At 36.7% G+C, this 72,089-nt stretch overlaps 2 protein-coding genes across 4 annotated transcripts; both read right to left on the bottom strand.

Annotated features, from left to right (window-relative positions):
- Positions 1 to 842: 842 nt before the first annotated feature.
- LOC128214708 (protein eyes shut homolog) lies at positions 843 to 13,408 on the bottom strand. The gene is made up of 5 exons (XM_052921328.1): positions 12,436 to 13,408; positions 7,217 to 7,390; positions 6,465 to 6,608; positions 5,829 to 6,047; positions 843 to 2,911 (listed from the first exon to the last, which is right to left on the bottom strand). Exons 1-5 carry the CDS (start codon positions 13,214 to 13,216, stop codon positions 2,784 to 2,786), a joined length of 1,446 nt encoding a protein of 481 aa, XP_052777288.1. The 5' UTR covers positions 13,217 to 13,408; the 3' UTR covers positions 843 to 2,783.
- A 12,206-nt stretch (positions 13,409 to 25,614) lies between these two features.
- LOC128214068 (neurogenic locus notch homolog protein 1-like) lies at positions 25,615 to 63,359 on the bottom strand. Of its 3 annotated transcripts, none has more exons than XM_052920317.1 (5): positions 61,838 to 63,359; positions 32,898 to 33,071; positions 32,163 to 32,306; positions 31,529 to 31,747; positions 25,615 to 28,144 (listed from the first exon to the last, which is right to left on the bottom strand). In XM_052920317.1, exons 1-5 carry the CDS (start codon positions 62,835 to 62,837, stop codon positions 27,648 to 27,650), a joined length of 2,034 nt encoding a protein of 677 aa, XP_052776277.1. In that variant the 5' UTR covers positions 62,838 to 63,359; the 3' UTR covers positions 25,615 to 27,647. The 3 variants fall into 3 exon arrangements, with proteins under 3 accessions (XP_052776277.1, XP_052776278.1, XP_052776276.1); XM_052920318.1 differs by lacking the exon at positions 61,838 to 63,359 and adding an exon at positions 56,247 to 56,364; XM_052920316.1 differs by lacking the exon at positions 61,838 to 63,359 and adding an exon at positions 50,766 to 52,401.
- Positions 63,360 to 72,089: the final 8,730 nt, after the last annotated feature.

Below are 72,089 nucleotides of genomic sequence, written 5' to 3'. Positions count from 1 at the left end.
AACGTTGTAAAGAACATTACACATTTTAACTATTTTTTATTGAATTATTGCAATGTACAAGTAGGACGCATAAATAGTAAATATAATACGAGGCCCATATTTTCGTCAAATTTAATGCGGCTCATACACAATCAATACAAACGACAATAGTATATATTGCGAATGTCTTCAATATTGCCCACTCAATTACATATTGTTATCAATGTTCTGTTATTGCTATATTGTGTCTTTTTATCGACCTTGGATGGCCCGCAAAATTTATATGATTTAGGATGTATTTCGTACTTTGTCACCCTCGTGGATGACCTCTGGAAATGAAATGAAAGCACGCACAAATTTATTTGAGTATTAAACTTTCACAAACAAAACGCCTGTTGATATTTAGATAGCTATTAATATCTAATTTATGCTTTACTATCCATAAAGCGACGCATTTTATGAGTGTATTGAATTGTTTTAATAACGTGTGCAAAAGTATCGAGGAAGGCACCTCTGCATTGTTAAGTTTATGTTTTCGTTTCTCATTTAGTTCCAACACATTTTAACCTTCATGAATGTGGGGTTTTTTCAACCCAGTATTCGTGCAAAAAATACGCTTTCATAATTGAGCAAATTATTATTCAATAGCTTCCTGGTGATTTCATGAATGATCAAAATTACAAAAAGTCATGACAGTGATGGACACTTAATAAAACGATAAATATAATTTGAAATGTATGTACATTTTGTGAAATAGTTAAGTCAAAGTTTACATGATAATGATACAAAATATCACGCGTAAACAAAGAGTAAAATTTCGCCATAATACAGATATGACAAAATTATAGTTACTTAAAGAGGGATACTCAACATTCTTTTTTATTCAAGGTGATAATAAAACATATAAAAATAAGCATAATTATATTAACAAACATTTCCGACGTAAAATGTACAACAATATCCGTACAGGTGAGATTCAGATTCAAAAGTATTCGAAGAACATAATCATTATGGCAAAACCTCGCAAGATAATAAGTGCACACAAAAGCATAATAGCATTGCATGTGTTATACAACATTTGGAGAAATAGTATATTTTGGTTGCTAAAACATAACCAAATTAAAATAAGTAATATTCAAAACATTTACGTGCAATAATGATAGTTTTTTGGTATTTTCGTTAAACAAGCGATCTAAGAGCTATCGATCGAAATTGATTAATTCAAGTTCATCGTTGAACATAGTAAAAGAAGTGTGACAATAATCGCTTTACAAACGTTAAAAATTTGAGGTACCGGAGACACAATTCGCGAGTCAAACATTCCGTTGGAGCAGATGTGCCGTCGCAGAAGCACTAGTCACGTGATTTGTTGACATTTGTCTCAATATAGTGCACAAATTGGACGATCAAGTACAATGTTTTTTTTTCGGATAAAAGTCAATTTTGGTTTTTTGCTTCGTTTGAATCCAACTTAAATTTGAAAAATAATTGCCGGAAAAGAATAAAAAACTTTATACATACATTTTTATAACATGTTGTAAGTTATACAAAACTAAGTGTTATTACAACCATATAGTATCATTCACATCAATTCAGCAAAAACAAAAAGAAAACTACAGCAACATACCTAAAAGCAAACATATTAAGCAAAGATCCAGTATAGAGGAAATATTTAAGCGAAACCCACTTTTATGATTTAAAACAATTAAATAAAAATTCTACAAAGATATTCTACAAATCTACGAAGTCACACCACTGTCCAAATATCGGATATGCTAACTTGACTCTCTGACACAGACAGTCACAGACTGCCATATCTCCCTCAGAATGAAGTTAAATATCTCCGCCGCATTGACAAAGGGTGGTAATTGATAAAAAGGTAATAAATAAAAGCATTCCGCACCAGAGTTCAGAATCCAATGTATTGCACTTCTCCTAAATAAGATGTATTTGTATATGAACTTTGAAGTCAATATTTACACTTGAAATTATACTCCGCAGCCATAGTTACGGTTCCTGCCAACTGCCCTTAACCTCAATATGATCTATCAAACCAATTTAGAGTTATGTTCCAGACAAAAATGCTTTGGACCCATGCATAAACGTACAGGCACGCACACTCATATAAACAAACGCCTATCACTTTTATGTCCCCTTCGCAATTATGATAATACACGCACACTCACATAAACAAACGCCTATCACTTTTATGTCCCCTTCGCTATTATGATAATACATCTGCACCGGTACAATTCCTTGGTTTTCCTTCCAATCTCTTTATTGACAAAAGTATCAAAGTATGTATCAAATGTCTAGTATTATGTTTATTCTTGTCTAAACCCATTCTTTTTTTACCTCAACCGGAACGAACATTTTAAAGTATTCTTTACATAATCAGACAAAGTTTCATGAAAAAAATAAACAATTGTACATTATTAACACATTCGAAATCTTAAGATACTTTATTTCCCTCCCGTCTGAGTTTTCCTCGGTTAAAGTAATATGGTTTTCTAGATTGTTGGAACTTTCATCATTCTGTGTTTGGTGTTAGATAGTATGCGTCCTTAGATTTTTTCTTGGTATGTTCAAATACTTTGAAATCTTGCTTCAATACCAGCCTCATTAATTGATTGTGTTGTAAACTTCTTCAGGGTTGGGTCTTTCATTTTCGTTAATTGAACAGTATATACCAGAGTTTTCATGCAGATAGGGAGGTCGGGAATTTTCTTCACCGTTATCCGTTGTCAGCTCTACCGAGTCAGATTTAACAAAAGTAGCTGTTGTTTTATCACTCGGTATGTCTTTTAAATAATCGTTTGGATCTCAGTGCGTTTCTGTTTTTTCTTCGGCATCGACAGTTCGATTCTCTTCCAAAATTTGTCTGTTTTCTTCTGTGTAGCAGTTTCATCATGTGGCCATTCGATATATGTGACTGAAATACATCAAAGACAGGCACATAAGAATCAATTTGGACATACAAAGGGAATTCAACGAGACCATGTGATGTATGTGACTAAAATAAAAATAAATTAGGGCAAATCAGTGTCAATCTTGACGTAGGAAGGGAATTCAACGTAGCCATTAGACATATGTGACTAAAATAAATTAAGCAAGTAACCATAAGAATCTATCGTGACATAGAAATGGGATTCAATATGATTAGTCGATAAATGATACTTAAACAAATCAAAGACGGGCAAATTCTGAAAGAAATCAAAGACGGCCATATAGGAATCTTTTGACATAGAAAGGGAACATAACGTGGCTGTTCTACATATTTTACTAGAACAAGTCAAATACGGGTACATAAGAAACTTTCTTTGAATTATAAGACAATGTGCCTGAAGCAAATCAAAGCAGGTCCCAAAAGAATATTGTTTTGACATACAAAATGGTATTCAACGTAGCCATTCGAGATATTGTACTATGTACCTTAATCAGAAATTAACGACCAAATTTCCATTTAATAACGCATTTAGTCATTTATTGGTCTCATCAAGTAAGTTATTTAGAAGCTCGCGCATGCGTAATGGATAGTATATATGCACTCACCGGGATTTTCTTGCTGAACTAAAAGAAAGTAGCTTTAATTTATCGATCAAGTACATAGAACTTGTTTTTAGGTAATAATAAGTGTTTAGTTTTGGTTTTCTAAACGCTTATGTCGAAAGCCCGAGCGCAGCCTGTCGCCGACTTATCTTTTGGAAAACCAACAATAAAACAATTTTGTTACCCAATAAACAAGTTTTATAAACATGTTCAGGTTTTGTCTTGTATAGTTGTGTCACTGGTTTTGTTTGTCGCGTCAAGACCAAACGTTTTGCTCATTACGCATTTAAACGGGTTCTTGGTTAATTTTAGACTTATGGGAAAGTCCCTGTAATTTCCATTGTTTCATTGTACATAATTCATGTTAGAAAAGGTAGAAGAATAACATAAAGTCACATAAATCATAAACAACTTGAAATGCTGCCTGAAAAAGTTTAAAGGAAAGAAGAATGAAACATATCGTATTCTTTGAATTCAGTGCTTCTCTTGAAATCACCATAATCAATGAAAACACATTGCTACGATGATTATGAAAAATTAATGTTAACTAGAATTTGTATGAATTCGACAAAAAATCAAAATACATTCAAACTTAAACATTAACTTTGTTTTATGAATTAGAAAAAAAATCAAATACATTCAAACTAAAACATTCAATTTTCTATGATAACATTTCACTTGTGAACAATGGATCTGAGTTTTGATAATATAATGAATACTTCAGGGGAAAGCACATCAGACATAAAAAAATATGGATGACCCTGAGGTCAAAGCCCTACATATACTCAAAAAGAGACACATGTAATGTACTAAACAACGGAGAAAAACCGAACGCAAAGCTACGCATACATATCATATTATATTAAACGACAACGGACCACATACAAAACAACCAAAAGAGACTACATACAAAACAAAGCAGATATAACAGATACAATAAACACCGACACATCACACTCCCCTTCAAATTGTTGTTCAAACAGAAACCTTTCGTAAACTGAGCTTTCATAAAGGATCATTCTTCGTAAACAGACATAGTTTGTACCAAGTCATCTACTCCATCAAATTACCAGAACTAAACACATGTCTAAGGATATAGGTCAGTAGACTTGCAATTTAAGGTTTACAGATATTATTTTCGTTCGCCATTTTCGCCATGGTTAAGACTTAATCAAAATCCCTGATAAGTTACCAGAACCAAAAATCTGGGTATCAGGATATATTTCAGATGATTTGCACGTGTTGAAGGCTATGGCTTGTTTAAATATAAAAAACATCCAGATAAATGGCTCAACCAAGAAAGATTTGTTGACTTTGAAAAGCAGGAAACTTATCGTCGGATCGAAAACTCTGATTTTAAAGCGGGATATTATTTTATTCTAACTTCAGTCCCAAAAAGATAGTTTGTGATTTAACAAAAATCAAATACGTTATGGATACATATAATTTGGAGAGCAGGTAATGATGATTTATTGACTAGAGATTCTCCGTTGTCTTAAGGAAGTTAGAAACTAGAAAAGGTTCCTCCGATTCGAAATAGGATTAAAATGAGTTATTTAGGCGATTTGTCATTCCATTAAAATAAAATAGTATATTTAAGGTAAATATCATAGGCTCACAATAACACACATTCCAAGTGCTTGTTTGACTTTCAAAAGTCGTCTAGAATTTATTAGATTAGATGTCCATAGTTTTTCTATTACTGACTTTCAAACTGCTTGGTTGACTTGCCAGAATCTTGAAATGGTCTTAGGTTAGAGACCAAAGGCTCTCGATTACAGAAATTCAAATGTTTGGTTGACTTACCAGATTCAAAATGCTTGGTTGGCTTACCAGATTCAAAATGTTTGGTTGACTTACCAGATTCAAACTGCTTGGTTGACTTACCAGATTCAAACTGCTTGGTTGACTTACCAGAGTCAAACTGCTTGGTTGACTTACCAGATTCAAACTGCTTAGTTGACTTACCAGATTCAAACTGCTTGGTTGCTTTACCAGATTCAAACTGCTTGGTTGACTTGCCAGAGTCAAACTGCTTGGTTGACTTGCCAGAGTCAAACTGCTTGGTTGACTTATCAGAATCTTAAATATGTCTACCATAGGCTAAAGGTTACAGACTTTCTTAATGTGTTGTTAATTTACCAGACTCAGAAATTTGTCTATGATTAGAGTCCCTCGATTCGGGATAGGATAAACGCTATTGATAGGGCAAATTACATAAACATATAAATTAAAGTATGTTAAAGGTTAAAGATCAAAGTTCCTCAATTAAAGTCATTCTAAATATTTGGTTGGCTTACCAGAAGCTAGAATCTGTCTTAGATTCGGGTCCATTGACTCGTGATATGAGGAGACATCCTCCAGCAAGATGGGGATGATGCGATGTCGACGCTCCAACATGCGTTGCTGGGCGGTCTGCCACTCAAACTTGGCAAAGTTGGAGGCCAAGTAGTTTGGGGAGACGATCAGAATGGTTCTCCTGCTGTTTTCTACTGCGTGGATGATGTTGTTTGTAATCTCTGTAGCGGGAAGAAAAAACATATATATGTTATTGATGAATGTTGAATTCTAGTAAGTGTTTAGTCTTGGTATCTCAATGATAAAAATTCAAGCGCCAAATAATCGTTTAGATGACCAAAAATGAATCCTTAGTGTTCAGCGGAAAATGCCCCGCGAAGGTCTTCATAATAGTGAATGCGCATGGGCGAGCTTCTAAAGACCTCACTTAATAAAACCATTTGCTTTTGACATTAAATGGAAATTAGGCGGCTGTAATCTGCTTAATTGATTTTCGGTTGTCAGAGTTCTTTCTGTATTATTAATTGTGAATCAACCATTGGCGAGATATAAGCCAGATGACTAAACTTGTTTAACATAGCATTGTACTAACATATTTTCTTTTATTCTTAAACACAAAACCACAAGTTCATACTAACCTTCCCCTGGCGTAAAGTCCTTGAAGTGCACGTTTACAGAAAAGCCAAGTTCAAGTGTCAACTTGGGAAACAACGTGTGCACGACAAAATCCTCATCCGGGGTGTTTGACTTGTAAGATATGAAGGCGTCCCATTTGCTGTCGTCTGAAAAAAGTGTTTGAATAGGCCGTTTAATGTCTATTATCCGGAAGTGTATACTTATAATTTTGCATCAGATGAGTGACACACTCTATCACTCTTTCGTGCCAACGGATAATACGTACGTACAATATCTGTGCAGACACACTCTACCGCAATTTCGTGCCAACGGATAATACGAATAATATCTGTGCATCAGATGAGAGGCACACTCTCGCGCAATCTCGTGCCAAAAACGAGTGTACGTATGAACAATATTTGTGCATCAACGAGAGGCTTACTCCCGCACAATATCGTGCCAGCGAGTGTACGCATGTACGTATGAACAATATGTCTGCAACAATGAAACGTGTTCTAGTGCAATCTCTTGCCAAAGCGAGTGTACGTATGAACACTATTTGTTCATCAGAACTATTTTTGTGGGTCAGTACTGGCCTCAATATTTAGAACAATCTTAAGTCCCTTATAACAGGATCAACCTAAGCTAAAGATCACATTTTTTATTATAAATTGGGCTCAATTGACTCGAAATTGACTGATATTGAGGCTACCATTTGGCTTCAGAGTCGAGCCCAGAAGCAAAAATATAGTATAACCCAACACAAAGCACTTACCATCATCTTCGTATCCCTTAAAGTAGTGCACGAGTTTCATTACGAGTATCACTCGCCTCCGCCACAGAAAGTAGGGCATAATGACGAGCAAGATTACCAAGGCGACAAGGAGGAAACCGCAGACGCCTGGTACCCAGTAAACCCATCGGGGATATTTATGAGGTTCGGTGGAGGCTGAAATAAGAAGACGAAAATAGTATTTATTGCAAGGTATTTATTAACAAATGATGTATGCCGTTTAGAGTTACAATCAATAGGACGCTTTTCGCTAGGTCACCATTCAGTTCTTTTGTTCAATTAAGACTGACAAGGGAGGCCATATAAATATTTTATGATATAAACTTCCTGCAGTATTTTGTATCGATTCTGTGTTATACAAAGTAGCACGTATGACAAACTTCTTTAAGTGAACCAATCGGAATATCGCTGGATACAAAAATGAAAAGTCGATTTTAAAGTTACCACTCCTGCGCACAGTGGTCACAAATTCGCTTAGGAAGAGCAATATTTGATAAGCACGTAGAGAGCTGACTTTTTTACCTTCTGCACGCTGTGCGTAGGGGTGTTACCAATAATGTGCTCTCTCTGTATGTGCCAATGTAACTGCCTATTATACTACACTATACCCTATCAAGTTGTAAAGAAGTCGGTTTTATTTTGAAACTAATACCGATGTTCTTTTGAATTTCTTTATTCGGCTTGTTGAACGTAAACGAAATGACATCCCCCATTTTTGTCTCATTCTGTTCCACGACAGTAAACTATGACAATAGATTTCAGATGGCTTGAATCGAGCACAAGTTTTATATCCGATGTCTTTAGAAGGTTGATATTCCGGAAATTTCATAAATATCATTCATTGGGTTTAGCAGATATGGCACGAAATCTATGGCTCGAATCTTTGACCTTTAAATGTTACCTTGACCTTTGTCCGGCGCGACTTGAATGCGGGTTTCTCTACCTCGTCTTGTGAACATTTGACCCGTGTTTTAAGAAATTCATTTAAGAGGTTAAGAACATGAGGAACAGAAACAAAACTACAACAGACGCACAGAAACAAAACTACTACAGACGCACAGAACAGACATCCGTTCTTAAAACAATATTTTCTCACTGCAAAGTATTAGAGAGACACAATTATGGCCAGTTTCTTTACTCAACATTTATTTTCAAATAAGGCACGAAATTTTCTTGTTAAACAGCCTGACAGCCTTTGTCTGATAAACATAGTGTACGTTAACCTAAAATCAAAGTCGTTAAAAACTGTTGAATGTTTGTATACGGTCCTTGTATAGTATTTGTTCGTGGCATAGTTATATCGATAGGTAAATTCATATAACATGGTGTGCATCGGAGATAAATGAATTTAGTTCTTTTCAAATTATAAGTCTAGTACATACTATTCCATCGCGACTCCCGAGTTTTCCAATCGCGATCTACGGTGTACGAAAGGGGTTTTAATTTCCGGGCCGACCATATTTTTGTTTTTATCGGTCCATCGATATAATATGAATTTACCAATCGTATGTGCATACACACATAGATACTTAAGGTGAAAAGTGTGAATTCAGCATTGGTCCATTGATTGGTCTGTGGAAATATTCCATAGTCTCCGGAAAAATGTCTTTCCAAGGGTGAGATTCTTGCTTTACTTATTAAAGCATGTTAAAAATACATGGAATGTAGGAAGAAAAAAGAAAAATAAATGAAGCAAAATTACATATAATTATGCATTATAAAGTCTATTTTTGTTTTTATAAATGTTGTAGAAGCATTTTCAAGGCCGCACATCTCGTGTATCAATTTATTACATTGATAAAAATATTTACACATTAATCCACTCAAAGTCCCAAAACTGGAATACAATAGGTAAAAACCATCTCCAGTTGTGCGATAGTAAATAATCTCAAGATTTCTTTTTTATTTGTCACTGCTCTTCAATAGTTGGACTCACATGACCAAGAATAGACTTGTTTTGTTTGATGAAAATTCAATTGCGACCCGAGGTAAGCAAATCTTCTTTTCCTCATTTACATCAAGCAAATCATCATGTTTTTATGAAATATGGGACGTGAAAAGTGTATTGGGGATCCCCGACCACATTCCACACATGTTACGGTGAAATAAAAAAAGGCTTCAAAAAGAAGAAAAAACACATAATAGAAGCCGCAGTCAATTTAGAAACCAATAAATCTCACAAAACGCAAGAAAAAACCTTAGCAAGATGGTTTTTACAATCCACATCCACTGGAAAACACGATTTCACGTGAATCACATACAAAAGTGCAAAATATCTTTATCATCTCAATAATTGGCAACAATACCACACCAACTGGCATGCATCATTTCAATGAGGCAAAACATAATCACGCAAAAGTGCAGTTTATTGCACTTTAAGATAAGTAACAGCTAACCTTAGATAGTATTTCGTAGAACTGTTAATTTGTCATTGCATTGTGTGATTCAACAAGTTAAAGTTTGAAAAGAGTTGGTATACTATTTCCATCTTAGGCAGCTTAACAACGGTTGCATTGTGTTTATTGGTGTTATACCTACTATAACCATGGTGACTTGTGATGTTTTGTAAACATTTGGTCAGTTATTAACATATTTCAAGTCCGATCAAATAATCAAAGTCATACCGAATTACAGAAAAAAATAATGAGTAAATTTGCTAATTTCAAAAGACGAGGCAAGCTCAAATTTGATATGCTAGTACGAAACTAAGGTGGTCCGGTTCGTTCGTCTTTATTCAATATAAAACATATGAATATAACGTACTTCGGATATAACGAAAAATGTACATTTGCCGTCTGTAAGAAATTCTCGACTGTTCACCTAATTTTAAAAGACGTTTATTAAGACCAAAACATACGTTCATCGTCTAGACACATATAAAAGTGTCTTATATATGTCAAGTGTATGCACACGATTACCGCGAAAATGAGAATACAGTTTGTAATACATAAACAATGATTAACGAACTGTTAAAGAATATACTATGGAGGACGTTGCTAGGTGGCATTTGAATACCATGTAAGAACTCGCTAGGGGGCATTCTATTACCATGTAACATGTTCCTCGTGGGCATATGACGAGCATGAAAGACGTTACTAAGGGCCGTTCGACTACTATGCAAGACGTTGCTACGGGACGTTCGCCTACCATGTACGACTTTACTAGGGGGCGTTCGACTACCATGTAAGACGTTGCTAGAGGTTTTCGCCTACCATGTAAGACTTTACTAGAGGGCTTCGACTACCATGTAAGTCGTTTCTAGGGGGCTTCGACTACCATGTAAGTCGTTTCTAGGGGGCTTCGACTACCATGTAAGTCGTTTCTAGGGGGCTTCGACTATCACGTTGCTCGAGGCTCTTTGACCACCATGTGAATCATGGTTAGTGGCAGTTAGTCTACCAAGACCAAGGAAGAAAATGTAAACAGAAAACTCCGGATACAACGACCACGGATATAAGAAAACACCGGATTTAACGAACAACTATTTAAGTCCGACTTTTATCCGTCTTTTTAAATGTATTAAATACGGATATAATACTCCAGATATAACGAAACATGTACATGTGCTATCTGTTAGAAATATTTTCGACTTTTTCACCGCATTGAATTAAACGACTCATTTAGTTGAATGATTACTGAAAAACACGCATAAAGGTGACTTTAACCTCCAACAAAGACAAATGTAATGAGAACGGTGTTTCTTTAGTGCTATCGTTCAAAAGAACTCGTTCAAGATTTGTATAATACACTTATTACTGATTTTTACGAAATAATGTAAAGCCCTTCAACAAATGTTGATACATGCTCATATATTGTCTTTGAAGTCAACAATTTTGTTATCATGGTTTAAATATCAATTACCTAAGTATGAGTCTCTGTGGGCGAGTGGATAAGCGATCGTTTTTCTATTATTTCTTAATTGTACCGGCGTTTATTAAAAACCTGGTTACAAAGGGGAGCGAACCCACGCCGGTACAGTGTAGAAAAGCGATCGCTTATCCACATTTTCTTGTTTAAGGGTAACGTTGTTAGTTTTGATCAAGGGGAAGTAAGTACAATGGATTTTAAAAGTAGTTCTTAAAGTTAAGATATTCACTCGTTATCGTGCTGTGACAATATCAAAGTATCACTGTTGTTATTCCACTGATAAACTCCATATTTTACCGCAAAGCAAAAACAATTTTTTGTAGTATTTCTTTATTACGTAATTCATATAACTTTTCCTCGATATTGATAATGCAAAATATAACACTCTGTTGTGAACAGATTCTATTCTTTCAAATGAGCAACAAAAAAGTATGTGCACTCTGTACATGCCGTTAATAAGTGTCTATATGATCAAATATTATAGTGACTTCGGTCGCATTAGGTAGGTGGCCAAGTAGTGCATGTAATTTATATAGTAAAAACGTATGGACGGAATTTGTATTGCCCGAATAATACAGGTGGTCATTTAAAACAGGTGGTCTTACGATCAGGTTTTTAGTACTTTAAAAAATGTGTTCACAATATCGAAAATAATCATTTCGTATGAATTGTGACGAAAATGCTTGTTTCAAAATTTAAGTTATGGAATTTTAAAATATGACAGTAAACTCCCCATTTTGTCGTTGAACCTTGAAAGAGTTGAAGCTTGGATTTACAAAATCATGTTGAAATCTGTCAGTTGCTGTTTGGTGTTTGGAAAAAAATATATTGCAAACCTAAAATGTTTGAACGAGTCCCTTTAAATTATTGTTATTTTATGTATAAACATATGTTGAATAGCGATTTCGAGTACTGACAGAGGTATTATGTATACGGCTAAACTTGTTCTGACCGAAATGTATGAACAAAATTGAATAGCGGACTTACGGAAAGCCTTTGAGTACTGACAGAGGTGTTATGTATACGGCTAAGTTTGTTTTGACCGAAATGTATAAACAAAAATTGAATAGCGAACTTACGAAGCCTTTGAGTTCTGACAGAGGTGTTATGTATACGGCTAAGTTTGTTCTGACAGGAATGTATAAACAAATGTTGCATAGCGAACTTGCGGAACGCCTTTGAGTTCTGACAGAGGTTCTTTGTATAAACAAATGTTCAATTGCACACATACGGCTTATCTTGTTCTGACAGACGTGTATATGCATAAACAAATACTGAATTGCGAACTGACGGAATTGGCGGAACTGACAGAGGTTTTTATATAGCGAACTTACGGAAAACCTTCTTGCTCTCACAGAGGTCTCCGGTGTAGTTGTCATGACAGTTGCACATTTCTTGTTCCAATTTCGTGTTGTAGTAACAGTCGCCATGCTCGCCACAGTATTTGCAGCATTTTTCTTTACAAAGCTGGTCTCCTGGTGACACGCCAATGTCACATTTGCAATAAACCAAGCCCTTGGTGACGCATCTGCCGAAATGACAGTCCATGATCACATTTGAACACTTTCGTTCATTTAACGGGCGCTTCTTATAAGCCTCCTCACAAACGTTATACGTCCTAACGATTGTTTCCAACGTGGTGCTAATCGTGGGGGTTTCAAGGTCACATTCATCTCCGGACCAGCCATCATCGCAATCACATTCGCTCAGAGAGCTCGAGCGACACTGCCCGTTTAGACAGGGACATGTTCCTTTTATTTCACAAAATTCTCCTGTATATCCACCACTACATGAGCAAGATTCTGTCTGTGTGGTCGAGTTTTGTTTACAAATGCCGTTTTCACTGCAGTCTTTACAACATGCTTGATCACAATACAACCCCCAGGCCGAGGCGTCACATTTACAAAACTCTGGTCCTAGTTCCTTATAACAGTATCCGTACTTACAAGTCCCTCCAACGCATAAACGATCGGATTTATTTCGTAAAACATACTCAGCGTCACAGGGGTCGCTCGCCGGTCCGTCCGGTTTTTCCGGAATATCAAACGGATTAAAATCAAACGCACAGCCTAATTTTATAAACAACAATAGTACACAGTTTATTCTGCCAGGCATGATTTACAGAGTACAATGATTTCACATAACACACCTTCCCTAGTTCGTTCACTAAATATCACGCCAGAGTCAACACAGCCTCAGCTTCATTATCCATGCTCCGAACTGGATGATAAGCTAGCTGAATTTTGATGTAGAAGATAAAAGATAATAATATGCACCGTATCCACAAAGTTTATGCTTGAAATTAATGCGTTTTATAGAAGCTGCACCCATTTATTGACAATAATGTTATGTGCGTAACATGATATGGATGTATCAGATTGCGGATATAGTTAAATTATGATGAAATAATCAAAAATTAATCATTGACATAAACGATAATTTATCTGAGAGGAACGATGAATGAAATTGTATGCTATATGTATATATGTATATATATATATATATATATATATATATATATATATATATATATATATATATATATATATATATATATATATATATATATATATAATCAGCGATAAATTAGGAATATGGTCACGAGTAATAACGTATATAATGGCTTAAGTTATTTTGTTACTGACGCAAAGCCCCACCTTATTAACATCTATTCCTTAACATTTAATATTACTCGTCTATCAATAAACATGTGTTTGCGTAAGGGATAGTAAATAATGGAAAATGAACTTAGTTATTTGTATATTAAAGTGACACTCTTATTCAAAATCAATACATACACATGTATAAAACCTCAATTTTGACATATAAACCTTTAACGACTTACTAAAAAATGCAATTATGGAAAATATTAATAACTTCTAACAATACTGTAACCATGTATTTAATAGCAGAATGCGCCAAAATATTAAATAATTGGTGAATGCTAAAATATTTACTGCGTTCTACTATAGTCTCATAAGGTAAAAATACCGTGTTTTATGCTCATTCCTTTCAAATTAAACACGGTATCCTTTATAAGAACTATTGTTTACGACATTTATTCATCTTTTTTAATATTAAAACAATTTATTAATATTGTTCAATCTTATTTGGGAGTAAGTGCATCTTTAAGTATTCTGACTAGTAGTCATTATTCTTATGTTTTACATGTTTATTTATCCTTTTTCGAAAACTTCTAATGTACTTAATACATCACTGTTATTTCAAGGGCAAATTTCATTTAAAACGTCTTGTTCAATGATGTACACTACTCAGATAAAATAAGACGTGACAAACGGTATTATCTTTAATATGAACGACTAATATTTTGGGGATTCAACCTATAAAGATTCAAGATTTATTTACAGAATATCCAGATATAAATACAGCAAATAAAACGCCGATCAATATGCAAATTAAACGTCCAAAGTAATTTGAAAAACACTGTCATCCCATTTGTTAAAAAAGGATTTCAACCATTATGCGATATTTTGTTAGTGCCTAAGTGTCCCAAAAACTTTCAGTTTATTGGCATTGTGCAAAGTCCTTTTATATTAACTCTTGCAAATATAAAAAATCTTAATAAAATAAATGGTGTTTAAAATGGAAATCAATCAACTACGAGAAATAAACGAATGAAAAAGCCGCAGACAAAGGGCAGGTAAATCAATAAGGAACGATAACAGTGGTCTCATTTATATGTTTACATTATATAATAGACATTTATATATATGCCAATGAGGCAGTGCAGTCCATTATATATTCCTGCCTTGCATATGTTTTAAGTTATATCCCCTGAACCTGATATTTTCGTTAATGGGTGCCTTTTTGAAAATACTTAAGAGATTCTAACGAAACTTGGTATATAAATAGCTGACAATGAAGAAATCGTACTACCAAAAAATAATAATAATCTCACCCTGCATATTTATTTAGTTATCTTCCCTTTACCTGATATTTTTTCATAATTGGTGCTTGTTTGGGCTATATTTGGATTTATTTTAAAGGGATTCAAATGAAACATGGTATTGCAATGACATTTAAAAAAATGTATATTCTGACCATCATGCATCACTCCTCTTCTACTGATATTTATGAATTTCAATTTCTGCTATTTTATTTCGTTGCTTGAAACTTACTAAAAATTTACTTTTCAAACCTGTTATATGTTATGACTTTTTTTTCTCAACTTGTTGTCAATAATGATACAACCATTCACCTTTTACCACCATATTGTATTACAATGTCTGCCTTTTCATAGGAAAAAAGGCGTATGGGGAGCATCCATCGCTTCCAGCGATACTCTTGTTTCCTCTATCTGAAAATGTAATAATCATTAAATAAAAATAGAACGTAGCACAATGATCAAAATTGCATTCCCATCCACATTCACAGTGTCCGATCTCTCAAATTTAGCTTAGCGTACAACCACTTTTCACCAATTTTGGTATCCTAAATTTAGGACGGGCGTGAATTAGTTGTGACAGTTGGCGCTCTTTTTATTTTTATTAACACATGCCAGTGAATGAAAGCATGGTTATACCATCTCAGACCATTCGTTATTTCCTATCTTTAAAGGTTTTGACACTAAATAGTTTGTGATTTCAAAAACAGGCTTGTTTGCACTCGAACACTGGATATGGTCACTTAATCGAATACACAATGGTCTCGTCCATCCAATTTTCTTTTTCTTTTTAGAAACGTTTTTCTAACGTTTATTTTCCTTATAAGAAACGTAACTTTTTTTCTCACGTTATTCAATGTTTAGTAAACAAGTGGAAATTCCTCAAATATATGGTGTTGCGGTTCGTGAAACACTAAAAAAATAGTGTTTTATTCGCGTGCAAATTGGTCAACTGCCATGGAATATATAGCAAATGTATTTAGTAGTCTTTGATCTTTATGCAAAGCCATGTGTCTGGAATTTTGCGCGACGAGACGCGATGTCGCGACACAAATATTTTTTGTAACGAGCGATGGCAAAAACACGGCGTTGTTTCCATGAAAAACAGATGACGAACGTTCATTATATACTACACCATGGAGTAAAGAAAGACTCTGCAACTATACCTATTCGAACCGTGTATGAATGTAGTTGCTCTGGATCAACCAACCAGACGTCCTAGCTTCAATGATTGCCTTGATTCGACACCACCGTCACTGAACGATAGCACATCCCTCTTTATCATACTTTAACTAATAATATCTGTCATGTGTTCCCGTTCCGGATAAAAAAAATCCGACCCGAGGGCTTGCCGAGTTACCGGCTACGCAGCGTGCCCGAGGGTCGGATTTTTCTATCCGGAACGGACACACATGAAATATATTTTTTCTAGCATACCTGAAATTACATTTTTTGTGAAGAAAATACATAATAAAGTGCGTTTTTGTACATTTCACCAAAAAGCGCGTGCGATGATGTTAACTGACGTCATGACGCGCAGTAATCTGTATTCACTGCATACGTCAACAAGTTCCTTCGCTATCACGTCTTTTAAGGGTTATTTTGTTTTGTTTTGAAGGAAAAGTTTTGTAAAGTTAATGCTAATGGAACTCATCTATTGAAATCTCATAACTATGGTTACATTAAGTGTTTAATAAAAGAAATTGAAAGTATTACGTCACAGCGCGTGACTCATCTGGCATGGGGGGATGCCAGATGGAGTTTTCCAGCACGGCTGAAATCACCGGAAATGCCTATCCGGTGTGCTAGAAGTATGCTTCTGTCACTTATCCAGGCTTGTCCCTCACCCCCAGAGTTTTGACCAGGTTTCTTTGGATGTCCGACCCTGCTCATCCCAACAGCCATCTCGTAACATACCGTTGTATAGAGCGGTTCTGTTTGGTTCAACCAGTATCCGTTTATCCTCGACGCAGGACTGATGAAGCACTTGACTATGACTGGAAATAAACCCAGTTATCGACGTCATTAAGATAGATATATACGTAGACAACGTAATATCCAGTTTTGCCAAGGTTCTAGATTTGCTGTGGAATGCGGAAGTCGACATAATGTTTTTGCAATGCGTCTACTACAACAGTTCGAGACCATTACCAAGAGATTTATATTTCAACAGTATTCGAATGGTAACAACCCACTTGGGATGCGTAGTCCTCTGATCGTTCGTGCCAAGTCCTGATTCAAGACCTTGGAAAAAAGTTTGACTTGGACAACTTCATGCCGACAGACATCATTGAAATGTTGGCATCCATAACCAGTGATTTGAACATCGTCATGGCAACCATGTTTTGAAGACCATGCAGGATATAAAGACCTGGCGAGGTCACATTACATGTTTTAAAGACGCTGGTACAAACGCTTTCGTAGCTGCCACTTCAGGGGATTAATCTATCATGATAGTGGCTAAACAACGAGTCGCGCCTGTGAAAGAAATCACACTGGCGAGTTAAGAACGAATGGCGTTACTCGTCGGTGCAGGTGTCACACAGCACGTCACGAGGCCCGTCACGTGCAAGGAAGTTGTAAGCTAGTCTGACAGCCAAATAGAACTCCATTGGCTCGAAAAAAACATTAAACGCTTTCTTCTAATGTTGAATGGTGATTTTGTCCAAAGAAAACACCTGCTTTGCAGACCAGGGTGCTACATTTCCACAGCTCCTATCCGGTAAACTATGGCATAAAGGGCCCAACTGTTTACGTGATACTAAGCAGTGGCCGAACTGGCAACACAAGTTAACTTCTACTCTCACTACCATGGCGGATCAAGATACGGATAATGGATATAAATTCGGTCACGCGTCCCTCGCTGTTTCAGAAAACATAATGAACATTGACGGATACATTAGTTTCCGAAGTTGCTTCGTGTAACAACATACAACATACATGATGCGGTTCATTAAGAATTGCAGACAGGTCACAGATGATCATTGCATCCAAAGCTATTAACTTCTAATGAACTTAGACATGGTGAAAGAATGGATTTGGAATTGTCAACTTCAGCACTAGCGTGACGTTATACACGAAATCACTTCCAAGACTAGACGTCAATCAATCATCATATGATTGCGGCTTTACATAAACGACAACGATTACATTCGTTAAGGCGGGGGAATCCACAACACACAGTTACTAGAGACAGCCAAGATTCTATAACTTTTACCTGCAAAAATCTTCCCAACCAGATTGATCATTGAACTCCACCAATGCAATCAATTACACAAAAATGCAGCTCGAGCGTTATTCACCTAAATCAGCAGTTGTACATTCCATCAATCAGACAGCACCTTAGAACTATCCTACGTCAATGGGTCACGTGCCTTTACCACTTCCGGTTACGAAAATCAGCGATGAGCCTCCCTTCTCGATCACAGGTGTATATATTTACCGGAGCATAACAGGAGAAACATGTTTTTGATTATTATTATAGAACGTAATACCTAATGCTGTTGTACATTCTGATGTCCATAAAATTATATAAGATTTAGCTTGACACAGTTTAAATGCAGTATTTGGGTACTGAAAAGGATAATGATAATTTGATCGAATGATTCGAAAGATTGTTCATTACCATACATATAGTAAGTTGCATCATCAGCAAAAATCGATTGTTTGATTTCTGTATTATCAACTTTTACTCCCTTAATATCTGTGTTTAATTTTATATAGGTTGACAGTATAAATAGACAAAGTATAAATGAAATAGAAGAGAGTGTATAGCTTTGTCCTACTCCCTTTTCAATTATGAATGCTTCCGCCAAGTGACCAATGTTTTTAATTGTACTTTTTACATCGTTTTAGAAGTGATTCGTCCATTGTATGATATTCGGGCCAAAATGTGCAGACTATCTTATATAAAAAAATTGTTAATGCTGTCAAAGGCGTTTTTAAAGTCAGCAAAAAGAATTTCATCCATATTATTATCTGAGTTCATTATTTTAAGGCTTTCTAGGATGTCCCTGTAGTTTTCAATGCTATATTAAACGTTAATTGTGGCCGAGGAAAACACAAATGTTTTCTTCACTTATTCAGGGACTGGTTACGACTGTAAACCACAATACGATACATCTGGCGTGAATGCCTTAAATGAGATACTACCCATCAAGTTACATGAGCTTCCTCGTGCGTTTACCGATCGTAGTAACAAGCTTTTGCCACAATACCATCAACACAAAAGCGTTATTTCGGCGGGAAATGCCGAATGCAACGAAACTTGCAATTAACATCATCTCTGTGCAATAACTCAGTTAGACATTGAACGTTTCCGGTTATGTATATCAGGTGGGGTGACCACGCACCAACCTACCCAAACGACTCACCACCACCCCCACCGACCAACCCCCCAGTCCTCTGTGCTGTTGTGTTCTTTCTCTTCCTAGTTGTGGTGTGTATCATGCGGGCAGTATGTGTCTGAAAAAGGGGAGAGGTCTATGGGCGCCCCGGTTTGCCAATTTTGATTCTTTATCCCTAAATAGCTGAGACTATAACTTCACGCTCCTCTGTTTAGAAACGTAACAATGAGCGTTCTGTTTGCTTCAATATATTGTATGTAGCTTCTATTATGCTACTATTTTATTTGTCAAATGTATAATTGCAATGCGCAAACATAAATAAAGCTTATTTATCAGAGATATCGACATATATTTGATACACAATCCAATGCATATTTTCATTTAATAAATTCAGATTGAAAACAAATTAATGTTAACAAAAGCAAAAAATAGTAGTACAAACTATCAGTGATAACAAGAGTGACAAAGAGTGAGAGCAATCACTTGCACCTTTATCTGTAGGTTTTCAAAACGAGAGATTTAGCTCTGCATTCTTAGTAAGAGTTCTGCTGAGCTTTTACTATTAATATGAGTATTGTATATGACAAAATGCCTACCAAATACCTATAAACTTTAGTGTTATTTCTTTATTAAAGGTAACTGTTTAAGCTATTGCAATACAACAAAGCTTTCATTGACTGACAAGACACTAACTAAGTAGGGCCCCTTAGAAGTTTTCGTGTATTCGGACTTTCAGGTAGTGAAATGGTTACATTCCTTCGTTCATTTATTGAAGCAAAAAGGTGACCTACTTAGTTAGTGTCTTGTTAGTTAATGAATGCTTTGTTGTATAACATAACTAGGGCCCGGTCAGAGCGGTGCCGGCTTTTTCCAACAAGCGATCCCAGCCGTTATCAGTAGAAGTACCGGCTTATTCATAGCTGTCCAGGGACATTTAATATAATGCAGACATGGTCACATGTTCAGGCCGAATATACATACATTATTATTTTCTAAAAATACCAGGAGTTTTATTTCCAGGATGTTACCAGACAGAATCTGAACTTTCAGTCCAAATATACTCGATATAAGAGGTCCAGAGTCGTTGTCTTTAACATTTAAGTATTTTTCAATTGTTCTTATAAGTTTAATAACTCAATTTATTAAAAGGAAATTCTTGCAAAATTAAGATTAAACCTTCAATTAGTTACATGCACATTCAGAAACACTTAAACATATTTTTCATATGTGCATTTTAAGATTTGCATTGAAATAATTTCTAAGTTACTAATATATTTATTTTAATTCATTCACTATTTTAAAATAGTTTGTACAAGCTCAAACATAAAAAAATGCATAGATAAATCCAAAATTAATATTTGGGTCCCGGATCTCGGCGGTCCTGAGTCCCGGCAAATATAGTTGCCCCTTTAATTCCCATGAATATAATGCTACTTACAATTTTTCTACTTAAAGGTATACGATTATCATTTGAGTTATACTTTAACTAACCAGTGTACAGGGTAAAAAAGAGTCAAAGTTATAGGAAATAAAAACTATTAACCATTACTCCAAAATCCTTTATAATTGAAATCGCGATACGTTTAAGCCTACAATCCGTGTACATGATAGCCTTTACGTTAAGGGATAAAGGATAAAGGACAGTAACAGGGTATTAATCGACAGTTTACGATCAATTTCCTCACAATTTATATATTGTTTGTCTACACATTGGGCATCCCATTCATTGCGATAACACAAAAAAATCACTGCTGTCATTCTTCAATAAAATTTCATTCAGTTACATCTGTGATATATTGTTAACTGAAACACTTTTACAGAACACTACAATTGGCGGGTGGGGTGGGGTGCTGTGCGTAAACTGCTCCGGGCACTATCCCCAGTGCTGTAGAATGCCAATGCGGCTATATTGGCTGTGTTTTTCGTGAAAAAAAAAATTGGCGGGTGGGGTGAGCGGGGAAGGCAGACCAGGGTGCAATGCGGTGCTCGGTCGCAAAGCTGTGCGTAAACTGCTCCGTGCACTATCCCCAGGGCTGTATAATGTCAATGTGGGTATATTGGCAGTGTTTTTCGGAATTAAAAGTATTGGCGGGTTGTTTGAGGGTGTGGGGTGGTGCGGCATACCAGTGTCCAATGTGGTGTTCGGTCGCAATTTCGTGCGTAAACTGCTCCGGGCACTATCTCCAGTGCTGTAGATTGCCAATGCCGGTGTACTGGCAGTGTTTTTCGGAAAGAAAAAAAGAATGGCGGGTTGGGTGGGCGGGGACGGCAGACCTAGGTGCAATGCGATGCTCGGTCGCAATGGTGTGCTTAAGCAGCTCCGGGCACTATCCCCAGTGCTGTAGAATGCCAATGCGGGTGTTTTTCGGAATAAAAGAAAATGACGGGTTTGTTGAGCATGGACATCAGAACATGGTGCAATGCAGTGCTCGGTCGCAATGCTGTGCGTAAACTGCTCCGGGCACTATACCCAGTGCTGTAGAATGCCAATGCGGGTGTATTGGCAGTTTTTTCGGAATAAAAGAACAGGCGGGTTTGGAGAGCGGGGGCGGCAGACCAGGGTGCAATGCGGTGCTCGGTCGCAATGCTGTGCGTAAACTGCTCCGGGCACTATAACCAGTGCCGTAGAATGGCAATGTGGGTGTATTGGCAGTGTTTTTCGGAATAAAAAATTGCGGGTTGGGTCAGCGGGGACGGCAGACCAGGGTGTGTTATTCAGAATAAAAGAAAAAACGATGAGTTGTCTGAGTTGGCAGACCAGGGTGGAATGCGGTGATCGGACGCAATGCTGTGCGTAAACTGCTCCGGGCACTATCCCAAGTGCTGTAGAATGCCATTGCGGGTGTATTGGCAGTGTTTTTCAGAATAAAAGAAAATGGCGGGTTTGTTGAGTGGGGATTGCAGACCAGGGTGCAATGCGGTGTTTGGTCGCAATGTTGTGCGTAAACCGCTCCGGGCGCTATCCCCAGTGCTGTAGAATACCAATGCGGGTGTATTGGCAGTGTTTTTCAGAATAAAAAAATGGCGAGTTGTGAGCTGTGACGGCGGAACTGGGTGGAATGCGGTGATCGGTCGCATTGGTGTTCATAAAATGCTCCGGGCATTATCCCCAGTGCTGTAGAATGCCAATGCGGGTGTATTGGCAGTGTTTTTCGGAATAAAAGAAAATGTCGGGTGGGGTCAGCGGGGACGGCAGACCAATGTGCAATGCGGTGCTCGGTCGCAAAGGTGTGCGTTAACTGCTCCGGGGCACTATCTCCAGTGCTGTAGAATGCCAATGCGGGTGTATTGACAGTGTTATTCGGAATAAAAAAAAAAACACTGTCGGCTAGGGTGAGCGGGGGCGGCAGACCAGGGTACAATGCGGTGATCATTCGCAATACTGTGCGTAAACTGCTCCGGGCACTATGTCCAGTAATGTAGACTGCCAATGCGGTTGTATTGTAAGTGTTTTTCTGAATTAAAAAAAGTTGGCGGTCGGGGTGAGTCGGCGCGGCAGACCAGGGTGCAATGCGGTGCTCGGTCACAATGTTGTGCGTAAACTGCTCCGGGCACTATCCCCAGTGCTGTAGAATATCATTCCGGTGTATTGGTAGTGTTTTTCGGAATAAAAGAAAATGGCGGTTGGGGTGAGCGGGGAAGACAGAACAGGGTGCAATTCGTTGCTATGTTGCAATGCTGTGCGTAAACTGCTCCGGGCACTATCCCCAGTGCTTTGAATGCCAATGCGGTTGAATTGGTAGTATTTTTCGGAATAAAAATAAATGGCGGGTGGGTGAGCGGGGGCGGCAGACCAAGATGGAATGCGATGATTGGTCGCAATGCTGTGCCAGAGTTGCATTCTAAAGCAACGTGGACAGTCCCCTGAACAGTTTACGCACAGTAATGACCCCGAAAACTGAATGCCACCCCTAATACGCTGAGGATGGTCACATGACCCCCATTTTTTTATTCCTGATTTCATTGCTCATGCAGCCGTATATGCATTTTAAAGCAACGCGGACAGTCCCTTGAACAGTTTACGCACAGTAATGACCCCATATATTGAATAACACCCCTAATACGCTGAGGATGGTCAACCGACCGCCATTTTTTATTCCTGATTGCATTGCTCATGCAGCCAGAGTTGCATTGTAAAGCAACGCGAACAGACCCCTGAACAGTATACGCACAGCAATGAACCCGAATATTGAATTACTCCCCTGATACGCTGAGGATGGTCGCTCGACCCCGAATTCTTTATTCCGGATTACATTGCTCATGCAGCCAGAGCTGCATTCTAAAGCAACACGGACAGTGCCCTAAAGAGTTTACGCAAAGCTTGATCCCTAATACTGAACTACACCAATAATACGCTGAGGATGGTCACCCGACCCCCAATGTTTTAATCCGGATTACATTGTTCATGGATTAAACAATCCAAATAGTCCTTTTCCGGCAATTATATTCCATGTTCAGCTTGATTCCAACAAAGAAACAACCCAAAATTGTAACTTTTACAGGAATAAAATTCGAATTGAACACCCTCTTTTTACCAAAGACATTAATTATTATTTATTTATTTTATTTAACTTTTGCCGGGACGTACATAGTATTTGGAGAAAGAAGAAGAACAACAACTACTATCCATTTTAGAATGGAAAAAACTTATACTAACTACGTTCTTTACTAGAAAAATCGCGCAATTGAAGACCATTTAATTTTAACTTCAATAAAATTGTTATTAAAGTATTATCTATTTTGTAAGAATTAACGGTAACCCAACACTTTATAACTACATTTCAATTCATATGTTATCTCCCTTTGTTGTATTGTGACGCTGTGTGTTTCACTTTAGACATCATTAAGGTATTGAGCCTTAATTCTATAAGCATGGCTATCGATAATAATTGGGCAACTGGGCCTGTCCTGGACATGTCCATTGTGTTTATGAGCATATCGCCAATGAAAATTCTTGCTGTTTTGGTCCCTTTCTCTTAAGATAAACGGTCATTTTGACTAGTCTGTCCGTATTCTTCTCTTTCTTTGTAATGGAATTATCCTCCGCTTATCCACGGGTCTCGAACATGCCTATCAAACGTCTTAGTATGACTTAACTTCCATTCAGCAGGGCGATGTTATACTTGTGAAATCTGGGGTCTAGAGGACCAAACAGGAAGCATGGTTCCTCGTTGTGCAAAATAGAAGGACAGGAGAAGGACTAGTACCGCCATTTTAAATTGAAAACATCATCAAGAAGATAATTATAAAACGAGCATGAAATTTGTTAATGAACAAACATTATAGTGGTTGTTAAACATAGCGTATACGTTTACTTATACATGGGTGGTATTAGGACAGGACGCTTTGCTGACGTTCAAAACTTTGCGATGTTGGCACTGCAACAAGAGTTGCTGGGTCGAACTGTCACTCAAACTTGGCGATGTTGGAGACCAAGTAAAAGACGATTGTAATGGATCTACTACTGCTTCAACAACGTGGATGATCTACCGAAATAAAATGACACCAGCCATAAATACATTTTAGGATTAAAGTTTACGAAACTCAACGTCTAGTCATATTTAGTTTGCACTTTAGCGCTAAGCATTGGTCTCGGACATACTATCTCTAAAGCGACGAAGTTTGTGAGTCTTCTGAACTATTTTACCAACTTGTGCTGTGGGAACGACGAAGGTGCATCTGCATTGTTAATTTCACGCTTTTTTCTCATTTAGTTCCAATACATTTTTACACTCATATGTTTACCCATTTTCAAGCCAGTATTCGTCATATTACAGGCAAGCTTTTATAATTGAGCATGGTATTATTTAATAGCTTCCTGGTGATTTTATGAATACTTAAAGATACGTTCTTTAAGTGAATACTGAAAAAAGGAACCGCAAAGATTGCTTGAAAAACACTTGTAATATAAAGATAAAGCAATGATTAAACTGGTCGAGTTGTGCAATACACTGTTTTTATAAAACAAATTTTGCCAATGAATATTAAGTAATACTTACTGTTTATTTGTGGGCTTCTTAACGGCTAAGTCGGCTGACTGGGCGCATTAAAGAAATAAGATAATAAATTTAAGTATTGACCATGCCATCTGCGTAGTTGTCCGCCTGCCGAATATCTTGGGGTGAATATTTCGACATTCGATTAAGGCGTGAACATTTTTATTACATTTAGTGGCAATACATTAAAATTCGAAACTAATTTCGTATTATTTTTCGACAAATTAAATATTAAAATTTGAAATATATACTATGAAGAACATTACATATTAATCATATTTTTTAACGAATTATTGCAGTGTACAAGTTGGTCTTATTTCGATTGTCAATAAAATAAGGAGATTGTTATTGACATACAAATTGAATGAGGCCCAACCAGTCAATAGAATCGACAATAATGTTGACTCAATACACTTGACAATATTTAGCTCTCAGATTCAATATATTGATAGTCTTCAATATTGCCCAATCACGTGCAATATTGTTGTCAATGTCCTGTTTTTAAAATTAATTAAGATGATTATAAAACATGTAAAAATATAATATAGCATAATTATATTAACAAACATTTCCGACGTAAAATGTACAACAATATCCTTACAGGTGAGTAACGAGTGTGAGATTCAGATTCAAAAGTATGCGATTAACATAAACATCAAAAGGTTATTTGTATGCACAAAGAATATATACTAACATTACATGCTTTATACATCATTTGAAGAAAAAGTCAAATGTTTTGGTTGCTAAAACATAACCAAATGAGAATAAGGAATATTTAAAACAAAAACTTGCAACAATGACATTATTAGGAATTTTCATTATACGAGCGAACTAATTATAGGAGCTATCGAAATTACTTAAATAATGTTTATTGGTGACAATAGTGTTTACAGCAGTGTGACCATAATTGCTTTAAAAATGGTTAAATATTTGCATTACCGAAAACACAACACACGCATCTTTCATTCCGTTGGTGCAGATCTGCGTCACAGTAGTACAAGTCACATGACTTTTTGACGTTTGCATCGATATGGTATAAAGATGGTATGATTAAGTCCAATGTTTTCGAATAAAAGTCAAATTTGGGTTGTTGCTTCGTTGGAATCCATCTTAACAATGAAAAATTATTGCCAAAAAAGTTCTAAAATTCGAAAGTAAGGCTGATCTGTGACCATGAAACATTAAGAGTTACTTAGCATATCAACTGTTCAGCAAAGACTTCAAAACTGCAACTATTTTTCTGGTGTAAGTTTTATTGGCCCAGTTGATATATTCATTCATATACCATGTTGTATTAGTAATACAAACCTAAGAGTTATTGCAAATATATAGAATCAAATGGACCAATTCAGCAAAAACACTATGAAAACTACAAGCACAAGCTCAAAAGTACACAAAAAATCAAAAACCCTGTATACAGTAAATAGTTAAGCAAAATTCACGTCTATGACTTTAAAACAATAAAAAAAAAACAAATTTTACAAAGGAATTCTACAAATGTACAAATTCATACCCTTGTCCCTTTGTCGAATATGCTAACCTGTCTCTCTGACACAGTCCCCCTCCGAATGAAGTTTAGTATCTCTGTCGCATTTTGACAAAGGATAATAATTGATCATTAAAATAGGGCTATACATAAACAATACCTCATCCAGAGTTAAGGTTCAAGTACACTGCACTTCTCCCCAATGTATTTGTATATCAACAGCGAAGTCAACATACACATGGAACTATTCTCTGGACAAAAATAGTGCAAAGAAACAAAGGCAATGACTCAAAAGATATTGCGGCAAAGGCTATGGTTCCTGTGAACTGCACTTCTTCTGAACCTGATCTATCTGGGGTTTTTTTTAAATTTAAGTCAACACCGCAGAGCTTTTTAAATTAACACCCAACACAAAAAGTAAGTATGAGAATGAAAGAAGAGCAATAACTCAAAATATGCCGCAGCCAGAGTTACAGTTTCTCCCAACTGTACTTAACCTCTTTAAGAGATATGTTTCAGACGAAAATGCTTGGGACGCATGAGCAGACGCACATGCATTTCTTTTTAATTTCTCCTTCGTCATTTTAATAATATATCTGCGCCGGTACAGTTCTTCGGTTTTCCTCCCAAACTATTTATTGACAGTAGCTTATGTATCAGACGTCTTGTATTTTTTATTCTTATACAATCTCATTCTTAATTATCTTGACCGGAACGAACATTTTATATTTCCCCTTACATAATCTCACATCGTATCATGAAAGAAAAAAAAAACACAAAATAACATACGATAGTACATTTCAATAACCTGGAGTTACACATCGACTTCTAAAATTTTGAGAAACTTCATTTCCCTTTCGTCCAAGTTTTCCTTAGTAAGTTGGTTTTCCAGATTGTTGGAACTTTCAGCGATTTGTGTGTGCTTTGGCGTAATATAGTATGCGTCATTAGAGTTATTCTTGGTATGTTCTTTACCTTGAGATTTTGCTTCAATATCAGCCTCATTGATTGTGTTGTAAACTTCTTCAGGGTTGGGTCTTTCATTTTCGTTAATTGAACAGTATATACCAGAGTCTTCGTGCAGATAGGGAGGTCGGGAAATTTCTTCCCCGTTAACCACTGTAAGCTCTACCGAGTCCGGTTTAACAAAAGTAGCTGTTGTATTATCGGTCGGTGTGTCTTTTGAGTATTCGTTTGGACTCGCAGTACTTTTCTGTTTCTTCTTTGGCATCGACAGTTCGATTCTCTTCCAAAATTTGTCTGTTTTCTTCTGTGTAGTATTTTCATCATGTGGCCATTCGATATACGTGACTGAAATAAACGAAATACGGACACATAATAATCTTTATGACATACAAAGGGAGCTCAACGAGACTATTCAATGTATATGAATAAATAAAAAAAATGGGCAAAGCAGTGTCTATCTTGAGGAAGGAAGGGAATTCAAAGCAGCCATTCGACATATGGGACTGACATAAATCAAGCAAGTGAACACAAGAATCTATCTTAGCCTAGCCAAGGAATTTAATGTGGTTATTCGATATATTTTACCAAAACAAATCAAAGATGGACACACAGAATCTTTCGACATATAAAGGGAATATAACTTGGCTATTTCAAATAGTTTTACTAGAATAAATCAAACACGGACACATAAGAATATGTTGACATAGAAAAGGAACATAACGTGGCTGTTTTGTATGTTTTACTAACACAAATCAAAGACGAGCACTTAAGGAACTTTCTTTTAATTAGAAGACAACGTGACCGTTTCCTAATACGACTACTACCAATCGAAGAAGGTCTCAAACGGATATTGTTTTTATGTAACTAGGGGTATTCAACGTAGCCATTCAAGATATTTTAATAAAACAAATGGAATACAGGCACACTCGATACATATTAACTCAGATAACTCAGTTCCCTTATTATTGGAAGAAACGTAGCACTGTTTTTCCTTGTCATATTTTTTTGTCATTTCCCTTAAGAGTTTGTTTATCTTTTTCGAAAGCGATCTTATTTACATGAAAAGCCACACCACAACTTAGCTCCATTCTTATTGGTCTACCGAAAACAAAACCTTACACATGAAACCATGCCCTATCATAAATGTTTCATTATGTAAAGGTATTTAATCTAAATAAACAGTTCCATGCATTTAGTCAATCCGTGCTGCAAAAAACAGAGACATAGAGGGTTATTTGTTAAATTTCGATGTTACCAAAATATATACGAGCAGTAAAAATATCAACATTTTTATGTATACTGCAATGAAAATAATAGCAATGAAAATAACACAATATTTCTCCGAAACGCATAAAATGTTTATTAATATTAAACTTTTGTGGATTTATCACTATTTGACTTGTCTCTGTAATTTACAATGTTATAGTTTTAATGTTCATGCGTCTGGGATCGAATAACAAATTCAGTATAAAGACATTCACCAGACATTTCTTGCTGAACGCAAATTACGCTAACTCTTGTTCATGGAACAAATACATAGAACTTTTTTATAAGGTAATGGTTTGGCTTGATTTAAAAATAATCTTTATGTCGGAAGGCCGGGCGCAGCCCGTCGCCGACTTATTACCTAATAAACAAGTGCTATCAACTTGAACATGTATTGTCTTGTAGAGATGTGTAACTTGTTTTGTGATTGTTTGGTCTTTGATTATTGTGCATTTAAACGGGTTCTTGGTTATTTTTAGACTTCTTGGATTGTCCCTGTAGTTTCAAAGGTTTATTGTACAAAATACATGCCTATTGCTTACATTACTGTGTGTAACAATGGAATATATAGTACAGAAAACTACAGGTTTTATGAATTCCAAAGAAAATCAAAACACATTAAAACTAAAACATTTTCTACGGTAACATATCACTTGATAGTAGACATAGAAAAATATACAACTGACAGCCCAGAAACAGAATTTAAATTAACGAATTATGGATCTAAGTTTTGATAATACAATGAATACTACAGGGAAAAGTCCATCAGACAATGAAAGATAACGGTAGGGTCGAATCCCTACACATACGCAACAAGGGACACGTGTAATGAACTAAACAACGGAGAAAGACCGTACGCAAAGCTCGGCAGACATACCCTATACAAATCAACAACAACGGTTCACATACAAAAAAAACCCAAACCAGACCACCTATAAAACATCGCAGACGTACCATATACAATAAACAACGACAAACAACACTGCCGATCAAATTGTTGATCAAACAGAAACAATTCGTAAACAAAGCTTCCATAACGGAGCATTTTTTTCGTAAACAGACATAGTTGGTACCAGGTCATCTACTCTATCAAACTACCAGAACTTAACACATGTCTAAAGACATAGGTCAGTATACTTGCGATATAAGCTTTTCAGCTCTTATTTCCGTCATGGTTGAGAATAAATCAAAATCCCTGATAACTTACCATAAACAAAAATCTGGGTCGACAGACTCAGGATAAATTTCAGCTGAGTTGCACGTGTTAAAGGCTATTGCTTGTTTTTGCATTAGGTGCTCTGAATTGTATTCCTCCGTCTGCAGATAGAGTTGGGATCCCTAATCATTAAAGTACTTACCTATTGGTTTATTATTATTTGTTTTATTATTTAGTTTCTTCAAGGGGTGATCCAGAATTACGTGGACTTCTTACATATTTCCTATATGTCTCGTAATGCATGCTTTATAAGATTTACCTTTTACGTTTTTACTGTATTCATGATTGTTTGGATAAAAGTGAGGTCTGTGCACGTAAACTGGTTAAAACCCCCAGTAAATTTACATTATACTGACCGTTCCAAGGCGGTACCTAACAATCCTTGATAAATATACCTCGTTGTTTTTATAGTATATATGCACTGTGTTGTTTGTAGAGTTTTGAGATGTTGTTTCATGTTTCTTGTTTGTGTTTTTTGTTGTTTTCATGTTCTATATCTTTGGCGTTTATCCTGTGACATTACACGGGGTTTATAATCCAGATAAGGTGCTCAACCCAGAACTCTAAAAGGATTCATTGATTTTGAAAAGCAGGAAACGATTCGCCGGATAGAAATCTCACAGTTTTCAATTTAAAAGAGTGATATTATTTTATTCTACCTATTCAGTCCCAATATATGATAACAAAAAGATAGTTTGTGATTTAACAAAAAACCAATACGTTAAGGATACATTTAATTTGGAGAGATGGTAACGATGCTACATTGACTAGAGAAACTCTGTTGTCTTTCCAAGAAGTTATAAACTAGAAAAGGTTCCCCCGATTCGAAATATGATTAAAATGAGTAATCTAGGCGTTTGCTCACTTTTCAAAATTGAAATAGTATATTTAAGGTAAATACCATATAGGCTCTCCATTACAGACATTCCAAGTGCTTGGTTAACTTTCAAGAGTCGTCTAGAATTAGTATCAGAATAGATGTCCATAGTGTCTCTATTACCGATTTCAAACTGCTTGGTTTACTTACCAGAATCTTGAAATGGTCTTAAATTAGAGTCCATAGGCTCTCGATTACAAACATTCAAAAACTTGGGTGACCAAGAATCAGGAATTTGTCTACGATTAGAGTCCATCGATTCGAGATAGGATTAGGGTTATTGAGGCAATTTACCTAATCATATTAAACAAAAAATGTTAAAAGTAAAAGTCCCTCGATTACAAACTTTCTTAATATTTGGTTGGCTTACCAGAATCGAGAATCTGTCTAAGATTTGGGTCCATTGACTCGCGATATGAGGAGACATCCTCTAGCAAGATGGGGATGATGCGATGTCGACGCTCCAACATGCGTTGCTGGGCGGTCTGCCACTCAAACTTGGCAAAGTTGGAGGCCAAGTAGTTTGGGGAGACGATCAGAATGGTTCTCCTGCTATTTTCTACTGCGTGGATGATGTTGTTTGTAATATCTGTAGCGGGAAGGAAAACATATATGTTATTAATGGATATTAATAACTAGTTAGTGTTTAGTTTTGGTATCTTATCGATAAAAATAATCGTTTAGATGACCAAAAATTAATCCTAAGTGCTCAGCGGAAAATTCCCCGCGAAGGCCAATGCGCATAGGCGAGCTTCTATAGACCTAACTTAATTAAAATCAATTCATTACTTAATAGAAATTTGACCGTTATTTTCTGTACGGAATGGAAATTAGGCAGTTGTAATCTGCTTAATGGAGTTTCGGTTTTCAAGGCTCCTCTTCATTATTAATTGTGAATTTGTCCATTGGCGCCATATGAGCCAGAAGACTAAAATTATTTAATATAACATTGAACTCACATATATTTTATATTCTTAAACAAAAAATCTCAAACTCATATTAACCTTCGCCAGGTGTAAAGTCCTTGAAGTGCACGTTCACGGAAAAGCCTAGTTCACGTGCCAACTTGGGAAACAACGTGTGCACAACAAAGTCTTCGTCTGGGGTGTTGGACTTGTAAGATATGAAGGCGTCCCATTTGCTGTCGTCTGATAGAAAGTGTATGTATAGTCTGTTGAATGAGATAAGTCTATTGTCTTCAAGAGTATACATATGAACACTATTTGTGCATCACAAGAGAAGTATACTTTCACGCAACATATACATACGTACAATATTTGTGCATTTGATGAGAGGCGTACTCTCGCACAATATTGTGCCAGCAAGAATATACGTACATACAATATTTGTGCATCAGATGAAAGACACACTCTCGCGCAATATCGTGCCAACAAGAGAATTCGTACGTATACTATTTGTGCATCAGACGAACCAGATGTTTGCATCAGATGAGGGACACACTCTCACGCAATATCGTGCCACCGAGAGTATACGTACGTACACTATTTGTGCATCAGATGAGAGACACACTCTCGCGCAATATCGTGCCAACGAGAATATACGTACGAACAATAATTGAGCATCAGATGAGGGACACACTCTCGCAATACAATATCGTGCAACGAGAGTATTCGTACATACAAGAATTATTTATACATTTTACGCTTAAGATATTTCTAGAAAATTGGAGCCATAGTCGAGCTCAGAAGCAAAAACTTAGTGTAACCCTAAACTCTTACCATCATCTTCGTATCCCTGAAAGTAGTGCACGAGTTTCATTACGAGTATAACTCGCTTCCGCCACAGAAAGTAGGGCATAATGACGAGCAAGATTACCAAGGCAACAAGGAGGAAACCGCAGACGCCTGCCACCCAGTAAACCCATCGGGGATCTTTATGAGGTTCGGTGGAGGCTGAAATAAGAAGACGAAAATATCAGTTTTTGCAGTTTGTTTCTTTAGCAAATGGTGTGTGCCGTTTATCCTTACACTCAATATGACGCCATTCGCTAGGCCACCACTAAGGAGTTCTTTTGTTCAAATAAGTCTAAAAAAAGAAAGGCTTTATAAATATTTAAATAAATACACTTTCTGCAGTTTTTTGGTATCGAGTTAGTGTCATGTAAAGTTACAAGTATGACAAACTTCTGTAAATTAACAATCGGAAGTTCGGTCGATAAAAAATGAAAAAAGAAGGTAAATTTAAGGTTACCCGAACTGTGCTCTCTCTCTATATATTTGTTACTGTATCTGCCTATTGAACTATACTATACCCTTTCATGTTGACGGAAAAGAAGTTGACTTTATTTTTAAACTGACACCAATATGCCATTGAGTTTCTTTCTTTGGCTCGTTTAACATAAAAGAGATTATAGAGTCAATCGTTTCCGAATTTAAATATTTGCCTTTTGTACGTCAAGGCTCTTGAACTGAATCAATTTTAGAACGATTGACCTCTTCCTGCCGAAACACAACTAGATGGTTGTTTTTGAAAAACGAAAAATCTCAGATGATGCCCCCCCATTCGTGTTTCATTCTGTTTCCCAACATTGAACTGTGGCGTTGACTTTCATGTGGATTGAATGGAATGCAAGTTGTACCCGTGGTCTTTAGAAGGTAAATATTCGTCGCAATTTTTTTGAAAATCATTCAATGGGTTTAACTGATAATTACAAGAAGTCTATGACCTGTAACTTTTGAACTGTAACTGTGACCTTAACTTGGTCCGGTTCAAAGGGAATGTGTGTTTCGGCGTGTCATATCGAGAACATTTGGTCCGTCTTTTATGAAATTCATTTAAGTGGTTATGGACAAGTGGAACAAAACTATGACAGACGGACGGACATATGCGCTAAAAACAATTTGTCTCCCTCTCCCCCATGCATTATTGCCAAAAACCACAAACATGTGCCATGTGTTTTTTTCCGAATGGTCGATCATTAAATTAGCAGCACAAAATGTTTAATAAAAAAATAACATTAAAAAAACAGAGAACGGTATATGACAGTTAACCTATAAACTTAAAATGTTCTCAAAAGCTGTGGTAAATAAATAAAACGTGCGGATCTTAGACTTATGGATAAACAACAAAGAAAAAAAACGTATGGGAGTATACCCTCTAATTGTAAACTTTCATAGAGTTTTTTTTTTAAATTGTTTACAAAAGTTGTAGGCCTCAATAAAAGCAAAACAAATTTACTTCAAATGTTTATACCAAATCGTTTTTGTCAGCAAAAATTTAGCTTACTCGGGTTTTCAAACGGTATATGTAGTGTGTGTAGTATGGAACGACAGACGCTCAGATATTTATTTTTAGAATAGTGATTACGCACAATAATTTTTGAAAAATGTTGTCCCTATATTAGTAGGATGTGATATATGTCAATATCTTAAAAACAGATATGCCTAGCCCGGAAACTGTTATACTTCATAGCCTTTCAACAACCGGGTAAAATAAAATTGATAAAAACAATAATCTTTGAAACAAAATGGCATAGTTGGATCATTAGGAACTTCATGAAACACGAACACGTTCACAAGGTCATAAGCTGCTGAATTTAATACAAATAAATAAACATAATAGACGCTTCGGTCAATTGAGGCGCAAATTAAACTAACAAAACGCAAGAAAGAACCTTTGCACGACGCTTTGTACAAATCAAATTCACGTAAATGAGTGCACAATCTCTCTAACACCTCAATAATTGCAAATCTCTTTAACATTTTAATAATTGGCAACCAGTCCACACCGTCTGGCATGCTCCATTTCAAAGAGGAATGTTGTTTACGCAAAAGTGCAGTTTGTTGCAAGTTAAGATAAACAAAGCATATCAAAAATAATTTGATTTCGATTGTTCAGTTAAAGTTCAAACATCTTTGTCCTTATTCAAATATACGCAGCTTAACAACGATTGCATTGTGTTTACTGATGCTAAAGCTTCATGGTCTTGGTTATTTGCAATAACAATAAAGCTATCAATAAGTTTACCAAATGATATCAGCTGCTGAACTTGATTCCCAAATGGGCTTTTATGCATCCAGAACTCCTCGGCCATTTACATAAAAAAACTCGGATGTATACCGGTACATCAGTAAAAGTAGTTAAAATATCAAATAATAGTATTAATAAATGTTTCAACCTGTAGTTTGTAATACTAAGTTAAAATTGATTGCCATTGAAGTGCATTATTGTATGAATTATTAAGATTCCTTAAAGTACAGTCCTCAGTTTTTATCTGCTATATTGAAATTACTACGCGATTGTTTGCAGCGTAGTAAAACGTAACGAATTTTGACATTGTAAACCGTTCATACATCCGGGGCTATTTTCGATGGAAAATTGCTGACGACGTCTGAGTGGCGTTTATGGGGATATACGTCAAATCAGTGATAGTAAGAACAATGTGAAGACGGATCGATCAAGATTGGTGTTTGCTCACGTATTTCATTCATAAAAGCGCGCATTTTTTCATCAAATATGTTTGCTTTACTGGAAAAGAACCATCCAAGGAATAACAGCGGACAATAAACCTGTTCAATCAGTCAATAGTGGCATTGATATTCAAGTTGTAAAAAATGCAGTTTTCATTCAGAAATTATTTTACGCAGATTTTGAGGCAACCTTTGCGTAATTTCTGATGTCGAAAATGCACAGAACATAACAGACGAATATACTGATGTATATATAAGTACATCGTTAAAACAAATGTGATATTGTCATATATAAGTCAAGTGTAAGCACATGATAAGTGCGATAATATGCATTTAGTATGTATTACATAAACTATGATTTCGGAATTGTTAACAGATCGACTCCCATATAGGACGTTGCTAGGGGCGTTTGACTAACATAAAAGACGTAGCAAGTTGCCGTTCGACTACCATATAGGACGTTGCTAGGGGCGTTTGACTAACATAAAAGACGTAGCAAGTTGCCGTTCGACTACCATATAGGACGTTGCTAGGGGCGTTTGACTAACATAAAAGACGTAGCAAGTTGCCGTTCGACTACCATATAGGCTGTACATGTTGAGGGTGGTCGTTTACCTGCCATTCAGACATTGCTAGGAGCATTCGACTACCATATAGGGCGTTGCTAGGGGAATTTGAATTATGTGAAAGACCTTGCCAAAGCCGTTCGACAACAAAAAATAATTTTCTAGGGTTCGTTTGACCACCATTTAAGACGTCGCTAGGGGACGTTCGATTACCACAATGCTAGGAAGAGTTGACAGTGTATCATATACTAAATATTGCTAATAACCGGTTGTCTTTCCTATTGAGAAAATGCATTTGATCCTATAGTTTGTCAAAAAGATTGCTATTGAGTTTTATTGCTATCGATCGAGAATTATTGTTTAGCTTACAACTAGTATTCTGAAGAAGTCGCATTGTTCTGAAATATCATAAGATGTAATCAAATTAATATCTTGGCCGTAAAACGTAAAATCAGCTGATCCAGCGATAAACGGCAGGACAGATGCCGTTTATGATATATGGTAGGTTGTAAAGTATTTCTGAGAAATTCTTGGAAAAACGTGACCGAATAGCGATCATGATGTTTGAATTAAGCATTTAATGATATTTTGCAAAAAGTGAGTTAGGTGAACAGTGTCCGCTTAATGTTACAGCCCACAGCCAGCGATTTCGATAGTTTAATTCACTGATAAAAAAAGAAACAAATATAGATTTGAGTAGATATGTAAAGGCAAAACTCAAGCATTCAGCAGTCTGTCCATTTAAACTATTGATCCCCGCCCCAAAAAGTGATATTCAACGATTCGCTCTCATGCTAAAGTCTATTTTCGACCTTATTGAAAAAATTAGCACAAATAGGATGAATTTGAATTTGACAAACTAGTTAATAAAGAAAACACAAATGATATCCTAGTATGCGATACGCGTACAACCAACATTTCTTGACGAATACAAACTTTCAATGTTACTTTTTTTTCAAAGAAGATATTCAGAATATCATTTTGCACGAAACTGATACATCGATGCGGCAATGAATTCCTTCACGCGCTACTTATGATAGTTGCTGTTTCGATCCGTTTCACATTTCCATATCTATACTATTAAGTGCTCTAAACTAATAAAAATTTGTAACCACTTACTTTAAGGTCTCCATTAACTTGAATCATTTAAATGGTGACTAATTATACTGTCTTTATTTGTTTACATATAGTAAATGTTTATGTATAAAAACATTGATAATTGCCTAAAGGCGTACCATTGTTCATTAGACACGAAACCATAAAGTCACACTTAAAAGCGATTATAGTTGCGGCATCCATTAACTAAACCTAATCTTATTCATTTAAAAAAACAGTATTTATGCATGTTTAATGCCCAATTTCCCAAATGCTGTATAGACATCGTCTTGAAAAAAATGAAAATTGTGTAGGTTTAATAATTTCATTCATTAATAAGATATTGAATCAGGAAGATGAGTTACGTTAAGATCTTTAGTTTACCATTCGTCGAGTACTTTTCCAAAACCTTTCATTAAATACAATTGTATTCAAAGTCATGCGCGAAACTCGTTATCATATTCACCTGTTCAAACCTGATTCGATGCATTAATTTTCATTCTGCGTACTGGCATGGTTTATTTTTTCAATTAATTGTGTTTCTTGTATACATTTGTTCAGTTATTTGCATAATTCAAGTTCGATTAAAAATCAAAGTCAAACCGAGTTACATTTCAGAAAAATGATACTTTATAAGTTCGTCAATAATCAAAGATGAAAACGCAAACAAATTTTGATTAGTTGTCTTGACATGAGAGGGGTTCGGGGCGAGCCCCGTGTATTTTTGAAAATGTAGAATCCTTATGGTGCGTTTAGACGTATATCCAATTGCTAATTTGACATGATCATCATAATTGTATAATAAATGGCTTATTGCGATGCTGTTCTCAACGAGTTCCTACCGCGGTAGATTATAAAAAAAAATCAATAATGTATGAATTAAGTGCGTTAATTTCAACTGCCAAAGTAATAAGAGACTGGCATATTTGATGGTTTGCACTTTCGGTGTTAAGTGCAGTTAATTAGTAAAGTATTTCAATGCAAATACGATTGATACATATATAAGTGATGGTTATTTAAAAGTAAATGAAAATATGGCGTTGTCTGTATTCTTTTTTCTTCTGGTTTCCCGAAGAGATATTATTATCACGTACCCTCACTGATTCGTAGAATTTGATACAAATTAAAAAAACGCCTGTTTTCTGAACGTAAATATAGCATGTTTTAACAGAATTCGTACGAGGGAGAAATGACAAAACACAGATAAAAAATCAACAATCGAGAACGGTTTAATAGAAAGATTCAAATTATTTTTAAAAAAGCATCATTTCTAGCCAAAAAAACCTTTAATGAAAGTAAAAAGGCGCACGATCGACGTCAAAAAATATATCCTTATAAAAGATGAAGTCAGACTAATCATATATAATATTGGCCTCCCAAATATAATACTATATTGTTAAGTTATTTATGTACATAACATGTATCTTGATATTCTTTTTGTATAATTTTAAATTATTTAATCCTTATTTTATGATAAAGCTAAAAAATTATACAGGAAAAGGTCATACAAATATTTTGATATATACATTCTCTGCAGTCTTTTGTATCGTTTCAAATTCATATTTAGTTAGGTATGACAAACTTCTAAAAGTGAACCAATCAGAATTTCGCTGGATACAAAAATGAAAAAAGGAAGTCGAATTAAACCTTACTCATAATGTGCTCTGTTCTGTGGAACATACCCAAAAACCTAGGACAGATCGACGGACATCCACTCTTAAAACATATGTCTCCCCCTCCCCAAGGTGCTTTTGCCAAAACCCACATACATGTTCCATGTGCATCGGAAATAAATTAACGTATATTTGAATAAATTAAGAATGTAATACATTTTATTTCACCACAACTCCCGATTTTTACAATTGGTAAATACTTTATCCATTCGATGGATAATAAATTTGATCAAGATATGTTACTATGTCACTGCTCGTCAGAAGTCGGACATAAGTGGCCCAAAATGGAAATGTCATTGTATTATACACATTAAATTACTACGCGGAGTAAACCAGTTTTCTTTCCTTCGCAAAGCAGAATATTATGCATAGGCGACATCTTTGACGCAAACCGTGGGAATTACATAACAAGTGCAGCTGGATATCCAAATGGTAGGTCATTATATCGGCAGCACATTAAAATAGAAATCAACTTTGAAAAAAAAAACAGCAATCGGTTATATGAAGGTCAATCTATCAACTTAAAATGTTCTCAAAACTTGCGGTTAATGAATAAAACGTGCTGAACTTAAACTTAGGGATAACAACAACAACAAAAAAACATATCGAAGAATACTCTCGTGAAAACTTTCATGGAATAACATTGAGCCGCGTCGCGCGTTTTTGGGCCTTCGGACATATTTTTGCTATTACAATGTTTTAAGGTATTTGAATGCCATGAAATTTCAGAAAGATATTCTGAAATTTTCATGTTCATATCACTTAAATTGCCTAAGTTACGTGTTTACAAGTGAGATCATGTATTGCGCATTTTGAATACTAAATTTGACGTCATTCAAATGACGTCGTAATAAAAGTGCATTATTAAAATGACGTGCAAAATTATTGTATCGATATTACAACTAGCTTATAATTTAGATTATTTTCTTATCACAGAATCTTTAAGGAACATAAATTAAGATAAAAATAATGAATCTTTTGTATTTTTAATACATTTGACCGTTTTAAACACATACCATCAATCCAGTCAAAATATGTCAGGACGAAATCCATGGTTGCTATGGAAACATGAGTAAATCAATGATTATAAATTATCGAGAAAATGATGCACCAATGACAAACCTTAACAACAAAGAAGTCAGGAAGAAATTGATTTACATAGAAATAATCATTATTTTTGTCATTTTTTATTAATGATTATTTCATTTGTAATAATTATGTCCGAAGGCCCAAAATCGCGTGATGCGGCTCAAATATGAAAATGTTTACAAAAATCGTAAGCTTCCCTAAAAGCCAAACAAATTCACATTAAATGTTTACACCAAATCGTGTTTGCCAACATAAATCAAACTAACTCGGTTTTTCAAACGGTATGTGTAGCATATGTGGTAAGGAACAAGAAATGCTGAGACTTTTTTTCAGACAAGTGATCACACACAATTCTTTTGGAAATATATTGTCCCTATAATAGTAGGATGTGATATCTGTCAATTTCTTAAAAACAGATCTGCCTCAACTGGAAACTGTTATACGTTTGGCCTTTCCACAATCCGGTAAGTAAATAATATAATCATTGAAACAAAATGACATATTTGGATCATTAGGAACTTCATCATAAACGAATATGTTCAAAAGGACATAAGCTGCAAAATTGAATACAAATTTTAAAACATACTAGACGCTTCGGTCGATTGAGGCGCGAATTAAACTAACAAAACGCAAGAAAGAACCTTTGCATGACACTTTTTACAACTCACATCCACGGGGCAACGCCTTTTTCACGTAATGCGTGCAAAATCGCTTAATCATCTCAATAATTGCAAATCTCTTTAACATTTCAAAAGTTGGCAACCAGTCCACACTGTCTGGCATATATCGTTTCAAAGAGGCTTGTTGTTTACGCAAAGGTGCTGTTTGTTTCAATCTAAGATAAAAAAAAAAAGCATAGCAAATATGATGTTGTAATTGTTAAAGTTAAAGTTACAATATCTATGTCTTTTTTAGATATAGGCAGGTTACCAACAGTTTCATTGTGTTAACTGATATTAAAACTTCATGGTCTTGTTTATTTGCAATATAAACAATAATAAAGCTATTAATTAGTTTACAAAATGACATAAGCAGCTGGACTTGATTTCAAAATGGGCTTTTTCAGAACTCCTCGGCCATGTACATCGAAAACTCCCGGATGTATACCGGTACTTCATTAGAAGTAGTTCGTAAAATATCAAATCATAGTATTAATAAATGTTTAAACCTGTATTGTGTATTACTGAGTTCAAATTGATTGCAAATAAAGTGTATTATTGAATGACTAATTAAGATGCCTTCTAGTAAATTCCTCAGATTTTAACTGTTATATTGAAATCACTACGCGATCTTGTTGTATGTAGCGTAGCTAAATCTAAAGAATTTTGACATTGTAAACCGTTCATACATCCGCGGTTATTTTCGATGGAAAATGGCCGAGGAGTTCTGGGTGACTTTTATGGGGATATACCTCATTTAAGCGAAAGTATAAACAATGCGAAGACGGATCGATCATAATTGGTGTTTGCTCACATATTCCATTCATAAAAGCGCACCTTTTTCAACAAATATATTTGCTTAACTGGAAAAAGAACCTTCCAAGAAACAATGGCTGACAATAAAACTGTTCAACCAGTCAATAATGGCATTGATATATAAGTTGTAAAAAATGCGGTTTTCATTCAGAAATCATTCTGCGCAGACTTTGAGACGAGTTTTGCGTAATTTCTGATGAAGAAAAGCACAAAATATAGCGGATGGTTATATAGATGTATATATAAGTATATCGTAAAAGCAAATGTAATATTATCATATATATGTCAAGTGTATGCACATGATTAGTGCGATAATGAGCATTTGGTTTGAATTACATTAACTATGATTTAGAAATTGTTAACAGATCAACTACCATGTAAGACATTGCTAGGAGCGTTCGACTTCCATATAGGACGTTGCTAATGGTGTTTGACTAGCATGAAAGACGTAGCAAGTTGGCGTTCGGCTACCATATAGGTCGTTGCTAGGGGGCGCTTGCCTACCATTTCAGCCATTGCTAGGAGCGTTCGACTACCATATAGGACAGATAAAAACAGAGTCCAGAACGTTGGGTTTTGAGCGAACTTGTCCCCGGCCGCAAAAAAAAATTCATAAAATTAATCTTTTCACCGTTTCGTTGCCATCTTCTGACCGTTCTCACCGGGCGCATACCGGGTGTTGAACGTGCTTCTACCGTCTTCACCGCCCAGATTGACTTTTGTTAAAAATTTTGGCCGTTTCCATACCGGGCCCATACCGGGTCTCGAACGTGTGCACCGGGTTTGTAGCAGCCACCTACCAATCACTTAGCGTCCCCTCACCGCTCGGAGCGTCCCGTGAGCGAGTCCCCGGACTGCTGACGTCATGACACGACTGCCCGATTTGAACGGCAACGGTCAGTCCGCTCTCCATTTTTCTTCAAGGAAACTCCACGACACTTCTCCTCATCAGTTGATCACATATTTACTGCATTATGCCACTCAAGAAGGGTAAGCCTGGGGGGGGGGGGTCAGGCAGACGCCGTGGAAGCAAAGCAGCGGATGTATCAGCACCACCACAGAAGAGGGCCAAGAGGAAACCTCCTTCTATTGTCTCTGATGTGTCTGTTGGTGAAGAAGTTCCTACCTCCTCTAGTTCTGAGGAAGAACAGCATACTGCTGCTGAGGCTCAGGCTCAGGATCAGGATCAAGAACAAGAACAAGTAAATTTACACATTCCTGCTGCAGCACAAACATCTACAGGTAATAAAAGTACTCGCAAGAAGAAAGGGACACCTAGGCAGGTATACAGGGATCCTGAATTGGCGGGGCATTTGACGCCGACATGTTTCCCGTCCAGAGCTCCAAGACAATTGGGGAAGTTCCACCTCGTCAAGAAGCCACCTGCAATGGCTTGCCATTCAGCTTCTGTTGATGGTGGCTTCATGACCTCATCCATGAACTCGTCGCAAATAGCCTTGCAGACCTCTTTGACGAAGATTGAGATGGAGTTGTTTGGGATCATCCAACTATACTGTAGGTCTGTGTACTTAGCCCCGGAAGCAAGGTGTCTAAGTGTCACGGCCAACTTGAGACCAGGCTCGAGAGGTTCCCGGTACCTGGTGTGTTGCTTGGTCAGACGATGTTCAATCCTGGCAAATATCTCATCGAACATGTCAGGGGGCATCCGCAGAAAGTTCTTGAACGCCTTCGGATCTTCTCTGCGTAATTCAACCATGAGCTGGTCGTAAATGCCAAACTCACGGCGGCGCCTCACCCACCCCCTCGTCCAAGCGCATCTCTTGCGTTGGCCTCTCCCTGCCCTTCTCTGGTTTCTCCTGACAATGTGGTCATTGACGTCCAGGTCCAACTCATCACGCTCACGCTGGGCAATAGCCAACATGTACATGAGTCGGACCCTGTCAGGACAATCCATGGTCAGTTGGTCAGTTGGTCACCGACTCATACGACCATGTACACAAGAAAAAGTAAAGCTCATCTGACGAAACCCTTCTATATATACCCAATAATTAGTGACAAACGATGGCACACGGTGACAAAAGTAAATTTGTTGGTCATGGCACGTTCATATGACGATTCTGTGAAGGTAAGGACACGTTATGGACCCGTTATAGGACGTTATGGTAACGTCAAGGCGTTAACAGGATGTTACCCATGCGTTAGGGAGGCGGCGCCGTCAGAATCAGGCGGTACCGCTTTGGAAACACCCGTTGGCAGTCCGGTATGAACACTGTAATGAGGACGGTATGAATACGTTATGAAGACGGTGGCACGGCATCAACACGTTCATGACACGTTCACAACCCGCTTACAACCCGTTGCAGACGGTGGATTTTTTTTTGCCCGTTCATCACCGTTCTGTAACGGTTTATGAGCGTGTTGTGAACGTGTTCATACAGTGTGACCGTTTTCATAACGTATTCATACCGTCCTCATACCGTTTAACACCGTCCTCTTGCCGCTTACTTGTGGCCGGTGCCAGCCGGCCAAAGTTTTGAACATGCCCAAAACTTTCGCCGGGTCCCACCGGGTGTTAATAAGCGCCAACGCCCTATTAACGTGTTGCCCGCTTTGATAACGAACCACCGTGTGCCCTCGCCGTTCTCCACCGCCCGCAGACATATTCGCGCACGGTGGCACACGGTAGGCCTACACGGCAGAGTGTGAGAGTCACTTAAGACGATTCTAGAGGCCGTTCGAGCACCGTGTAAGACGTCACTAGAGGCCGTTCGAGCACCGTGTAAGACGTCACTAGAGGTCGTTCGAGCACCGTGTAAGACGTCACTAGAGGCCGTTCGAGCACCGTGTAAGACGTCACTAGAGGCCGTCCGAGCACCGTGTAAGACGTCACTAGAGGCCGTTCGAGCACCGTGTAAGACGATTCTAGAGGCCGTTCGAGGACCGTGTGAGACGTCACTAGAGGCCGTCCGAGCACCGTGTAAGGCGTCACTAGAGGCCGTTCGAGCACCGTGTAAGACGTCACTAGAGGCCGTTCGAGCACCGTGTAAGACGATTCTAGAGGGCGTTTGAGCACCGTGTAAGACGTCACTAGAGGAAGTTCGACTACCATATAAGACATTGCTAGGGGACGTTTAACTACCTCTTTGCTCAGAAGAGTTTAAAGTGTAACATATACCATTGCTAATAATAACCGGTTGGTTTTCCCCATTTGAGTAAATACATGTTTGCCTAAAGCATGTCAGAATTATTGTCATTGAGCTATATTGAACTCGATCGAGAACTATTGTTTTGCTTACAACAGGAATTTTAAAGAAAACGAATTGTTAAAAATATAATAAGGGGTGATAAAGTTATAATCTTGGCCTTCAAACGTAAAATCAGCTGATCCAGCGATAAACGGCCAGACAGATGCCATTTGTGATGTATGGTAGGTTGTAAAGTAGTTCAGAGAAATTCTTTGAAAAACGTTACCGAAGGGCGAACGATATGTTCGCAGTTAGCATTTAATTATATTTTGTAAAAGGAGAGTTAGGAGAACAGTTTCCGTTTAATGTTACAACTCACAGCCAGCGATTTCGCTAGTTTAATTTAGCGATATAAAAAGAAACAAATAAAGAGTAGATATCTAAAGGCAAAACTCAAGCATTCGACAGCTTGTCCATTTAAAAAAAATGATTCCCGCCACAAAAAGTGATTTGCAAAGATTCGCTTGCATGCGAAATGAGTCTATTTTCGACGTTATTGAATAAATTGGCACAAATAGGATGAACAACTAATAAGTCAAAAGAACGCAATAGATATGCAAGACGTTTACAAATTTTCAATGTTGTTTTTTTTTTCAAAAAAAAAAAGATATTCAGAAAGTTATGATGCACGAAACTGATACATATATTGGGTAATGAATCCCTTAATGCGCTACGCATGATAGTTGCTGTTTCGATCCGTTTAACATTTCCATATCTATAATATTAAGTGCTCTAGACTCATAAATGTGTACAACCACTTACTTTGAGGCCCCCATTAACTTGACTTTGATTTGAGTCATTCAATTAACTACTCTAATCTTATTCGTTATACACCCAGTATGTATGCACCTTTAACACAACGACGTAAAATTGCCCTATTTCGCCCGCATTGTATCGACATCGTCTTGAAGAAATGAAATTTGTGTAGTTTTAACAATTTCATTCATTAACAAGATATTGAATCAGGAAGATGAGTAACGTTAAGATCTACAGTTTACCATTCGTCGAGCGCTTTTCGAAAGCCTTTCATACACTTCTATTCAAAGCCATGCGCGAAACTCGTTATCATATTCACACCTGATTCGATGCATAAAAATTCATTATGCGTACCGTCATGGTATATTTTGTCAATTGATTGTGATGTTTTGTACACATGTTCGGTTATTTACATGTTTCAAGTTCGATTCAATAATCAAAGACATACCGATTTATTTTCAGAAAAAAAAAAAAATGTACGTTTGACAATTTCCAAAGATGTAGCCGCAACCAACTTTTGATGTGTTGGCACAAAATAAGGGAACTCTTTGATACCGAAATTGCAGGAAAAATCCAAACTAAAGGTTTAAATGGGGAGCGAACCCACGGCGGTACAATCAAGAAAAAAATGAAAACTGACAACAAAACCGGTCGCTCACAAGGACTCTTACTAAAACGGAGAATAATTTAACCTTTCAGCCTCTTGTGAAAGGGGTTACTAACGCTATTCAAAATCGTCGTCTTCAAAGACAATGTTTGAGCATATATCAACATTTGTTGATAGGTTCTTACCGTCAGTATCTTAGTTGAACACTCCTTATAGTTTGCCACACTGTATTTCTTCATATCAAAGTACATTTTTCAAAACATGAGCGAGTCCATTTAAACAGTATTTAAAACGATCTTATTATTAAAACGTTCGAGACCGCAATTTTATGAAAATGAGCCAATCATATTTGGTTCATATATCTGTTATTTCACATCAACAACTAGTTTTCTTTATTGAACGCCGTTGGCTTGGTCCTTGAAAGATACAATCAAAATATGTCAGTTTCGTCAAGTGATACTTTATCAATATGTGATCAACCTAATACTTCTACATTAGTCATTTTCTAATGATTTCCTAATAAAATATGATTTTCTGCGCCCCGTATATCCCATATCGGGTCACCTACTAACTGCGTATCACGTTGTCTAACGTTGAAATCATTTTTTTTTAACCCAAATTTAACGTCGATAACGTGCGTTTATATTTTCGTTAGAACCTTTTTTGCAAGAAATGATGCGTTTTTTTTAAAGATAGTTTGAATCTTTCTAAATAAACACTTACTGGATTATTTTTGTCCATGTCTTTATAATAATATCACGTCGACAACCTGTTTTCATGTTAAAATGTTTTATTTATTCATCGGAATCGGAAAATAGACGCCATTTTGGTACAATATAAATTTGGTGACCCGATATGGACAAATATGGGTCACCGCTTGACCAGTCCTGGACCAATGGCGTTGCGTCATTTATGTTGGAGGCGTGATATAACATTTTCTTGCATACCGGACGTGTGTTTACGGTCATGTGACCAGTGCTGGAAAACCCCATCTTACATACCCCATGTAAGATGAGTCACGCGCCACAACGCGCCACTTCTTATTTTATTTATTGTATGGTTTATGAAAAAATATTATGCCATTTCAATAAAGCGCAATCAAATACATATGTTTGCAAGACTTTTAATTAAAATTGAACATAAATAATCGTTAAAAACGCTGTTTTTAGTAATTCAAAATTACTGTGCTCTATGGCGTCGGTAAACAATGTCGCACGCGCTTTTTGGTGTACTGGTACAAAAGTTCGTTTTCAACGTCATTTTTTCCACAAATTGATAAATTTAGATATGCAAGAAAAAAATATCAATCATGTTTTTCCGGTCCGGATCGAAAAATCCGACCCTCGGAAACGCCTGCGTGGCCGGTAACTCGGCAAGCCTCGTTACCGGCTTACGCACGTGCCCTCGGGTCGGATATTTTTTTATCCGGACCGGAAACACATGATAGATACTTATAATATTGTTAAGTTATATATGATTATAATAATATGTATACCACTTGTATATTGATATTCTTTTTTTTTCTTTGGTTGTATAATGATTAGCTACTTTTTTAATCCTTCTTTTGATTTATGATAATGCCCAAATAGCACACTTTATTTTGAAAGCCACAGTATAATTTAGTGTTAAATACTTAGAGAAACAGATAAAAGTGCGTATATAAATATGATAGAGCCTCAGATAATGTCTGATAAAACCCCGTTTTCCACACGATGCTTCATTTAACAGAATTGTAGTGGGAATTTCTCTAACTGGACTACTCACTCGCTGTATGCTAATGAGGACGTGGACGCTAAATTTAGAATATTCTTTGTTGTTTTTTACATGATTGCAATTGCGATAAATGTATTTTTTTATCATCCTAGGGGTTAAACAATTAAGGATTAAAATTCGACATGTTGCATTTTATCGGGGTATGGTATGCAATGGGGCTGTTCAAAATGGGTGGAGTCCGAAGGACTCCACCAACATTTTGAACTGCGCCATTGCTTACCATACCCCGATAAAATGCAACATGTCGAATTTTAATACTTATATTTACATTCATTTAAATCTACATTTCTGCTAAAATAAATTGATTATTCAAGAGCATTTTCTCTTTTCTTTCTCTCGTTGTTCTCAACGGTGGGTAAATTAGAACAGCTATCGTAACCTAATTGTATACGACAATAAATGCACAGATAAAATAGTTCCTTATTTATATGTTTATTTTCTATCTTTTCAAGGTCAAGAATATTATGAATACGTATTTTTGCATACAATGTGTGTTTTCGGTCCGTTATCGTGGTGTATTAAAACGCAAAAACCCGGGCGTTTTCGGTAGAAAACGGTCATTATTCAGTAAATTCACGTGCCGTTAATGCCCGGTTTTTTGTTTTACATATGCGCTTTCAGGGCCCGCATCATAACAATGAAGGCTGAGCGACCTGGTTTCTGACCGAAAGTTGGTCAACGATGCAAACTTTTGCACAAAAACATATTTTAGAATATATAATGTAGCTGCATACAAATACCAAAACAGGAAATAAACCACAAAAGTCATATAACTTACATATTTTCTGCTGAGTTGTCTTTTCCTGGCAAGCTGATGTGTTTACCAAATAGTTTTTTTCTGCAGTTGTTTTGACTATTAAAAGCACTAAATTATGTCTAAAACGACTAACTCCTCCGAACTTTTAGTTATTTCTGTCGATTTTATTCAGAACATACGACTTATATGGACATGATTCCACTATGTAGTATGCAATGAACAAAGAAATTTCAAATATTTTTTCTCTGGTGCTGAAGATGCTGTACATTTTATCAAGAACATGTTTACAAAATTTTCAGGCTTAAATTAGTTATCAAAACAAATAATGTTTAAAGTAGGACTGCATAGGTAATTAATTGATTACCCAATAGGTATTTTGTGTAAATAATCCCAGTAATCCAGTCACTTTTCGAAAAACAACACTTTCAAAACGAATGAACACTGCAAAAAATGGCGTCGAAACAAAATGCAGCTGCCGAGTTATGTTGCGGCCCGAATCGAGCTTAATGTAAAACTTTTTCAATGACATCACTCATGACGTCATACAAGCACCCATTATAGAGGTTATTTTGAACTAACTGTTTTTGCATTTTCGTGACATTTAACAGCATTTTTAAACACAAACTTTTCTTCAACTGTTCCATCCATCATGAAATTATCTACATTAAAATCAACCAAATAATCGTTGCTTATTTTGTTTTAACTGCTTTACTGCAGATTACAGTTTTGCATGTTGCCAATAATTGTACTACGATTTTATTAAAAAAAATAGTTCCGTAGTAAATATGCCCCGCCCCTTGGTATTATTGCGCCCAATGACAGGACAGAAGTATCGAACAAACGCACGTGATATCGATGGGAAATGCCATTGCACTTTATACAGAAATAAAGTGCAATTGATAAACAACAACCATCGTTAAGGAATGAAGTGTGAATGTAAATATTGTCAATTATGTCAAAACGGTTAAAATAATATACAATCACTCTAACAGGTTACATTACTAAGACATTAAAGAAAGTCATGTGATATGCAAATTTCGTAGGGACGTTTTGCGAGCTAAATTGAGAAAATCCTTTTTTATGCACCAGTCAATTGTAACCACGGCCCCCCTCCCAGGTCCGGGGGTATACCGGGGATAGCCGGGGAAAAGGGCCGTGTTTTTACCTTTCAGGTGAATGCCGTAGTTTTTTCTTCGTTCAAAATTTAGCGGGGAAGGGGCCTAACTTTGGGTCCCTGGGGTGCGGGGCATTTGGCGCGGATTTTTTCATCAGTTCCTCCCCGCAGGGTGGGGATTTTACCCGGGGTTTGCTGGACCGAAAGTCAAAGTCCCCGCTATTCCCCGGACCTGGGGGGTCGTGGTTACAATTGACTGCTGCATTTTTATGTAGAATCAAATGTTAAATGGAAAACGGACGGAACTGACAGAGATTATTATGTAAAAACTAACACTGGATAGCAAACTTACGGAACTGACAGAGATTATTATGTAGAAACAAGTGCTGAATGGCGAACAGACGGAACTGACAGAGGTTATTGTGTAGAAACAAACGCTGGATAGCGAACCTACGGAACTGACAGAGGTTATTATGTGGAAACAAACGCTGGATAGCGAACTTACGGAACTGACAGAGATTATTATGTAGAAACAAACGCTGGATAGCGAACTTACGGAACTGACAGAGATTATTATGTAGAAACAAACGCTGGATAGCGAACTTACGGAACTGACAGTGATTATTATGTAGAAACAAACGCTGGATAGCGAACTTACGGAACTGACAGAGATTATTATGTAGAAACAAACGCTGGATAGCGAACTTACGGAACTGACATAGGTTATTATGTAGAAACAAACGCTGGATAGCGAACTTACGAAACTGGCAGAGGTTATTGTGTAGAAACAAATGATGTATGGCGAACTTACGGAACTGACAGAGGTTATTATGTAGAAACAAGTGCTGAGTGGCAAACAGACGGAACTGACAGAGATTATTATGTACAAACAAACGCTGGATGGCGAACGTTTGGAACTGACAGAGATTATTATGTACAAACAAAAGCTGGATGGCGAACGTTCGGAACTGACAGAGATTATTATGTAGAAACAAACGCTGGATAGCGAACGTTCGGAACTGACAGAGGTTATTATGTAGAAACAAACGTTGAATAGCGAACTTACGGAAAACCTTCTTGTTCTCACAGAGGTCTCCAGTGTAGTTATCATGACAGTTGCACATTTCTTTTTCCAATTTCGTATTGTAGTAACAGTCACCATGCTCGCCACAGTATTTGCAGCACTTTTCTCTACACAATTGGCCTCCTCCTGGAGACACCCCAATGTCGCATTTGCAATAAACCAAGTCCTCGGTGACGCATCTGCCGAAATGACAGTTCAGGCTTCCACTAAAACACGTTCGCTCTTCTAACGGACGTTGCTGATAAGCCTCCTCACAAACATTATACGTCCTATTGCTTGTTTCTAACGTGGCGCTGATGGTCGGGGTTTCGGTCGTGGTGGGAGTTATAGGAATACAGGCGGTCATTGCGGTGTTTTGAATACGATGACAGCCGGTATTCGCTGGACAATTCAAGTTACATTCAAGGTCACATGTATCTCCTGACCAGCCATTCTCGCAATCACATTCGCTGAAAGAGTTCGAACGACATTGCCCGTTTACACAGGGGCATGTTCTTTTAATTTCACAAAATTCTCCTGTATATCCATCACTACATGAGCAAGACTCTGTCAGTGTCGTCGAGTTTTTTTTACAAATGCCATTGCCACTACAGTTTTTACAACAAGTTTGTTCACAATACAACCCAACGGCCGGGTCGTCACATTTACAATATTCGATTCCTGGTTCCTTATAACAGTATCCGTACACACAAGTCTGAGTCTCTCCAAAGCATAAACGATCGGATTCATTTCTTAAAGCATACCCAGCGTCACAGGCGTCGGTTGAAGGTCCGATCGGAATTTCATCTTCATTACACACCGGATATATTCCAAACGGAAATGACCTCATCTCACACCGGAAGCCAGATTCGCACTCTACACAAAAACAGCCATCGCTATCATCACAAATACAACCGCCACCGTCTTGACACTGTCCGTTTTCGCATCGGCAGGTTGACGTAGCTTGCGTTGATGTCAACATTTCGGCGCTTGATGACGGTGCCACGCTGCTAGAACTAGGTGACGTCATGGCTAAAGGAGACGTGTTGATGTCACTACTATTAGTACTAGAAGAATCACTAGAATTCGTACTTTGTATACATTCAGCTGCCGTAGAATTATGCGAACACACGCAGGACGTGTTACAATTAACGTCAGTTACACACGCCTTTCCCCCTGAACAAAACCCCGGATTAACACACGGATCGAAATCACATCCAAATGTACACCGTAATGTTATAAACAACAAAACAACACAGTTCAATCTGGCAGCCATGATTTCCAGAGTACAATAATTTCACAACACACACCTTCCCTACTTAATGTAAAGATTAAACCTTGCTAGTTCACTAAATAACACGCTGCAGAGTAAACACAGCCTCAGCTTCACTGTTCACGGTTCCTACTGGCTGATTTGCTATATAGAAGATTAAAGATTATACGCAGCGTATCCACAGAGTTTATACTGAGAATTAACGCGTTCAAAAGAAGCAGCTCTAATGTTAAATAACAATCCGGGATATCAAATAATATAATGTGCGTAAACATGGTTAAAAAAGTACGTGGATACATGTATCAGATTGCGGACATAACCAAAGTATGATGAAATAGTCAAATATAAAATTGATCGAGCTATTGACGTACGCGAATCATTAGCTGAAAGGAGCGATGCATGAATGTGTATGCTCTATGTCGAAAAGTAAATCTATCGGCGATAAATTGAGAATATGGTCACACATAAACTGCGCTTGTATTGTTAAGAGTCGTTAAGTGGGAGTGTACATATGGATTGGTCACCCTCTAGTGATTTAAATGAACACTTGACGGTTTTACACCACATTGTAAATAGAGTATAGTATTACTTATAAATCTTATATTTGTTTATACACAAAACTCGAATACTTATTTAGAATATTTCATTAACACTTCAATTATCCAGATTTTCAATGTATTATATAAAGATATTTCGCTTTTAACTTCATTTAATTAAGTCGCTTTCTTTAAGTTAAAGTCAAGAGTTTGAAATAAGTATTGAGAATATAAACGAATAAAAAAAAAGCAGGTAAAGGGCAGCTAAATCAATATTGACTATCAAAGACGATAACAGTACTCTCCCTTATATGTTTACAGATTAAAGCAATATTAAGATAAATGTTATATATCTGTAATAACCCCTTTAATAGATATAACTTTTGTACGTAATGAATTAAAGTGTGCTTCGACATTTATATGACTACATGTATAAACAATGAAACACAATGTCATGGCCGGCATCATAAGGCATCTGAAGTCATTTTCTTAATTAAGATGCTTTTCTAATTTAAGTTTCTCTCTTATCATATATGATAAAATAAGTTAATTATATCTGAAAAACTTTATCTTCAATGATTTTATAAAAAACACAAACTTAAAGTTAGCAACACTTAAAATTAGTTCCCTTTAATTAATAAAACTTAATGAATAGCGCCCCTGGATGAAATTTCATCAATGTTATCTGATTTCCAGCAAAAGCATGATAGGATTACTGGAAGTCTACTTACAAATGTTTTCCACTTGAATGTGGTTACAGTAAGGGCGTGTGGCTTAAGCATACAACCATAGTATACATTTAAGGAATGAATTGCGTGATTGATGTGAACGCAGTTGGATTGGTTAAAGTGTGTGGAGTCCGAAGGACTCTACGCCTACTTGAACCTGCCCAACTGCGTTCATATCCCCGATTATGACATCAATCACGCATTTTTTTCATTACTGATTTTTGCACCAATAGTTCATAATTTATTCTTAAAATTGTTAATTAAATACTAAGTATCATTTTAGAAAATCTTACAGTGATTCTTTCTCACCCATGCTGTAAGTAGAACGACTGGACCGGTTTACACATTTTATTGCTACGGACAAAAGTAGTCCCAAAATAAAATGCCTTTAAATGTAAAATTGAAACGCTAATGACAACAACACATTTAACAAATCATAAATAAAAAAAATCAACACGTTGATATAAAACAAAACCTGGATTCCTGACACAATACAAACAATAGTACGATTTTCATATTAATACGCGATGATTCGCGATCCGATCATATTCGTAGATGTTGCGTTCATCGGAAAATATTCACTATTGCCGAAAGGCTGTTCATTAAAGTTGCGGTGTAAATATTAGTTTAATAGCTTAACTTGCCAGATCGTTTCGATTATTTACAGAACGGTTAAGCAGAAATGACCATAAAATCGGGGTTCAATGAGTGAAATATTCATAATATCGTATTTACATGATGGTGTGGTTTCTGATCATTTTCATCCCGTAATATATTGACCACTTGAAGATCGACAGTTATTCAGAAATTGATTGAAAATGTACCGGCTAGTATTAACAATTGGTACCCAGCCTAATGTACTAATATTTTACCATTTAAGTATAAGAGCTAGTTATTACTAATAAGGGTTAGGTTAGAAGTTTGGGTTACAAAAAAGAATCGATAAAAGAAAAAAAATAGTTATTTACCAATGGAAGTTCGCCTCTCCCCCACCCTTTTTACATAATTCTTGAATATCTATTACGCCTAAAAGCTTGCGGTTCCGGGGGGGAGCATCCGGCGCGCGCCCTCCCTAAAATCGCCCAAGTTTACTTCTTATTTCAATATAGGAGAACAAGAAAAAAGAAATACGCCCAAAATGCACCATTTCGTACTAGAAACGTTTAAATTGTCTTGGGGGAGCACCCAAACCCCATATCAACACTTTAAACCAAATTCATTTTGGTTTTGAGGGAGGGGCGCAAGTCAAAAGCTTATGCACCTAACATGCGCCCTCTCTACCATCAAATCTTGGATCCGCCCCTGGAAATAACCGTAGACCAAAACAATTTATATTCGACCATGTGTCTTTCCGATAGTGAGTATTACAACAAATAATGCATTTTTTTTGCATTTGTAAATATCGAGATTTTTCATTTTCTCATATGCTAAAAAAATATTTGTAAAACATTTACAACGTTGAGTTCATCATATCACATGTAGTTTTTAAAAGAAAAAACGTTTCAAAATAGTTTTAGGTGACAAATACAAAGTTGATAATAATCAATCTTCGTGTGAAATTTTATATTCCTGCCCTGGGCTAATTGGTATTCCAGTGATTGATCAGGATCTATTTTAACTGTTAAAGGTCACGGTGACCAGCTATGACCTTTTGACCTAAAATCAATGAAGGGGTGTGAACTCATCAGGATCAACCTTCATTTTAAATTTGAGGATACTGCGTTTTGAATAATTTATTGGAAAACATACGGACTGAACACCATACGGGCGGACGGACTGAAGGACGGACGACGGACGGACGATCGATGGACAGACGGACGGGATGGCCAGATGGACGGGCGGACTCATATGGGCATTTGTTGGATACTTTCCAATTACTACCAACATTCAGTAAAGCCTGGCTACGCCCCTGTCTGATGAATAAGAACAGGTTTTACGTAACAAATTCGTATTCTATACGGAACTACGGAAATGCTATCCAGTACATACCAATCGAAGTGTGCGGATGGACGGACGTTCAAACATTTCTTGTTTATGTGTTTTCCTTCTTTAAAAATCCCCTAAAACGTTTATTTTAAAGAATCCCCCTCCCCCCCCCCCCTTAATACCTCTAGGTCGGATCGGACGGACGGATAGACGGTGATCAGTGCAATAAATAATACTTTACATCCACTGGACAGGCGTATAAAAACATTCATAAATACCAATATGATTCGACTCTTAGCTGAGTCATTGCAGTAAAAAGGAATGAAAACCACTTCAGTGGCCTTTCATAACATTTAAAAAAAAACTGAAAACTGAAATAAATATGCGGTTTACTAGCATGTGTTTAATGTCACGTACCAAAACAAACCATTACATGAAGACGCCTTATACATTGACATCCGTATAATAGTATTCCATGAACTCCATTAATCAGGGTTCAACCTTAACCACAGTATAACCACATTATAACTAGGCCATAAATCAATATGGTGACATCGTACTATTTAACATTATATAAAATTTGTATGGTATATGTGGCATTAAATATATCAAGAAAAAAATGTAGAAAATATCTGTGTTTAAAGATGCACTCTTACTCCCAAATAAGATTTACCACAATTAATACAATTGTTTTAATATACCAAAGAGAATGAATAAATGTCGAAAATAATTAAGAAAGATACCGAGTTTAATTTGTAAGAAACGTGCAGAAAACACGGTAATTCTACCTTATAAGACGATAATGGTTCACAGCAAATCTTTTAGCATTCACCAATCATTTAAAAAAAAAACGCGTTTTCTTCTATTAAATACACGGTTACAATCTTGTTAGAAGTATTTACTGTTCTCCATAAATGCATTATTAAGTTAGTAGTTAAAGGTGTATCACTCAAAATTTATGTTTGTTATGTATTGATTTTGAATAAGAGTGTGATTTTAAGTATTTATAATTATTATATACCTAACTTATACGTCCAATCGAATACATTCTCTTTCAACCCCTGACCGTACCATATATTTCCATAACGGGACGCACTTGCATACAAATATCCCATATTATTTCCCTATTTTATGTTTCCAACGTCCCATACTAAACCAACGATAAAGACCGAAACGCGTGAAAAGGCTCCGAATGAAAATCGGGATCGACAGATGCTCTAAAGTAAGAGTGACATAAATCCCCTGTAAAAACCATGAACAGTTGTCATTTGTTTACAAACACAAATTAAAGCGTTGTCAAAATCTGATATCAACGACTTTGTAAATGAACAAATAACCAATTAATGAAAAAATAGAATAACTACGTCGGTTTACACTGTTCTGTACAAATGGGGTAAGTTTTGACTCGTACACAGCTGGGAAAATCATATTGGACTCACAGAATGAGAACACAGCTGGGGAAACCATATTGGACTCTCCTGACGAGTACACACCTGGGAAAACCTTCTTGGACTCTCCTAATGATTACACAGCTGGGAAAACCAAATCGGACTCTCCTAACGAGTACACAGCTGGGAAAACCAAATTCAACTCTGCTAACGATTACACGGCTGGGAAAATAAAATTTGACTCGCCTTACCATCGCACAGCTGGGAAAACCATATTGGAATCGCCTAACGAGTGCACAGCTGGAAAAACCATACTTCCCAATCGTGTATTCACCTTATTCAAATATATCTCCGTATTGTACAGAACAGTGTTAAGTAACCTATAATAAATATGTTCTTATGAAACAACGTTTGCTCATTAAGCGCATTCTCTTAAATTACAATTAACTATTCTTAATGTTAGAAAGTATTTGTATATAACCTGTTCATCTTCTGATATTATTAAAGATTTTATATAACTTATACATAATATATCAACACTGATGAACCGTATAAAATTTTAATCGTTTTGTTTATATACTCGTTTTTGTTTATTACCTTGTATTTAATTATACACGTTGGCGCATGTTATTGTAAACATATGTGCTGTTGACGATGCATGATTTTTAAGTCAGGCCTCAATAACTCCAATAACAAGCTTAAGTAGCTTATTTCTTAAAGCTACACTCTCACAGATTTACCATTTTTACAACTTTTTTATTTTTTGTCTTGGAAAGAGCATTTTTTGCGTAAATATCTGCAAACCAATGATATAAGATTGCTGACAAAAAATCAGATCGCATATTTACATATTTCCGTTCGAAAATTAATGTTTTATGGCTTAAACCGTTACTAACGGTTTAAGAACAATGCATAAAACATCAATTTTTGAACTTGAATATAAAAATTTGATCTGATTTTTTGTCAGCATTCTTATATTACTGATTTCCATGGATTTTCGCAAAAATTGGCTCGTTCCAGGACAAAAATTAAAAGAATTGTCAAAACGTTCAATCTGTGAGAGAGCAGCTTTAAAGCCAAATTCCTAACTTAATCTTGATTTTAAATAAACATAAACTTATCGTGATTACCATAAAAAATCCTTTTTAAAATTAAAAAACATTAAGAATGTGAATATTACACAAATGATACCAAAACAAAAAATAGTATGCTTATCTTGATCAATTTATAAGGGGCTTAAGATTGTTCGAGATGTTTGGGCAGGGTTAATATTTAATATGCGACTTAAGTCAATGTTATGGTCATACATCATTGACTTTATGCTATTAGTCAGTTATTAATGACAAGTAATCCGGTTAGCTACATCGTTCTTAGATACAAATAAGACCAATATTGAATACCGGGCAAGAACTAAACTGTCTGACATGAAATGAATAATACTTGAACCAAAGTTGTCGTATTTTTTTGCAAAGTAAATAAAACCCTGAAATGCAGCAGTTAAAATAGTTGAAAAACTTCTAACTATTTTACTCTTTGATAGCAAAATTGCAGAAAAAATACTCTTAAAGTATAAAACAAATAGTCTGGTTTAAGCGGGAAGCAAACCCACGCTGGTACAGTCAAAGAAAAAGGGAAAACTGACATCAAAACCTCACGCCCACAAGGACTCATAGACAAGCATAATTATTATTTGTCCTTTAAGTCATTTGTTGAAAATCGTTACTAACGCTAATCAAAATATTGGACTTCACAGACAATATTTAAGCATATATCAACATTTATCGAAGGGTTCCAACCTTCAGTATCTTAGTTTTTACACTCAAGCAGTAATTAGAACAGCTAGAACGTATTTTCCACTTATTTTGTTTGTGTTTAAAGAATTGTATTTCGGACTATATGTGACGATTCAATAAGATATATCATAATTATGTAATGGTTATTTACTAAGTGTCGCCGCGAATGCCTCTGTACCATGCAGCGCATACGCGAACCGCTTAATAACTCAATAAAACCAATTATCACTTAAATAAATGGACATTTTGTGGTTGATTTCGACAGGCTGTCTTAAATGTTTAAATATTTAAACCACCATCCGCCCGGCGATTCTATTGGTGGCGACATCATCGTAATTTTATAGACTAATGGTATGGTTCGGTCTCTCTAAACAGAGCGCATAATTACTCGATGCCCTATATAAATGTAATTCACTATTTTCGACTGTTTTACAAATAGTAATCAACAGTACAATGTTTTGAACTGTTGACCGGTAAACAGTATGAACTGTTACCCGCGCGTGAGGCTACGCTATAAGTTCGTCATGGGTTTTACCGAGATTCTAAAAATAAACTGCACATCGTTTAAACTCGTGAATTTCCGGTATTGGTTTGTAATTTAAATTGGTTCACGGAGAATACCGAAGAACTTTTAGGCGCTGAATCGTCTATATGATCAAGATCATTACCAGACGTAAACAATGATGTTTGTTGTGAAACTTCAATATATTCGCCCTACAAACGTATTTGTCTTGTTCGTGTTTGAACAAAAATATATAATCAGGTAATAACGCAGTTGTTGCATAGGCATTTTTGTAACAGCTTTTCCGCCTCAGGACAACAGTTCAGAAGTCATCCCCTCCACCTCGGGACAACAGTTTTGACTGTTACACAAATGCCCATGCAACAACTGTATACTATTGACCGCCCCGATAATAAGTTCAAATCCGCGTCAAACTAAAATATGTTAAAATAGTGTACCAACAGCTCCTTGCTTAGCGCTAGGCATTTAAGAGCAGTACTGGGTAAATGGTGTAAACAGTACTGGTTAAACTCAGGCAAATTGTATCCAGTGTGTCGGTGCTTTACACCGAGCACGTCAAAGAACCAAATATTTTTTTGCAAAGAGCTACGTAATCGCTCCCGGATCTCTTGTATCTCAGTCTTTTTCATGTTTTTTTTTAGATCTGGAGTTGACTTGGAATTGCAGCCACTTATCCCATGTCACTTATGACATTTAAACACAGTTTAAGTCGTGATGGCGTGTAGGCGGTGCCAAGGCATAATGCAGCCAATAAGGGCGAGCAGACCTTGATTAAACTCAAACAAACAAACTGTGCACCATCTGTAACTGATAAGTGCCTGTCACATCCTCGGAAAAGGTAATGTCAATTGATGAACTTTTATTAATTAATTTCATAACAATTATTGAAACACATATAAGTACAAGGGTAAATTGCTCGCGAGATGAGTGTAATGCTGGTATTAAGGAAATTGAAGAAAAACCCGATATTGGTTGAGGACGTTTTGACTATTTGTTGTAGGTAAAGTACTGCAGGGTATTTTAGTCAACACATTTCTATTTTCTGCGTATTTCTTTTTTATTATATATTCCCTCGGTTCCCCACGAAGCAAGTTTCGACTATGGTTTTTAATGAAACGGCCAATGCTCATGGTAGGGTTTTTGGACACAGTGCTTGTCTACCATATTATGAATGTGCCGTTAACTCTGCAAACCCGTGGTCCAAATATTTCTTTAAATACTTTCCAATGAGTGTGCATATTGGCGAGTATTAGTTAACAGCGAAAACAAGTTGTTTTTCCAAATAAGTTCCAACACCAAAGCTTAAGTTCCTGATTAAATATTTATTGGTAGAACAATGTTTTCTTTTGGGTTTAGAATTGGTTAATCATAATAAATTGTCGCCGATTTTATTCCACAATTTGATCAAAGGCCATCTTGGGACATGTTCAGTTCTGACCTTCATTTATGTATGATATAAGCTGAGCTTGGCCGTTGTTCATAAAACATCTTAAGTCATTTTTTTACCCATGTCGATATCCTAAAAAAGTTTCATAATCAAATTTAAAGAAAAGTGCGGAATATAATTGATGTTTACTACATAAATGTAATGCTAATGAAGTAGTTTTAAATTAGGTATTATTAAGTTATAACATCATATGAAAAGAGATATGCTTTATGTAGGAAAATGACTTTAGATGTGTTATGTATACTAGCCCAGTATGTATTCTACTTAGGAGAATAACTTAAGTCGTTCCATGAAAACCAGACCTGAACAAAAAGTGTACATTCCGGGCTTTCAAGATCGGCAGAAGTCGTCGTTCGCTGCCCGTCCACAATCCTTCTTTATTTCTGTAGAGGGCACACGTTTGCGATCAATTTATTGAAACTCGGTCAGAATAATCTGGTACCAGTTTGATACTTCGTCATCGAACGAAATACTCATAAAAGGCAGTTCCAGTCAGAGTTGGTTGAAACTTATGTGTTTTTAATAATAAATAGAAGGGTTCCAATACGGTTTCTACCCATTGCCAACATAAACCTGAAGTTATAACATTAGATAAGGGGCACACAAACATTTGCGTTGAAGAGCGTGGTTTCACAAATACTTTCGCGAAAACCGTGTTCATAAATAAGTAAGTTTTTCGGTTTGTGTATAAATTGATGTGATGCCATTCATAATCTGTTCATGGTTGGCCTGAACCCTCAGTCTCTTGAGTAAGAGAACAACTTGATCACTCGAGTGAAGATTACCCTTAAATTCTGTGAGTCAAGAAACACCGATTTGGCTTACTTGGTACATTGTCAACTTGATAACGAATATGGATATTTTGTGTGAACCTGGTTAGTTAAAGATGCACTCCTACTCCCAAAAAATATTTACAATAATTATTACCATTAAATGTTTTTATATACGAAAACGGATGAATACATGCCGAAAACAATGGTTTTTATGAAGGATACAGAGTTTAATGTGAAAGAGAGGGACAGAAAACACGGTATTTCCACCTGACGAGACGACAGTAGATCTCAGCTAATATTTTAGCACTCACCAATCATCTATTTTTTGTGTTTTCTGATAATAAATACTTACAATCTTGTTATCAGTAACTTATATTTTCCATAAATGCATCTTATTTAGTCAGTAGTTAAACGTGAATAACTCAAAATTTAAGTTTGTTATGCATATGTATGTATTGATTTAAAATAAGCGTGTCACTTTAAAGAAGAAAAGAAGAACAGAAGAACAGAAATAAATATTTGTAGTTCTATAGACAAAACATGTAGATACTCGTATTATGTATCACAATAATAGCATTGTAATAATGCTGTACCGCCTGAATCCACGGTAAGGAAATCTGACAAAAATCTAAAAATAAAAATACTGAAATATAATAAAAAATAGAACAAAGCAAATCATTGCGCTTACCTTCATAAAAGTGCTCTTCATAGTCCGTGCAGTTATCTCCAGTGTAATTTGACTTGCATTCACAAACGGCGCCAACATCTTCGTTCCATGAACATGTGGCATTGTTCCCACAATCCCTACAACACGTTGAATTGCACGTGTCTCCATAAGCATTGACGTCACATTTACATATGACGTCATCGTCTTTATCGCTAGCACATTTCCCATATTTGCATACGGTACCAGTTTTACAAACACGTTCGGCCGAGTTTCGCAGTTCATACGACAAGTTACAAACGTCTGAGGTTTCTGATTGGTCAGGAGGTAGTGAGGTTGATTCTTTTTTATGAGTATACATGCATATCTGCATGATTTCGGATACATAATGGCACTGCAGGCCATCCTTACACTGTTTTGTACATAATGCCACATTACATGTGCTTCCAGACCAGCCTAAGTCACATGCACACGTCATATCCGGCGCACATTTTCCATACTTGCATATGTCATCATTGCAAGTTGGTCTTTCGGTTGAGGTAGTGGTTGTCAATGCTGTTGTTCCTTCATAATCGTCAATGCACGAGGGATGGGTTGATTCACTCGTGCAGTGGCATTCTGGCATGCACACGCTGTTGAGCACGCATTTCCGGTCGCCGGTGCACGTGAAAGCTGCGCTCGCGCATGGATCGAAAGTGCAAGTAATTGGGCGAGGTGTTGTTGTTTTATCCGTGGAAACACATTTCACGTGCGTCGAATCGTCTGTACACTCGCAGCGATGCATGCAGTTTGCGTCCATGTGACACGTGCGACCTTCACCACAGAAGCCCGCCACGCTGCACGGGTTAAATGCGCACGTCACTGGTTGGCTGCCCCTTCTGGCGGCGCTGGTGCCACCTTGAAGCCATCCCCGACGGACTCTTCGACGCCTTAGACCACTGAGAGCTTCCGTTTGGTGTTGTAGAACAACAAAAATGCATAGAAGTGTTACTACGATATTCATTTGCATTTTCAAATCGTACATCCATGTATTAATTTCTCCTATGAAAACTATAACATTCCAATATCACTTTCCATTGTAAATTGATTTCAGGGTGTATTAATGCAATACCATTACGAGTTCTGTAAATATTATTGCCAATATATTCAACCAACAGTATGCTTTATTTTGACAAAATATTATTGAACATATGATAACACTTTTTATGGTAAACTTTATAATAGTTCAAGTGCCCCTTAACAAGTTCGTTAACCTGTTTATTAGAGGTATTTATTTGCAATATCCTCAGCACATTCATGCACCTCTTAGCACTTAACTTAATATACAATTATTTCAACGCATATTTAACGCACCCATTATTAAGTGGATTTGCAAGTGGATATGACACACGCACAATGGTAGATTATTTCAAATCCATCACTTGTGATTCTTATCGATCCACTGTTTCGTTATAGCTGTTTCGTTAAAACTGCCCCGAAATTTATTTTCCATAGCGTAACGTTTAACGTCTTAAGCCCGTTTTCCAAGTATAGAACGTAAACAATGAATAGAAACGTTAACTCAACGTAGCGTGATTGTTACGTTTTGCCCCCGGCAACGCTAGATGACAGCTTAAACAAGAACGTTATTATGTTTCAGGTCGACCTCTGATATTCTGTGTCATGGTTTTGATTTAATTTTCTTTAAGCGCAAATAATACTTTTTGCACGATTAAATGGTAAATTATTGAATGTCATTGGTTGACATTGTGTTTACGTTAAAGTTACGCTAACGCTTGAAACAACACGATTGACATATCTTCAACATGATTATAAAATGGAAGATAGATTCGATGTGTTAATATTAATGTTGTAAGTATATTAATTACCGTATTTGATTTATTACAATCAAGCATACTGACTCAGCGGTATTTTCTCACGACAGGCATTATTTATAAACCAAATGTATATATAGAGCTATTTTTGGGGGCATGTTGTTTTTCGTCTAAATTTGATTTTACAAGGATTGGGAGAAAGTTATATTAACCTATGCTGAGTCACTCTCGTTGGAACGAAATTGCGCGATAGTGTGGTCTTTTGTTGTGGGGTTAAGCGGAATACCAGGAGAAAACCCACTTGTCCGGCAATGATAACCACAAACCAAAATGCTATTGCGACAAGGCCGGGAATCGAACCTAGGTCGCCTTGGTGTTAACGATGCACTCTTACTCCCGAATAAAATTTACCACAATTAATGATGTTGTTTTAATATTCCAAAAAGGATGAATAAATGTCAAAAACAATGGTTCTTATGAAGGATACCGAGTTTAATATGAAAGAAATGAGCATTAAACGCGTTATTTTTTACCTTATGAGACTATAGTAGATCACAGTAAATCTTTAAGCATTCACCAATCATTTAATATTTTTGCGCCTTCTGCTATTAAATACACGGTTACCAGCTTGTTATCAGTAATTAATATTTTCCATAAATGCATTATTTAGTAAGTAGTTAAAGGTTTATCAGTCAAAATTGATGTTTGTTCTACATGTCTATGTATTGATGTATAGTAATAGTGTCACTTTTAGCGAGTGTTGTAACCAAGGGCAGAATTCATAAAGCATCTTAAGTCATTTCCCAACTTAACTTGATTTCTTAAAATTTTCCAATTTAAATTAAAACATAAGACTATATTTTTAAATGAAAGTATATATCAATTCATTAAAATTAATGAATATAAAGAATTTTAGCCATAATTAAGTTTATGTATCAAATAATGAGTGAGAAACTTAACTTTAGAACAAGACTTACGTTAGAAAAATGACTTAAGATGCAGAATATGTTTTATGAATACCGCCCCATTATACTATCAGGACAAACTAATTCTGTCCGCATATTTCGTTCTTTCATCGAGTCGAAAATGATCAATCAGGTGCAGAAAGATTTGAGATCATTAAATTACAAGCGAATATCTTAAGTTTGCAGTTCCTGGCTGCCATATTTAAAATGAATGAAATCAGTTTTGTTTCCAAATACAACATGATCAAAGATAACATGTCTCTCAAACAAACACTAAAACATAGCCAATTCTAGGCTGTCACTCAAACCAAGGCTCACAGCATAACCAAAGATAGCCTCTAAGTCAAGCTAACGCTCTCAACATAACCATAGATAACCCCTGGGTCAAGCCAACGCTCTTAACATAACCCAAAATAACCAAAGATAGTCTCTAAGTTAAGCCAACGCTCCCAAAATAACCATAGATAACCCCTGGGTCAAGCCAACGCTCTCAAAATAACCCAACATAATCAAAGATAGCCCCTGGGTCAAGCCAACGCTCACAACATAACCAAAGATAGCCCCTGGGTCAAGCCAACGCTCACAACATAACCAAAGATAGCCACTGGGTCAAACCAACGCTCTCAACATAACCACAGATAACCCCTGGGTCAAGCCAACGCTCACAACATAACCAATGATAGCCCCTGGGTAAATCCAACGCTCACAACATAACCAAAGATAGCCTCTTAGTCAAGCCAACGCTCACAACATAACCAATAATAGCCCCTGGGTAAAGCCAACGCTCACAACATAAAAAATAATAGCCCCTGGGTAAAGCCAACGCTCACAACATAACCAATAATAGCCCCTGGGTAAAGCCAACGCTCACAACATAACCAATAATAGCCCCTGGGTAAAGTCAACGCTCACAACATAACCAATAATAGCCCCTGGGTCAAGCCAACGCTCACCACATAACCAAAGATAGCCCCTGGGTCAAGCCAACGCTCAAAACATAACCAAAGATAGTCACTGGGTCAAGCCAAAGCTCTCAACATAACCAAAGATAGCCCCTGGGTCAAGCCAACGCTCACAACATAACCAAAGATAGCCACTGGGTCAAGCCAACGCTCACAACATAACCAATAATAGCCCCATGGAATAGCCAACGCTCACAACATAACCAAAGATAGTCCCTGGGTCAAGCCAAAGCTCTCAACATAACCAAAGATAGCCCCTGGGTCAAGCCAACGCTCACAACATAACCAAAGATAGCCCCTGGGTCAAGCTAACGCTCTCAACATAACCACAGATAACCCCTGGGTCAAGCCAACGCTCTCAACATAACCCAACATAACCAAAGATAGCCCCTGGGTCAAGCCAACGCTCACAACATAACCAAAGATATCCCCTGGGTCAAGCCAATGCTCGCAACATAACCATAGATAACCCCTGGTTCAAGCCAACGCTCTCAACATAACCCAACATAACCAAAGATAGTCCATGTGTCAAGCCAACGCTCACAACATAACCAAAGATATCCCCTGGGTCAAGCCAACGCCCACAACATAACCAAAGATAGCCCCTGGGTCAAGCCAACGCCCACAACATAACCAAAGATAGCCCCTGGGTCAAGCCAAGTTCACATTATAACCAAGCATAGCCCCTGGGTCAGGCCAACGCTCACCACATAACCAAAGATAGCCCCTAGATCAAGGCAATGCTCACAACATAACCAAAGATAGCCCCTGGGTCAAGGCAACGCTCACAACATAACCAAATAGAATAGTCACTCAGACAAACGCTTACAATGTAACCAAATATAACATGTCACTCAGATAAACACTCACAATATAACCAAATATAACATGTCACTCAGACAAACCTTCACAATGTAACCAAATATAACATGTCATTCAGACAAACGCTCACAACATAACCAAATATAACATGTCACTCAGACAAACGCTCACAATATAACCAAATATAACATGTCACACAGACAAACGCTCACAATGTAACCAAATATAACTTGTGACTCAGACAAACACTCACAATGTAACCAAATATAACATGTCACTCAGACAAACCCTCACAATGTAACCAAATATAACATGTCAATCAGACAAAAGCTCACAATGTAACCAAATATAACATGTCAATCAGACAAACCCTCACAATGTAACCAAATATAACATGTCACTCAGACAAACCCTCACAATGTAACCAAATATAACATGTGACTCAGACAAACGCTCACAATATAACGAAATGTAACATGTCTCTCAGACAAACCCTCACAATGTAACCAAATATAACATGTGACTCAGACAAACTCTCACAATTTAACCAAATATAACATGTCACTCAGACAAACCCTCACAATGTGACCAAATATAACATGTGACCTAGACAAACCCTCACAATGTAACCAAATATAACATGTCACTCAGACAAACCCTCACAATGTAACCAAATATAACATGTCACTCAGACAAACGCTCACAATGTAACCAAATATAACATGTCACTCAGACAAACGCTCACAATGTAACCAAATATAACTTGTGACTCAGACAAACACTCACAATGTAACCAAATATAACATGTCACTCAGACAAACCCTCACAATGTAACCAAATATAACATGTCAATCAGACAAAAGCTCACAATGTAACCAAATATAACATGTCACTCAGGCAAACCCTCACAATGTAACCAAATATAACATGTCACTCAGACAAACCCTCACAATGTAACCAAATATAACATGTCACTCAGACAAACCCTCACAATGTAACCAAATATAACATGTCACTCAGACAAACGCTCACAATGTAACCAAATATAGCATGTCACTCAGACAAACCCTCACAATGTAACCAAATATAACATGTCACTCAGACAAACGCTCACAAAATAATCAAATATAACATGTCACTGATACCAACGTTCATAGCATAACTAAAGATAAACTTCTTCCCAATCCAACCCTCGCGGCATTACCAATGATAACCTGTTACTCACTATTATGGAGGTGTTTTTAACTGAATTCGTTTATAACACAGCGATGAGCAATTTCATTTGAATAAACATATCCTGACTCAAAAAACAACATCAAACAGATAATAACGAAAGTAATACAGAGGATATGTGTTAAATTTCGACGTGAGATTGATATAAGTTCACCGAGTGATAACAAAATGCAACATTTTCACTTGTGGTCCAGCCTCAATTGACTTGTATTTCTGTGATCACGAGTGAAATCCAATTTAAGTTTATTTATACATAATATCATGTTTAAATTCACATTAACGTAAATATTTATTTTGTTTGGAATGATATAAGTGATATAAAATGACATTCATACAGATGATCATGTCAAAGATTCCACTAAATCGATGATAAAGACTACGAAAAACAAAAGATGTTTGTTACTCATGCCACCCCTCCCCCCCCCCCCCCCCCCCGTCTCACACACACACACCCAACACCCTGAGGTATCATTTTGTCAGGAATATTTGAATAATTGAATAAAGTCTGCATGGACCGAAATGCCAGCCGATCAGACTTGATGACCTCATGACCAATAGATGTCATCTTCTGCTCACGCCTAACCTCAAAATCAAGATTGAGGACCATAGGTCAAGGCATTGTCGAATCAATACTCGGATAAGCGTTGGTATGCCGATAAACCGACCGACCGACCGACCGACCGACCGACATGTAAACGCAATTAATCCTTTCTTCTTTGAAGAGGGGGTAGGTCAATATTAAAATTCCGTTACCATAGCAATACTTTTACGTTAAATAGACGTGCATACCTACATGGGCATGGATAAAAGTTTATATGTTTTAAAAGAAATATGCCAAACGATAACAAATTACCCTGTTTTTTCAAGGTCTTTATCGACTAAAAATAGGTCTGTATTCAATTATCACCTTAGATTCCATCTCATTTAAAGATAAGAATCTAAGTGTTTTGATTGGACTGAAAATACTTCAAACCATAATGCAGCCTAAAGGTGCTGACAGACCTTTGTAATCTCAAATAAACAAACAAACAAAATGCATAAAGCCTCCCTGGTGGATGATCCAGATAAACTTAATATTTCTTACTCTGCATGTTGCAGTCCTGTCTCCATTTTCTAGGTGAAACCGCACACGATTAACAAAAGTAAGGCTAGACAAAATCATATGTATGGTTCCGGAGATCCGACCGACCCTAAATTTTAACCGCCCACCCTTCTCTCTTTTTTCGTAATTCTGAAAATAAAAATTGATCCGAATAGGTACGAATCACTGGTACGAATTTGAGTGGTACGAAAGCGGTATGTACGAATCAAACGTAGATGTCCGAAACAAAATTAACGTTGAACTGAAAACACACACAATATAGCAGCTTTGTTGACGGCTTCATGTCTTCTAGCTGAAGCTTCCAAATGGTTTCCTTTTTGAAAACTTCACAGGAAATTGGACATTTGTAGAGTTTCATGAACTTTCATCAACTTCAAGCATCACGTAAAGTGTCCGAATATTGGTGTCAACGTCCGTTTTTTTAAAAATAATGTCAGATCTTTTCAAACAGATTAAGGGCGTTTTTGTTGGTAATAAACTGGTTTTGGTTTTATATCGGTTTCACTAACTGTGTATTTGTTGTAACAGTTTCAAATAAAACCCAAACCAGTTTCAATCGTTTTTTAACGAAAACCGAAACCGGTTTTTGAAACTATCGAAACCCCTACCGGAGGCGGTTTCATCGGTTCGTTCCATCCGAAAACTAGTTTACTTCGAAAACAACATGGCGGATAGTGGTCAACTTCGTTTGTTGAAACTCAATCTTTTTTATAACAATGCTTTATAATGGGCAAATGAGCTAAATGAAAAGGGTTACATTAGTAATTGTGTAGCTCAGTAGCTACAGTAGCTCCGCTGTGTTGTTGAAAATGTACACAAAACCATGCATTTGTTTCTTCAAGCAAAACTATCAAAACCGGTTTCGTAACTGCTGAAACCATTGAAACCAAAACTGAAACTGGTTTGGTATCAACAAAAACGCCCTAAAGCTTACGAGGAAGAGGTTTTAATAAAGAAGCATTGCCATAAACTGATACTCTTGAGCTAGTATTAAAATTATGTGTAAGAAAAGTAGTATTTTACATACGATTACTCTAGAACAAATATGAATATGAATAAATTGTATTTGTACCTTTGTCAATTATGTGTAGCTCAGACACTATGTACAGTATTATAGCATAACAGACGAACTCCATTGGCTCGAACTCACAGGGACCGGCAAAAATACCTCGAGCATCGTGAAATTCGAGCATTTAGTAGGAAAAATCGATCCAATACATCGAGTTCGAGCCAACGAGGAAATCTAACCAAACTAGTTCGAGCTAACTAAGATCGACTGCAATGTGTTTCTGGACAAAAGTTTGAAGTTAAAGACAAAACCAACCAATTTTTTTTTCAGACATGTCGTTGGAACCATACATTTACTTTATTTGGCTTATTTAAAATTACTGTCGAACCCCGTTGGCACGATGTCGCTTGGCTCGAATTTCCTCTTTGGCTCGAAATGGATGTATCGGACCGATTTCTTTATACTTAAGGTAAGTAATCCCGCTCAGTCCGAGGCTCGAGGTGTTTCGCTGGTCCCTGAATGTTCAAGCCAACGGGGTTCGACTGTAATTTCGATAAGAAATTCAGTCTATTATACCATGGCCACGATTATCCTACCTGCATGACGCACACCTCCAGCACGAACGCTTCCACCGTTAAAAAAAGGGGGAAGGTCTTCCGGTTGTGGAGGTTTACGTGCATTTTGACAAAATTCAAGGTAAGTTTTTTTGTACTTTCTTACATTTATTTATATTTTGTAAAATATCCGACTTATTTCAACCTCAATTTAACAAAAAAGCTACATACAAAACAGTATCGATGTGTTCAAAGTACAAACGAGAAAACCAGAGAAAAAATAATATCCTATCTCTTGTTAATTGTCGGTTTGGCTTTCCTCATTGATGAAGTGATGAAGTGATGCGGTATTGATGTTTATTGCACAAACGGTTCGTATGTACATAATGTACTTTGTGTTTTTTTCCATATGATTGTGATATTCAAATTTTGAAATTTAATGTATATTTGTGTGTGTGTGTGTGTGCGTGCGTGCGTGCGTGCGTGCGTGCGTGTGTGCGTGTGTGCGCGTGTGCGCGTGTGCGTGTGCGTGTGCGTGTGCGTGTGCGTATATATGTATGTATGTATATGTATATAAAAACATATAATAATATTTTGTAATTGTACCTTGATCACTATGTTATTATGTTTGTCATTGTTAAAACGCTGTTTACTCATGGGTATTTATGCCAGGATGTATTTGTGTATAAACTCTAAACTCTATAAACGTTGCCTGGTGTTATATTAAAGTGGTTTTGGTTATGTTCGTTGTTAAATTGCACTGTATCTTCGTTTTTATTTTAATTTCCCAGGTTAGAACCGTTTCGTTTTATTTTTTTTACAAATTTACATAAATGGTATATATTTACAATATGAGCATCTTTGAAACATTACATCAGATGTTGTGTTTTTGTGTTCGTCATTTGGTATTAGGGAAGTTTCGTAACATTTCCGGGCCTGTATTCAATAACGTCTTAATTCTGAGTTTCATAAAAGTCATAAAGACATGAGATAGAAGTGATTGTAATTCCCAGTCAAATTCAGATATTAAAAGATTTGAAATAATAGAGGAAGATACAATATATCAGGCTACCTTTTTTGCGAAGAGACCTCTTGGTTCTGTTAAGAGCAACAATTCATGGTATACAGCCTTGCTGGGTTGAGCCAGTACTCAGTACTTTCGGCCGGGGTTTCAACCCGCAACTTTCCACACCCGTGACTTAAACAAAGATTTGAAGCCATAGGAGGAATTTTATCCCCAACGTTTGATGAGGAATTTTGTACCAAAACTGCCGCTAGATTTGCAATGCATGACACCTAGAGTGGTTCCACAGCTCTGATAACTAGTTGAGTTTATAAAGGTCTGTCCGCGCCCTATATGCGAGAGTTATTGGGCGTTATTCACTAGTTCATAACATTCCTCAGGCACACCTCAGTGATTCAATCCATTGGTATATTTGTATCTTTGTTAGTCTTGGCAACCTCTATCTTATAAAGCGTACCGTACAAGTTGTGTTTGGCAACCTCTCTATTGTCTAGCATACCATACAAGTTGTGTTTGGCAACCTCTCTATTGTCTAGCATACCATACAAGTTGTGTTTGGCAACCTCTCTATTGTCTAGCATACCGTACAAGTTGTGTATGGCAACCTCTCTATTGTCTAGCATACCATACAAGTTGTGTTTGGCAACCTCTCTATTGTCTAGCATACCATACAAGTTGTGTTTGGCAACCTCTCTATTGTCTAGCATACCATACAAGTTGTGTTTGGCAACCTCTCTATTGTCTAGCATACCATACAAGTTGTGTTTGACAACCTTTCTATTGTCTAGCAT

Source organism: Mya arenaria, chromosome 13 (assembly GCF_026914265.1).
Source record: "Mya arenaria isolate MELC-2E11 chromosome 13, ASM2691426v1".
Lineage (NCBI taxonomy): Eukaryota > Metazoa > Mollusca > Bivalvia > Myida > Myidae > Mya > Mya arenaria.
The sequence above is the reverse complement of the archived record's forward strand: the minus strand, read 5'-3'. Positions and strand labels throughout refer to the sequence as shown.

Bases quoted from the DNA above. Each gene is read 5' to 3' on its own strand.
- LOC128214708 (XM_052921328.1), bottom strand. From the start codon at position 13,216: ATGCCTGGCAGAATAAACTGTGTACTATTGTTGTTTATAAAATTAGGC. The intron at 6,609-7,216 runs GTAAGTGCTTTG...CACTTTTTTCAG, and splicing joins TAAGGGATACGAAGATGATG to ACGACAGCAAATGGGACGCC. The intron at 2,912-5,828 runs GTAAGCCAACCA...GATGTATTTCAG, and splicing joins AAGACAGATTCTAGCTTCTG to TCACATATATCGAATGGCCA.
- LOC128214068 (XM_052920316.1), bottom strand. From the start codon at position 52,038: ATGGCTGCCAGATTGAACTGTGTTGTTTTGTTGTTTATAACATTACGG. The intron at 32,307-32,897 runs GTAAGAGTTTAG...ACTTTCTATCAG, and splicing joins TCAGGGATACGAAGATGATG to ACGACAGCAAATGGGACGCC. The intron at 31,748-32,162 runs GTTAATATGAGT...TTCCCGCTACAG, and splicing joins GGACTTTACACCTGGCGAAG to ATATTACAAACAACATCATC.